A 72089-nucleotide genomic window follows, 5' to 3' on the forward strand; every position below is an offset into this window, starting at 1 on the left:
TGAACATGAGCCATTAAATTTATATTAAATTGTGTTTTACATTTTAAAATTGTGAGCAGTGGAAAGAAAATATATGTGGTAAGGAGGATAAATGAAGAAAGGCATATGAGAGCATTTGAACATTATTTTTGAAACTTATAAATCAGCCTTCAGCAACGTGTCTTCAATAACAAAAATGCAAAATAGCTGCTATTTTAAGTAATCTTGAGGCAAGTAACAGGGTGTGTGGTACATACAAGTGCTTTTTCCTACCCCCTACTTGTTCCACCATCTGGACTCAAGTAAGTTTTAGGTGGTAAATAGACTTTTGTTCTGCTTCTTTTTGCTGCTTTTTTTTCCCCTTCCACAATTATTTTATTGAGAATTAAGATAAGTGAAGATAAATGAAAATAAAAACCATAGTAGAATTGTGCATCCAAAAATGTTTTCCAGATTAGAAACTGAAAGAAATGGGAACAAAGGGGCTATGTGGGGAAAATAATTATTTATAGTTAGGTAGTAATACTGCCTCCCACTTAGAGACCATTAATTGCTTTTTAATTTAAAAGATACTCAATGTATCAGTACTACCATTATGAATTGTCATGTTTATTTTTTTTAAATGTGATTTTTTTTTATTGTAAGCTTCTGAATTGTCCAATTTGTTGATTTATTGCTTTCTCTGCAGCAGCACTGATCTTCCCACATTATAACTCAGTCTTTTTGGAAATCATACAAGCTTTCATGAGCAAATGACTTTTTTATATGAAGATTTTAAAATGTAAATTAGATTCTCTTTATAAGACAGGAAAGAAAATGGGAGGGCAGATTAGCTGGAAGTTGAAGCTAACTTGTTAAATTCTTCACCATCGATATGCATTTGCAAGACTGAATATACAAATGGACAATAGCCATAACATATATATATTCGGGGAAACACTGTAGTTGAGTGCAGGGAGAGAGCATCTTGTGGAGGAGGATTCTGGTTTTTCTGGGATAGACATGAAACATGTCTTTAGTAAAACATGTCTTCAATAACAAAAATACGTATCTGGGTTTGACCAGTCTGAATCTCAACAGGAAACAAAGGACACAGTGTCTATTTAGAAACAGACTAATCGTAAACGTCTGAGTAGCATGTAGGAGATTCCAGTGAATACAACAAGAACCCTGGTCTGGCAGCAGCAGAGACATTCCCTAACCCTCAGAGAGTATACATATATACACTCTGACACACAATTTATAGTAATCAGTACAAGAAGCCAAACAACACTCTGAAGAAATCGGCAAAATCAGTTCCCTATTTTTTGCCTCTTAGCGGTAACTGAGGATCAACTGCAGAAAGACAAGTATGCACCCCTAACCAATCACATGCCCCACTTCGAGTTAGCCCCCATGCTTCTACTGCTCCTACAGTTTCTCTGCCAGTCACCTGCAGTTAGGGCGTATCTGAAGCCTTCCTTTTTTTCCCCACTATAAAACTATTCCTCTGAGTGCCTTTGAGTCTCTGCCAAACACAAGTGATTATTGACTCCCTTGCCCTAGCAAACTCTCATCTTCATTTAGTTCCATGTTTATTAAGGTCTTCCCTTAGCATGCTTGAGATTTTTATCTGTATTGGTTGTTGTCATAGCGAGACATATACTGTTTTCTTACCTGCTTTCCCCCATCACACTGAGATACCCTAGAAGGAGGGGTGCCTCACAATGTCTGACAACAGCAGGTTCTCAGAACTAAGTATCCGTTTATTTGTTGAATGAATGGACTCGATGCACAGTGTTAGTAATAGGATACCAACCATCAGAATACATGGACTCTAATCTTGAAGCATTTTATAATTTCTCACTATTTTGCCAGGCAAATCCTGCCCAAGCAACTTTTAATGATGCCCAAAGATAATTGCATATTGTTTGAAAATGAGAGGGTATCCTTTTGCCTTCTGGGACTGCTATTTAGATATAGTACTTTCACTAGTTTAATAAAATTTATTGAATCATTGGATCATTTTACCTTTGCTCAGTTTTAGGTCAGCACCCTATTTAGTAGTTCCATTTAGTTTGCTCTTAATGGAAATCTATTTCTGCCAGCCCATTAAAATCCTAATGTTCCTGAATTATAAATTTAGAACCATATTTATTCTGTTTTCTCCTATTGTTGTAACATAGAGTTATGCTCGAATTTATTCATAAATGACTGGTTTAGGTGAAAGAAGTTGATCAATATTTAGAGGAAAGATATTCCTCAACTAGTTTCTTCTCCACTCTTTCTTTGAGGATGTCCTATTCTATTCTATTTGATTTATGGCAATAAACAATAGAGCAAACAAGCATTTTCTTTGGCCGTGTTCATTCTTTTCCTCGGCTTAAAAGGCTTTTGTTCCAGTTCCTTATCTGTTGACAATACATTTATTTTCTAACCTTTCCTTTCCCCACCTCCTTCCCTTAATGCATTTCTCAAATAGTGATGAACAGTACATATAAGATACTTGTTCTTATGAAACTTACATTTGAATGAAAGAAGCTATGCAATAAGTTAACAAACCAGGCAGCTAAAAATTGTGGCCAATGCTATTAATTAAATAACTAAAGAGATGCAATAGACAAGGGCCAATAATTGATTGCAATAGTTCTTCAGAGAAGACTGTCAGAGAAGAACTTTCTGAGGAACAGGTATTTAATATAAATATACTTTGTCCCTTTTATTTTTCTTACTCTTCAGTCTCGAATAATACTTTTTAAAATGCAAGTTTCATAGGTTAGTTAACTTTAAGCTTTCTAAAAGTCACATGGTTTGACTTCACTGTTTGCTGCAGGATGTGGGCCATAGAGGAATTAAATAAAAATATTGTTTATAATTGAGAGGGTTGTGATTTTTAAAATAATTTTTTTTGGTGTGACATTGGTTAATAAAATTATATAGCTTTCAAGTGTACAATTCTGTAATACATCATCTATATATTGCATTGTGTGTTCACTACCCAGCGTCAGTTCTCCTTCCATCACCATGTATTTGACCCGTTTTACCTTCTTCTACTTCCCCTACTCCTTCCTTACCCTCTGGTAACACTAAACTGTTGTCAGTGTCTATGAGTTTTTGCTTGTTTCTTTGTAATATCCATTTGTTGCTTTCAGTTGTATATCTCACATATGAGTAGAATCACATGGTTCTCAACTTTTTCTGTCTGATTTATTTTGCTTAGCATGATAATCTCAAGATCCATCCATGTTGTAACAAATGGCGGAATTTCATCTTATGGTTGAGTAATTGTCCATTGTATATATGCACCACATCTTCTTTAATTGTCTATCGAAGGACATTTTGGTTGTTTCCATGTCTTAGCCACTGTGAATTATGTTCCAATGAACATAGGAGTACATATATCTTTATGGATAAATATTTTCAGATTTTATGGATAGAACCCAGAAGAGGAATTGCTGGGTTATATGGTAATTTTATTCTTATTTGAACAACCTCCATACTGTTTTCCACAGTGGCTCTACTAATCTGCATTGCCACCAGCAGTGTATGAGGGTTCTTTTTTCTCCAAAACCTCTCCAACAATTATTATTAATTGTTGATAATAGTCGTTCTACCAGGTGTGAGGTGGTATCTCATTGTGGCTTTGATTTGCATTTCTCTAATAGCTAGTAAAGTTGAGCATTTTTCCACATATCTGTTGGCTGTTGGTATGTCTTCTTGAGAGAAGTGTCAGTTCAAATCCTCTGCCCATTTTTTAATTGGATTATTTTTGTTGTTGTTGAGTTCTATGAATTCTTTATATATTTTGGGTATTAGTCTCTTATCAGAGGTGTTGTTTGCAAATATTTTCTCCCATTCAGTTGGTTGCCTCTTTTGTTGATGATTACTGTGCAGAAGCTTTTTAGTTTGAGATAGTCCCATTCATTTATTTCTGCTTTTACTTTCATTGCCTTTGGGGTTAAATTTATAAAATCTCTGAACACAAGGTCCATAAATTTCGTACCTATGCTTTCTTTGATGCAGTTTATTTTTTCAGGTCTTATATTTAGATCTTTGATATATTTTGAGTTAATATTGGTATATGGTGACAGATAGTCTAGTTTTATTCTTTTGCATGTGGCTTTCTAATATTTTCCAGCACCATTTTTTGAAGAGGTTTTCTTTTCTCCATTGTATGGTTTTGGCTCCTTTGTCGGAAATCATCTGCATGTGTGTGCGTGCTTATTTCTGGGTTTTCAATTCTAGTCTATTGGTCTGTGTGTCTGTTTTTTTAATTGTTGTTTGTTTGTTTTTGCCAATACCATGTTGTTTTGATCATTGTCACTTTGTAGTATAATTTGAAGTCAGGGAATGTGATCCCTCTGGACTTGTTCTTTTTCCTCAGGATTGCTTTGCCTATTTGGGGTCTTTTGTGAGTCTATACGAATGTGGATTTTGTTGTTGTTGTTGTTCTATTTCTTTAAAAAAGCCCTTGGGATTTTTATGGGGATTGCACCAAGTCTGTATGTTGCTTTTGGTAATAAGGCCATTTACCTATGTTGATTCTTCTAATCCATGAATATGAATATCTTTCCATTTCTTTGTGCATTCTTTAATTTCTTTTAATAATGGCTTGTAGTTTTCAGTGTATAGGTGTTCACATCCTTTGTTAAGTTTATTCCTAGGTATTTTATTTTTTTTGTTGAAATTGCAAAATAAATTTTTTTTCTTTCCTGAAATTTTATTGTTAGTGTTATAGGAACAATATGGCATTTTTTGCATTGGTTTTGTATCCTGCCAACTTACTGTATTTGTTTATTGTTTCTAATAGTTTTTTGGTGCAGTCTTTAAGGTTTTCTATGTAAAGAATCATGTTATCTGCAAAGAGTGACAGTTTAACTTCTTCCTTCCCAATTTGGATGCCTTTTATTTATTTCTCTTGCCTGACTGTTCTGGCTAGGACTTTCAATACAATTTTAAATAACAGTGATGGGAGGGGGCATTCTTATCTTATTCCTGATCTTAGAGGAAAAGCTTTCAGTTTTTCACCGTTAACTATGATATTAGCTGAGGTTTTGTCATAATGGCCTTTATTATGCTGAGGTGCTTTCCTTCTATATCCATTGTACTGAGTATTTTCATCATAAATTGATGGTGTATCTTGTCAAATGCTTTTCCTGCATCTGTTCATATGATCATAATTTTTAAATTTATTTTGTTTATGTAGTATATCATATTGACCAGTTTGCGTATGTTGAACCATCCTCAGGCACCTGGAATGAAACCCCACTTAGTAGTGATGTATGATCTTTTTAATGTCTTGTTGAATTCAATTTTGCTAGTATTTTGTTTAGGATTTTTGCATCTGTATTCATCAGAGAGATTGGTCTCTTTCCTTTTTTGTATTATCCTTACCATATTTTGGTATCAGGGTAATGTTCATCTCATAAAAAGAGTTAGGAATTTATTGTCCGTTCTTTCATATTTGGAAGAGTTTGAGAAGGAGGGGCATTAAATCATCTTTGAATGTTTATTAGAATTCACTAGTAAAGCCATCTGGTCCTGGACTTTTGCTTTTGGGGAGTTTTCAATAATCATTTCAATTTCCTTGCTCTTGATTGGTCTATTTAGATTTTCCAGTTCTTTGTGATTCAGTCTAGAAAGTTTGTATATTTCTAAGAATTTGTTCATTTTTTTCTGTGTCGTTTCATTTGATGGCATATAGTCCTTCATGATATTCTTGAATGACCCTTTGTATTTCTGTGGTATCTATCATAACTTTTTTTCCATTTCTGATTTTATTTGTCTTTTCCCTTTAGTGAGTCTGAGAAGGGGCTTCTCAGCTTTATAAGTCATTTCAAAGAACCAGCTCTTTGTTGCATTAATTTTTCTATTGTTTTTTTGTTGTCTATTTCATTTAATTTTGCTCTAATTTTTATTCCTTCCTTCCTTCAGCTGACTTTGGGCTTCATTTGTTCTTTTTCTAGTTCTTTAAGATGTAATGCTAGGTTGCTTGTTGGGGATTTTTCTTGTTTCTTGAGATAGGCCTGTAATGAGATAAATTTTCCTCCTGATACTGCTCTCACAGCATCCCAACAGTTTTGATAGGAAGTATTTTCGTTCTCATTTGTTTCTATGTATCTTTTTATCTCTCCCTTTTTTCTGCTTTGACCCAGTTCTTTAGTAACATGTTGTTTAATATTCACATACTCACTGCTACAGTTTCTTCTGAGGCCTACTGCTAGTTCTGGGAGGGTGGGAGGAAACTGCCAGGCTCCCTAGCTTTGTTTTCAGCCTGGCAGTGACAACAGCTGTCGCACTTCTGTATTTAGTCTTTTCCCCAAGGTTTCTGCCCTGATCTCTGGGTTCAGCCTTATTACATCCTGATACCTGAGGCAGGAATGCTTGGAGCCACTGAGTGCACACCTGCAGCCTGAATCGTCCCCCCTCTCCCAGGAGCCACTGTGAGCTCCGGGCTGCCTCTGTGGCACCTATTTCTGCTCTTCTCCCTTCCCTTCTTCCCTGTTTGCCCCGACTTGTCCACCTTCAGATGTTTCGATGTGTGGATATCTCAGATGTGTTTGTGTGTTGCGCAGGGAATCCTTTGTCAAATTATAGCTGTCCAACTTATTGTAACTTAAAGGGGAGAGATCAACGGGACCCTTCATACCAACATGGTTCTGATATCACTCCTATATGTTTGTAATTTAACCCAGGAGATTTCATTGTTATTCACAGATAATTATAGAACATCTACCACAGTAGACTTAATACCTTAGTTTCCTCAACTGAAAAAATAAAATCGGTAACATCCATCTCAGAGGTTGGCAAACTTTTCCTATAGCTAGCCACGAGCAAATATTTTAGGCTTACAGGATGTATATTCTGCTACAACTACCCAACTCGGACATTTTAGGGTAAGGAAACCACAGCCAACATGTAAATGAAGGATCATGACTTGTTCCAATAAAACTTTATTTATAAAATGGGTGGCAGGTCAGACTTGGCCCTCGGCTCTAATTTGGCAAACCCTGACCTAACTGATGTTGGTTATGAGGAGTAAATGAGGTCACTCACTTAAGATACTAACCATAGGATCCATCATGGTGTAAATCTGTAGTAAATGTATTACTATATTTAGTAAAATTATGATTAGTACAGATCTTAATAAAGACTAAGAACGTCAAATGCTGGTCAAAATTCTCAACTTGTTCCATCATGTAATATTTGTGCTATCTTTTCAGTTTTTCTCTCATTAAAATGCAGTTATATTTAGGGTTCCTTTGAGCCTTACCTAAGTGAGCAATAGCTATATTAGCTATATAGATATGCTGAATAATTAATGGGTAATCATAATTCACTGTTAACTAGAAAAACTTAAGTAAAAATATGTTTGGTTATTTTCCTGTCAGACCAACATTTAGTGACTTTAAATAATACAAATAATAAATGCCCTCTTATGGATAATACCACAAAGGATAATGCCCTATAATTATTATCCCCTAAAACAGTACAACTGTAGTCCACTTGGCTATTCTGTATCCTCTCTGTTCTGAGTCCTTTTTTCCCTTGTGTCATTCTTACAATACATGTTGTCCTTGGGCTCTCTGTTTCCATTTTCTTCATGTAGGCTGCTGTTCTTAATATCATGGCACAATGTGCAGTTTAGGAACACACAATTTAAAAACTGCAGGTTGCCTGAAATGTTCTTTCAAGTTAAGTGGAAAGATTTAATTTTGTTTTGCCATTAAGGACAATAAAATGCTTAATCAGATTAAGCATGAGGATGCCTGTTTGTATTAATTAATGTATACTATTTTATGTGACTGTATTACTTATGAAATACATTTAAGTACATTAACACAGAGCAAGTGAAAAGTGTACAATACTTATGGAATTGTTGGAAGATTTTTTTCAAGCCTGAGATTAAGCATTAGGCTAAATGCTTAAACAATATTCCCTAAACAGTGCTAATGTTTCGGGAGTACACAAACTTTTACCTTTAAAATGCTGTCCTTATTTATTGTTATAAATACTGGTAGAATAATAAATTATGTTTTAATTTATACTTGGTATGATTTACAATTAGAGAAAATTAATTATGTAAATTCAGTTGCATAAAAATACCATAGTGAGTCATATACCTTAAAATATATGGTAAGTCTGGAGGACAAAAAACCACAAGGACTCAGAAATCCCATCAAAATGGAATGGTGGGGACAACTGGAAATTTTTAGTCTAAAAGAGAAGACTTCTCAATAGACTTGCTTCCAAATTAATGGAAAGGTTGATTGTATTGAAGAGGTATTAAACTTTTAGACTATAAAATTCTTAATGGCCCAACTACTGTGTTTCTCTGAAAATAAGACCTAGCCGGACAATCAGCTTTAATGCGTCTTTTGGAGCAAAAATTAATATAAGACATGGTATTCTATTCTATTCTATTATAATATTATATGTAAGACCCGGTCTTATATTCTAATAAAATAATACCGGGTCTTATTAATTTTTACTCCAAAAGACACATTAGAACTGATTGTCCAGCTAGGTCTTATTTTAGGGGAAACAACGTAGTAGGAATTATTTTTTTGTGTTTTTTTTTTGCCAGAAGACAGAATTCATGAGGTCAATCAATGGTTCTGAACCTGTTTTGAATTGCTGAGTTGATGGAAGATGTACTTGTTAACAATATGCAAATGTTTGCTTCAGATTTCAGGCTCATAGATCAAATGCTTTGCAGAAGTGTCCATGGACCCCGAATTAAGGACCCCTAGAGTAAAAAAAAGAAAATTTTCTAACAAAGCTGTAGAAAAACACAATACACAGCCTGATGAATTTCCCATCACAGAAAGAATTCAGGTAAACTGGAGTGAATACTCGTACATGATCACCTGTCTCAGATTTCACAACAATAATTACTTAGTTAAGTGTATACTTTCTCTTTCATTGGTCCTCCCGATTGCTCTCTATGTTAACCTAAAAGCAAAAGGCCAATGTGAGAGGCAACGCGTGTTTATTTGAGATCCCAATGAATAGCTATGGTGGAGCAGGGGTTTGGGCAGAAACTCTGTATTCTGATTAGGGGTCTAAGGCAAGCGATATTGATGAAAAACGGAAGGAACAATTACATGAATAGCAGGAATGCATGTCTTCAGGTGCAGATAAGCTAACATAGTGATGCTAATTCTAATGAATGTTTTTAATTTTCAGTCCCTTAGTCATATCTACTTTCTTATTATCTTTGCAGACAGTTGTTTGAGATACAGTGCTGCTTTAGGCTCAGTCCAAAGGTTATTTTACCCAGTTTTATCTTCCAAATGTGTGAGGAGTAAGATTTGCAAGGCATTTCCTCTGGGATGGCAGCTCCGACTCCATTTTAAAGTGGCTCCATTTATATTATTTTTTACAGATCAGTAGATGTATTTAGATATATCAAAAAAGGTAATATCTGCTACTCAGTTGTTGAATCTTTTCCTTGAAGTATTTACAATGAGGATAACTGAATACCTTCATCTCGGTAAACGTGCCTGCACAGAAACGAATCAGTGAGAATCCTCACCAAGATCCATTAGAAATCATTATGGGTATTGAGTGTGCTATATTTCTATAGCAGTGGAGACAACAGCTTTCTACCACGAGTATTGAGTTCATTCACATATTTTATCAATTATTTAATTTAAAAAATATCATAAAACTTTCCTGTTTAGAGATTTCTCTGAAAATTCTACTGCTTGGATTACTGTAGAATTTAGGAAACCAAGATTGGTTTTAAACTGACTTTTTTTTTTTTTTTTTGATGGGAGGGGATTTAAAACGTGTATCTAATAAAGAGGAAATGCAATTTGCCTAGATACTATACTAAAACCAACCTTTCGCCTGGATTTTAAAATGATGAAATTGAATATAGATGTATTATCTAGCCTTTTGATATATCAACCTACAGGTTTTCATAAAGGTTCCTCAAACAGGAAAGTAATTTCTATTAACTGATTCTCCATTTTCTGAGAGACTATGTTATGGTTCAGTCAAAATGTGGTCCTTAGACCAGGAGCATCAACATCACTTGTAAGCTTTTTACAAATGCAAGTTTATGGCCATCACCTCAACCTCCTCCATCAGAATTTCTGGTGATGGGAATCAGCAACTATTTTTACAAGCTCTCCAGGAGATTTTTATGTACACCAAAATGTGAGAACCACTGTTGTAGTTGAAGTCAGATGGGCTTTGGGGTCAAGCACTTATTAGTCTTGATTTCTATTCACTAATTCTGTGAGCTATTGAATCTGTCTGTGCCTGTTTCTTGTAAAGCAGAAATAATCACTTTTTAGGGCTGCTAGACGATTAGTGAAAATGTATAAAAAGTAATAGAATGTATAAAAAGTAGTTGAACGTGCTCAGAATTTAATAGGGTGCACAGTAAATGGCAGTTTTTAAAAAATGTCAGGGTAATGGTATGTAGTGTTATTTGAGTATTTAGTTGGCACTGAGGCAACTGCTTTACCTGTATTGGCTCTCTTGATCTTCATAGCAAACTTATTTGGTATGTATTGTTTTAACCATTTTACAGAATGAGAAACTAAGGTCTAAGATAGTGAATTTTCAACTACATGAACTACTGAAAACTGAATGAAAATGTACAACTTCAGTGGTAAATATTTGTATTGAATTTGTGAGTTTCAGCTAAAGGTGTAATGTTTGGTAATGGTATTTCAGCTTCTATTTTGAATTTTAAAAATTAAAATATATATACGTAACTTGCCATTAAGTGCTGATCCCCAAATTAATGTTACCTGCTTCTGTGTCACTATATCATCTGCACAGTGGTTTATTCAGTTGTTTTAAGAATGGCTATTTTGTTTCTTATAGTTTTTCCATCAGCTTTAAACCATTGATCATGCTCTGAGTTAATACCAAAAGCCTCATTGGTGACTACATTTAATCACTTTTAGTATTTGTAATTTGAATGGGACTTCCTTAGTGCAATATCTTTTTTGTGGTATGTGGATTGAACCTAGGGTTAATTATATATTTTGGACTTAACTTCAATTTCCAATTTCAATATGCTCCAACTAGAAAATTCCTAGGCTGTTGGGTTTTTATTGCCACACTAAAAAGATAATATATTTTCTTGAGAAAGATGTCTTGAAATCATGTCCTTGGGGGGGGAAAAGAGCTGAGTTGAATTCAAGGCAAATAAATATGTAAAATGTTCCTTCAGTACTGGGTCATGAACTTTTCAAATGAAATACTCACATGATATTTCAGTGAATTGAAAATCAGTGCCCTCTGGGCCTCTGGGTTTTGATAGCACTCTGAGCACTTTTAATCAGCACTACCTTCCTGGCAATGAATAGTGAGAACTCAACCATTTAGGAATCACTTTTTTCATTAATCCTAATTTTTACCCCATCTCTCTGTTGTAATTATTGGGATACAATCTTTTTTCAGCTCTATGGAATACAAATTTTTCTGCAATACAGATAAGATTTGTTTGTTTCTTTTGTTCTGAGCCTGTGGGAAATTAAAGGGATTTCTGACTAAGGGATATTTCAAAGTTCTGAGAACTGAGTCACCAAATACATTTTATACATTTTCTTGAATGTAAAAGCAGTGAAATGGAAGTAGATTTCTAAAGGGAAACCACTTCATGATACAGTGCTCTCAATGAGCAATTTTATTTTTCTTCTATTCTTGATTGAAACAGAAAACAGCAAACTACCCCATTGTCATAGTAATAATTAACATCCTTGCTGCTGACTTAGCTACTTGACAGACACTCATTAATTCTTACTGAATGTATAATTTTGTTTCCTTTGTATAATGTTTAGAATAATCTGTTTCTATATACAATTTTGATTTTCATTAACTCTTATTATATATCCAATGATGTTAATTATTTTTATTTATAAATTAAATGTTTTTTTCCTGTTGGGTTTTATTTTTTTATTTGGAATGGTTTTCCTTTTGAATTTTCAGCTTTTTCAAGAACAATGATCATAATGGTATTTGCAGGTAGTATTGTTTAACTATGACAACAATTATTATTATTTTTTTTATTACTTTAATATCCATCATTGTCCTTTGGACTGGGAATATTCTGTGTAGAAGTTTTGGGCAAAAGAGTATTTTAGTAAAAATATTAGGTGAGTGCTTGCAGAGGAATATCTAAAATCAAGAAGAGGGGAGAGCACAGGAGGGGGCAATAGGGATGAATGGAAAATCATAGCACACAATCTGAGTGAAGTGGATTACATGAACACATTCTCCAATGGACAATTTGTAGCCCAGTGTTAATGTAATCAAAGAAATGATTTCCCTCTAATACTACCTGTGTCAATTTCAGATAATGAAAGCTTTTAAAGTATTAATCACCAGTACTGAGCTTTCTTTGCATGTCACATTTCCTAGGGATGGTCTCACTCCATGTAAAGAATCATCTTGCCTTGGTTTTAGAAATTAAGATTTTAATTTGAAATAAAATAAGTACGTGGCAAAAATATTTATCCAAAGCACTCACATGAACAGGTTTTTCTGTTGTATTTATAGTTTGGATCTTTACGTGAGTATGTAAAAGTTCTTACTGTTTATTTAGTTACAAGTTAATAAAATAGATATTAGTTTACTTTGGAGAATGAACATTAACATTAGATCTAGTTCTTCAATTTCTGTTTTTCTTTAGTTTGAAAACTCTTTAGAAAATGACTATAATATTTTATAGCTCAAATTTGTTCTATTTATATACTCAGTCGAATATATGACAGTCTACGTAATGGGAATAACAAATTGTGGGATTTTAATCTAGTAGCATGTCATTTGTTAATTAGATAAATATGAAATTAGATTCTATATGTCAGGAAATAGAAGTAGTTTAGTCTCTGCATTCTTCAAGCCATGTGCAATTTTCCCAAGATTGTAAATGAACACCTTTCAAGGTTTTTTCTTTCTTTAGACTCAGGAATTCCAGATACAAGTAAAATCTGTTATGTTTCAGGCATTCATTTTAAGTTAAATATTTAAAGCAGTTGTTAGGCAAATGTATATTCTCCAGACAAATAATCCTGTTCCTCATATGTCCTTGTGACATTTGCAGTTATTTTAAAGTTAGATTTATTCAACTAGAAAATCGGACTATTCTAGGCTGTGAATAGTGCGGCCTTGGGTTGTTGGTCATTACAATTTCAGCATAAAATACAAGCCAGTGTAGTGTTTAATGACAGGTTATATAAAGATATACTTATGTGTGTGTATATATATATATATATATATATATATATATATATCCAGAAAAGATTATGAGGAGTAAAATTGAAATGTATATATAACTTTAGATGAGTTGACTACCTCCTTGAACTAAACCTTAGATGTTATCCATTATACTTGTTCTAGTTTCAATTTATCTTATTGTTAATCATGTCTATATATATATATATATATATATATATATATATATATATATCCTTCTCCCTCTCTCCCTCTACACATACTCACACTCCTAGCCCCCTTTCAAAACACTATTAAAATTCCTTGACTAAGCAAGTCAATAAAAAACAACATCATTTTGTGTTCTAATGCTTACAAATTGCTTTTGAACTCTGTCTTCCTAGTATTTCCTTTTTTTTTTTTTTTTTTTTTTTTTTTAGAGGAATAGAAATCAGCTGAAATATCTGCCATACTAGTTTTTCTATTTTGTTTGTTTTTTTAAGTACTATTTCCACTTCCTTTCCCTTTAAAACTTTCAACACCAATTGTGTGGAGGTTTTTTTCATACCAACAAATTCCCCAATTTTCTGGACAGGAACTGGGTGTCCTATAATTCAATTTAATTTTGATACCAATTAGCTGAAGTTAATGCAGACCCCGTAGATTAAGAGCTCAGTCTCATAAGACTGCTGTGCATCTGACTCGAGTCGCAAGTCCTAGACTGCTACCTGTACTTCTGACCAATTGGCTATAAATTCGTGCTTTCCGTGACCCCCCCGCCCCCTCAGGTTTCATAAGTACTAGAACAACTCACAAGACTCAGGAAAACACTTTACTTACTATCGTTTCTTATAAAGGATACAAGTCAAGAACAGCCCAATGGAAGAGGTGCATGGGGCAAGGTTTGTGACAAGGTGGTCCACCACCCTCCCAGCATCTCCATGTGTTCATCAGCTTGGAAGCTGTCCAGATCTTATCACTTAGGGATTGTTATGGAAGTTGCATTACATAGGAATGATTGATTAAATCACTGGCACTCGTGCTAGCTAAACCTCCAGTTTCTCCTCTCCTCGAAAATGGAGGGATGGTGCTGAAAGTTCCAACCCTCTATTCATGCCTTGGTCTTTCTGGTGACCAGCCCCCATTCTGAAGCTATCCAGTGGCCCAGGAGTAAATTCATTACAACAAAACATGCTCCTGTCACTCAGGAAATGACAAAGGATGTAGAGGCGATGTGTTAGGAACTAGGGATAAAGACCGCGTAGCTATTTCCCGTTGTATCACACCTCCCACAATCAAAAAAAATGTGCAGAGAAAGGTCAGTGCTTGTCCCATGCATGCTGAAACATCCGAAATGCACAGGTCTCTTCTTTTCATTCAGTCTGTCACAAAAGTGACCAAAATAACTCTAGTCTTTGTCCTAGCTAAGTCTCCTCATCTTTCCTTCCTTCCTTCCTTCTTTTCTTAACTAAAGTTTATTAGGGTGATCATGGTTAGTAAAGTTACATCGGTTTCAGGTGTACAATTCTGTAATACATCATCTATATATCACATTGTGTGTTCACCACCCAGAGTCAGTTCACCTTCCATCACCATATATTTGACCCTATTTATCAAAGATGTGGTATATTTATACAATGGGATTCTATTCTGCCATAAGAAAAGATGAAACAGAGTCTTTTGCGACAACACGGATGGATCTTGATATTATTATTCTCATCCATTTTCAATACCACATCTACTTACAAGATGAAAAGGAGTCTTTTTTTTTCTTTGTGCCTGTCATAGCTCTTAACATTGCTTTGCATAGAGCCTACTCCCAAAATGTTTTGAATGGACTTTGTTTAAAATAAGCACCAGAGTAGCTTATTGAAGTTTTATCACTTTTTCATGTAATAAACATTTAAAACAAACATAACAACAATAAAATTGCAAAAATTGAATGCTACTTATGTGCCAAGAACTATGCTAGGTTCTTTATATACATTCTATCTAATTCTTACAGCATTTTGGGTTATGTCTTGTCTTACTTTCCCCATTTTATACATGAAGTCCAAACAGTTTGACTTTCGCGTAGCTACACAGCTGAGATTCAAAGATTCAAATATAAGATTGTTGTAATATACTGCTCCCCATGCCAGGAACTTTTTGAAACAAAATGGAATTAGGACAGTTAGAGCAATATTTTTATTCCCCTATTTTCTAGTTCCTGAAAAACTTCATTTTGTCCCCACCCCACCTCATGGACTTTCCCTTTATATTTCTACATCTGGCGTATTTTGATCAATTATACCTTGATGATGAAAAAATAAAATTTTATTTGTGTTATGTGGTATTGCATTGGAAACCTTACATCAATTAATTGAATATTTTTCCTTAAAATTAAAAAAGAAAAGGACATTTTTCCCACCTATGCAGCTTTACATTTGAATATAAAATGACAATATATAAAGTGAATATTTGTATGGTACAGTTTTTTTTTCTTATTTATAGCAATCAGTACCTTGTAGGTACTATTTTTTTTTTTTTTTGCAGAAAATCAATTACACTTTATGCTTTGAGTTTATAATAAAAACCATTAAATAGTAATTGCAACATGTTTTTATTCTTATCCTCTATCTAGGTGAGAACATTTACCCTTATCATTTGTTGTTCAGTAGTGCCAGAATTTTAACACCAGACATTCTATTGATTGAAGATGATAGCTATTTGGATAAGAGATACAGGCAGACCATTACTAATGAGTGTGGTACAATGATATTGACAGTTTCAGAGTCTGCACCCTGACTTGCATATACTCTTGCATACAAATGCAGAAAAATCACATATACATAGTCTGATAATTTCTAATGTTTCATACAATATTTTTTTCTAGTTGTCTATTTTGCATAGATTTGATTGGAACTAAATAGCTTTTCCTACTCAACTGAGAAATCAATGTTTAGAACTCATCTGAGGTAAGATTTGGCTCCCAGTTTAATCCCATGATTACTTGCAGCATCTCATTTATGTATTTATTTTTTATTGTCCTTTTAAAATTCTATACAGAAAAAAAATATAAATCTCTGATTTTCTCATAATTAAAAGATAATTTGAAGTGCTATCAGCTTAACAAAAATAGAGGATTTTTGTGGAGTCAAAAAATATTATTCAATTTACTCAGCCATGCGTTCCGCAGGAATTCAACCCCTCCAGCTTTCCAGTTCCTCTCTAGAATATTTATCACCTGGCACGCAACCTTAGAATATCTCACAAGGTGAGTGTGACAGAGTGTGAAGTAAAAGGAAAAGGGGATTATGAAAGCTTGTATTAGTGTTCCCAAAATTTTACTTCTCCTTTTTGAAACAAGATCATAATTCCCATCCATTTCTATGGAATTTGCTGTGCCTACTGTGTGAAATACAGATTCTTGCCTCACGCACATTGGGCTTTGGCCAATGGAATGTGATCAGAAGTGAGATACACCACATCCAAGCAGAAATCTGCAAAGCCATTGTGTATCTACCAGTTCTTATTTTTCCCTTTGCCATGAAAATGAAGTGTCCCAGGTAGATGTTTCACCTTCAGCCTGGATTTTTGAATGAAAGGACGTGTGGAGCAGACCTACCACTGCCAGTATACAACATCAGTGAGAAATAGACCTTTGTTGTTGTAAGCCATTGAGATTTATGGGTTAATAATTACCATAACACAGCCAACTTACACAAAATGTGCATATTTTTAACTCCAGGAAATAAAATTGGAGTAGGTTTATTTCAGTAATAAAGACAAGAAAATGATTAGTTCCTTTTAGGGGTTAGAGTAGAAAAGTGGGATTAATCTCATTTTAGAACTACTCCACTTTAAACATGGATATGAGTTGTAAGTACTACTTTCAATTTATGAATATATAGAAATAATAGTTTATTTTTTAGAACTTCATTATGTTGTGAGATGAACAATGAATATTTGCTTTTTCAATGATAATTGTTTTTCAGTCCCAAAGGCAAACATATGCAAGATCTGATTCCATTCCAATCAAATCTAAGAAACTGTCAAAGACTTTTATTGAACGAAATGCAATTTTATTCTGAATACTTTAAAAGTAAATGGAACTTTAGTTGTAGTTTGAAAATCTTTTCTTATGCTTCATTGTAATAGTATTTGTTTTTTGTCAGTGTAAAATGCATGTAACAATTATCTGGTTTAGTATACTGAATTTAACAAATCCAAACAGTGGGTGTTTGAAACAGTTGTGGAAATTTAAATATTCAGTTATTGGGATTGCTATTCATATTCTTTATTATAGCTGTGAAAACATATTTGTATAGTTAAAAAAATAAATACGAACTATATCAAGAGTGGAATATGAAAAGTATAAAATTACCTCTATTTCATCCTATAATCGTCTTAGAGGTAATAACTGTTAAACATTTCTGTTTTTAGTTTAAGTTGTTACTACCCCCTGCCCATAATTCTAAATGTCATTTTTGAACCTTAATTTCTTGATTTGTCGGCTTTAGAATTTATCAGTTGACTTATGATACACTAAACTAGCAATTTAGATTACTCATGCCAATGTTTCTCAAACTTTAACATGCAAGGAAGTTATCTGGTGACTTAATTAAAACATGGTTTGTAATTAAAAACATGCAGCCTTTTAATCATACTTATTTGGTCTGTTTGGTATGCACTGTTTTCTAAACTGCCAAAACGATGGAATCCTACAACTTCTTGTCAGTTCTTCTGTGAGTTAGTGTCATTGTTTCTTTTCTATTAGAGTTCATGTTTAAAATTTTTTCTTCATTATTCCTACAAGCAATTATCCTTTATCCTTTTCTTTATCTTTGCAAACGTCTTTATTTTGAAAGCAAAATAATATAATCTTATAATAATAATAAATAATAAAAATAATAAATAATAATGAAGTCTACTAATATTTTGAGTGTAGAAGTCTAGATTCTAAATCTCTTGCTTTCAAAATTTTGAAGACATAACTCCATTTTCTGGTTTCTAGTAATGTTGATGGGAAATTTGATGCAAATCTTCTTTTTATGTCTTTAAGGTAAACTTATTTTTCTATTTAGAGGCTTTTAAAATTTTTAATGTATTCTAAGGAGTTCTGCATTTTATTAAGATGAATCTAGGTTTGGGTTATTTCAAATTCTTTGATCTGCATTTGAAGACCCCTTAAAATCTGAAGACTTGAGTTTGGCTTTGTTATTATAATTGTTTCTTATACTTCCTTTATTTCCCCTTTGCCATTCTGTAATGTATAGTTCAGCATATGACTAATCTGTGAGTCCAATTCTGTCGATTTCTTTGTGTCTTGACATTGAGTTGTTTTCTGTGTGGATGTCTCAATTTTTAATTAGATTATGGACATAATGTGCAGTACAGGAAAGACTGAGTGAAATAATATTTATGCCTAGAAATCAGCAGGACTCTTCTGCTGTGTCCTCCATGTAAGGTGTTGAGTCCAGTTTGTCAGAAGTTGAGCTGAGTTTGGAATTTTTGTTGCAATGGTTATCCTCAGTGCACCACTAGCTTCAAATTGCTCTGGTGTTTTCTTGTGTCCAAGCTAGACACTGGTTTTCTGGAGGGTTTTTCCCCATGTTCCCTTCCACCCTCAGCTTTCGGTCTTTCCTATGCCACAGTGTGAGGCTCCCTCTATACTTGGTCCTCTCCCCCAGTGGTAGACTATTGTTGCATGATCTTTGTGTTCTCTGGCCTGGTGGTGGGGGGGCAAAGGGTAGTGTCATTTGTCCTTATCCAGTCTTAAGTAGGCCCTATGTCCCTGGGAGCAGGGTGCAGCTTCCTCTGTGCGTAGGGAGATTGTCCCCATGGCAGACAATCTCCGCAATGTATAGTTTGCGGATTTTGTGCCGGAGCTGTTTTTCTGCCTTTCCCCATAACTAGGAGGCCTTTGTTGGTAGAAAATTAGGGACCTGGGAGTATTTCTTGCCCTTTTGTCACGGTTAGTATTTTCTTTTACATTCCCGCAGCCACAGTGACTTTTTTTCTGCGCTCCAGGGTGGCAGGACTTCTTTTTGTGTTTCAGGATTTTGTTTCATAGAGAGGGGTCCAGTTGGGGCTTCAGGCTTTTCTCATAGTGGCTTTTCTTCAGGATACTAGATTACCTTACAAATTGAGCTCTCCAGTAAAATCACCGCTACAGACCTGTCCCACCAATGATGTCTGTCCTCTGTTTCCCACTCTGCCGCCGGTCTTTTTTCATGAGCTCCTGCTGGAGGTCATTGCAAAGGGGCCTGTGAAGAGGAACAAAATCCCCTTGTGGATACAGCTTCCCAGGCTGCTGTCTCTCCCGCTAGCCACATTCAGGCTTTAGCAATCATGGTGGTTTATGTGGCAACTTGGCTGGACCACAGTGCCCAAATATGTGGTCAAACATTATCCTGGATGTTTCTGTGAGGGTTTTTGTGGATGAGTTTAACATTTAAATAGGTAAACTTTGTGTAAAGCCGATTGCCCTCCCCAATATGGGTTGGCCTCATCCAATCAGCCGAAGGTCTGGATATAGCAAAAATCTGTCCTCTTCTGAGCAAGAGGGAATTCTGCCAGCAGGTGGCCTTTGTACTTGCACTGCAGCGTTGGCTCTTTCCTGGGTTTCCAGCCTGCTGGCCCATCCTGCAGATTTTGGATTTGCCATCCTCTATAATTGCATGAGCCAGTTTCTTAAAATCTCACTGTCTGTTTCTCCTATTCATTCTGTTTCTCTGGAAAACACTGACAAATACAGTAATTAAAAATAAATTTACCTGAATTCTTATAATCTTACCACCTGTTTGTATGGTGTCTGGATTTCTTCTTCCCGTGCTCTGCCGTAGGTGAGTCATTGCTCACATCCCATCTCTCTGAGGAGGGACCTATCCTCTCCTGGATTTTAGGATACTTGATTACCTTGAAAATTTAGCGCTCTCATAAGTTCAGGGAAATTTATGATTTCTTTTTTTAGTTTATTCAGCATTTTCTTGTTTCTGTGGTGGACACATTGTTTCCAGCTTTCTAAATCCAAAACAGACAAGGAATTTACAGTAATCTTTTTAAATCTCTGTTAGCTTAACATTAGACTTTTTAAAAATTATCTTTTGTTTTTTTACAATCTTGATGTTTAGCCCAGAGTTCTGTTTTGAAGACTTGAAAAACGGAATAGTTATTTTTCATGTTTTTTTCTTTTTTAAATTATTATTCTTAAATAGTGTGGTAATCCTTGTTTGACCACTCAGGTTTATGGATAAAGGCCTATGCTGATTAGCATAGATAGATAGGAGTCACAGTTTTTATGTCTCTGTACCCTGAAGCCTCTACCCTCAGTCTCATGCCTGGATGTAAATTTTCTTGAAGTGTATTTATTTTATCACTTTGATTGCAAATTTGGGGAACACCCAGGCTTGGGGAACAATGATAGTCACTAGTGTAAACATTCTCTCGTCTGAGGGGTGATACATGAACATATTTTATTCCTGGGTGGAGCTGCTCTCCTTGCCACTGTATCCCCAACTGCATACCCACGGGCCAATTGTGGAGGTATACAGTTGCTCCATGCTTTTAGCTGCCTCTTTCCCTATCCCCGACTCTCTTTCTCTTTATAAAGTACTTTTTAGGACACTACCTACTAGGAGCAGAACCAGTAATTTTATTACTAGCCCTGCGATTAATACATGGCACTTCCCTATATTCCATGTATTTTTTTATACCTGTCAGCTCGAAGCTTGAAACCTTTTTCAGTTCTTCACCAGGCTAAAAAAGTGTCCATCTGTGCCTTAGTCTTTTCCTGTTAATGCTTTGGGTTAATGCTTTGGGTAATTTCCTCTGGTCTAATTTGTCTGCCATTACAGTCTCATGTGCGTTCTGTCTGTCAGAAAAATTGTCCTTCATCAATGGCATATTTCCTATTTTCAAAGTATATTTTATTTATAGTACATCTTTACTGTCATTTCACATTTGTTGTTGTTGTTGTTGTTGTTTTTGGAGTCAGTAAAGGAAAATGCTTACAATAAATCTATCTTGAACTAGAAGCTTCCTTGTAGATTTTTGGACAAAAGAGAGATAACAGTAATTTTTGATGATTGTGATTCAGTCCTATAAATAATATATTTCTTTGACCATCTATCCTATTACCACTTACTGGTTATTCATTCAATAAATATTGAGGGCTTTCTGTATCTGTATAAGGCACTGTTTTAGGTGTGGTAGATATAGTGGAGAACAGACAGAAATTAGCTCATATTCTATTAGTAAAGTAATAAATTATTAATGATATAATTACAATTGTGTAGATTTTATAAGAACAAGTTGGTTTGGAATGACACTATGTAACAGGAAACCTAGACTAGTAAGTGAGGGAAGATTTCTTCCATGAAGTAAAATTTGAATTGTACTCTAAGGAAGAATGTGTAGAAATTTCTAAAGAATAAAGAGGTCAGGAAAAAGTATTTTATGCTGAGGAAACAGCATCATATAAAGTCCCTATTCTCCTTGGAATTCAGTGAAATCTGTATTCTTCTTGGCAAAATTAAGCCCATGACTTCCTTTTTCCTTCTGTATACAACTGTACTCAGTAAATTAATGTCAGGGAGTCAAGAGGTGGAATTCTAATATTGGCTCTGTTACTGACAAAGCTCTTTATTTTGAGTAAGTTACTTCATTTTTTGAAGATCTGATGCCCTGTTAAAATGGTTTAAATTATTATAATAGCTACAAGAATTTTAGAGAGCAGAAATAATAAGAGATAATGATAATAAGAGACTTAGCAATGTTCATACTTGTCTTAAATGCTCAACTACTGGTATTTAACACCCCAGAAATAATTTGAAAATAGTATAAAGGTATGTATGCCAAATATTTATTGAAGTAATGTACATTATAGCAAAAAAAGTAGAAATAGGCTTAATTTTAATAACATAAAGGTAAGTTATATTACACCAACTTAATGGAAATTATCAGCTATTAAAATGAATAGCTTTGAAAACCTTATAGATGCACGTGAAACTATATTCTAAAAGTAAGTTAAAGCAGCACATTATAAGTTTGTATGAATTGGGGTTACAGCTGTGCAACATATTCTGTAGTATGAAAAGGCATAAATGCGATTTGCAAAAGTGAAAGTAGTGGTGTTCATGTAGGAGCTTATAGAATTATCTTCCTTTTTCAAGATTCTTTGATGTTAATATAGTAATTTATAGGGAAAAATGACAGTACAGCTGTACAAAAAATTGGCCTTCTACCTTGTCTTCTGAGACTCAAGAAAACAAAACATATCAAGATCTCTGAGCTAGAAATAGGAACTTTCAGATATTCATGGTAACATCATTCTTATGCTCCAAATACAGAAGGTGATGCAAAGTGAGATAAGGTGTCTAAATCTCTCTCTGCATGTGTCAAATTTAATCAACTAAAAATCATTCCTTTAGGACTTGAGTCTATTTGTCTTTAATGGATTTCTACTGAAATATAAGTAGTCATGGGAAGGTTAACTCATTAAGGCATTATTAACTAGCATATTTGCTGACCCCAGTTGGTTGAACCTCTAGTTCTGTGACAGAAACTATTGAGAGACTCTAGAGTAGAAATGGAAAGAAGAGCAAGAAAGAGGAGGGCAGAGAAGAGGAGCTGTACGCATCTAGGGGAATGCCCAAGGGAGGTTATCGCCTTGGATTGCCCCTAAGACACTGTTTGTCCTTAGGATGAATCTCATATTGTTTGTTTTTAAAAATACATATCAGTACCTATTTGTCAATCTATTATATATCAGTCATATACTTTCTTTTCAACAAAGCACCCTTCAGGGGTAGAGCAAGGCATTATATTTAAAAACAAGTCTATGTAATTAGAATAGGAAAATACCTACTGGTAGAAAATCAAAATCCTATTTTAAAAGTACAATATGTTAACAATATGTGGGATCAGTAAAGATGCCACAATTGGGCCTTAACTTTGGCTCTTTTTCAGGAAGCCAAAATAAGTGATGAATTATTTATTTATGATCATAAAAACAACAAAAAGAATGCTCGTTGGGATAGAATCAAAGCATGTAATTCAATTGAACAGATAAATATTTATTGTTCATGGGGAGGGAATCCCATTTAAAATTCTTCTCAGGCCACTTTTATTTTCATGGCAAGTAGATGACCAAGTGCACTGCCTTGGTTCTTCTCACTGGGAGGATATTCCCTCTCCATTGTAGTGTGTGCCACCCCCGAGTGAGGGGACTCCGACAGCTGCCCATTTTGGACTTGCATGTGCATATTAAGCTGATCCATCTGTGAACCCATCCAGGTTTTTCTTCCTTGGTCAGATGGTTGTAGAGCTCTCTCCTATGATCATAGGTGTGAGCTAAAGGAGAGCTACTGGTCAACAAAGATGGCATGGAGGTGTGGCCTATGTACCCATCAGTTCTCTTGTGACCTCTGGTTGTGCTTGTGCTGGACCCATTTTTATGACATTGTTATTGGCCCACTTTTCCACATGACTTGATGGGTCTGAAAATAATGAAACTCATGATGGGCAGATATGGCCGCAAGATCACTTAGTGCCCCATGGGCAAGCTCTCTGTTTTAGGAGTATGCCAGGAGTCGTTTTTCAAATAATTTCAACTGCAGATACCATGGCCTTGTTCAAAACTTCAGGCAGTTTGCATTGTGATTTCATTAGCACTTTCCGTGTGTTCCATGTGGCATCTTTTCCCACCACCCAAACCTTTATTTAATACCAGGGGGTCTGCCAGTTGATTTGCCCGAGGAGCTGAGCTGCGTACATTGCAGTTTGGATGCTCAGAGGGCCCTTGCTGCTCTGGGTCCCCTCGCGAGCTGTTTGGATCTCATTCTTTCACACACACAGTTCACATCTTGGCAGAGCAGATCTGCCTTGTGTGGGGACAGAGTCCTAGAGAGCAGGCTCTCGGCCTCATGTGGAAAAGTGCTGGCTCGGGTAGTAGATGGCCATCAGCTGTTACCAGTTAGCCATTAGGCACTAATATAACTGCTGTGGCTACGCTAGGGGGTTAGTTGGCAGAGAAGCAGACAGCGGATTATGGTTAGCAAGTGCGGATTGTGGATTGTGGGTCGTGTTGATCCTACTTCCTGTGTCTCGCCCAGCCGCCAGTGAGATGGGAGGGGGGTGCAGGAAGACCACTCATTGGGGTATTGGTGGATGTTTGCTTTTGTATCTCACCCAGCTGCCGTGGAGAATATAGTGGTATGAACCCCCTAACTATGGCTCCGTGGGTGTTCCTTTTTGGTCTCACCATATCCTGCATTCTTGTCCGGGGAGCAGGACCAGAGACCCTGCATTACACTTGTTTGACGGTTTAACTTTCTTTGGAGTTAGGCTTCTCCAACGATTAAATCGTGTCCCTTGTCTACAACTTTCTCTGCTCTCTACAAGAGATTGGTGACTCTTTGTCAGCTACCAAGGAAGCCCTTTGTCTTTCACACTTAACTATCAGTCAGGACTAATCACTCTCAGCTTCTCTGTATCTTTTCTGAGAACATCAATTATTCTTAGTAATAACTACCCAATTGCATTGCATCATTACTGTTATATTTCTTAGATGCTTGACACAATGTACCAGCTGATATATTTTCCTCCACTGGTAGAACATCCCAATTTATGGCTCTGGAAAGTTTTAACAATTGGATTGTCACTTGTGCCAGAGACTATAGCGTTCCATCTGTCACTAGCAATGGAGGTCCTTATTGCCAGTGGGTAGCAAGTGATCCAGTTCCAAAGCTCCATCTTACTGCTTTTGTCTTAGACCACTCACCATGCCAGCTGTTGCAGGTATGTCCCTGGGAAGCACACTCTGAGATGCAGGTTTAACTTACTCTTCCTCACTCTGCCCAAGATTGGCTTATCTTTCCTCTCTCCTCTTGAATTCCTATCTTTATGACCGAAGTTCGCAAGTATTTCTGTGAATACATGAATCACAGAGAACTCCCAGACTACTGAACTGAAATGCCAGGAAAATCTGTAAAGCACTATAATAAAAATTAGTTAATTAGTTAAAATTACAAATTTTGTCAGTGCAATGCTGATACATGTATACTTTCCCACGCATGGAATGACAGAAATATTGACCTGAATATGACTGCCAAATTCACAGTTATTAGAAGCCTAAAGGTTTGCGTCATAAAGATTTCAGAAAGGTGTTAAAATTCATGGACACTGTCCTATCCTTATACCCGCGGGAATTTATTAGAGACTCTGTGCAGATCCAGGCAGTGTGGTCAAGTTTGGTTCTATTTATAGTTTAGAAAGTTGTTTTCCTCAGATAAATAACTGAACACTTGGGTGGGTGCCTTGGGTCCCTAATTACATAGTAGAGAGAATAACTTATATGCTTAATCATTTCCCAAGAGTAATGTAAACATTAATTATGATATTACCCATAAAGTATTTTGAGCTGTGTAATGGTAAATAGAAAGTGTTAATAGCGAAAATTTTATTTTGTTCCACAATCTGAGCTGAGCTCAGAGTGATTTAAAAATTTTTCAGTAAAAATAAAAAATCAATGATATACTTGTCAGGTACTATTATTTCCTTTGCTGATTAACCTTACTTTGTGATTTAAGAACTCATCTCTTACATTACTTCAAGATTAAAACACACTAGAATGTTAGAAACTGCAAAAAGGATTTGGTAATAAATCAATTGAAATCAGGTTACTTTATTAACAGTTTAAAAAATGTGGTTGATAGATATTTTTCTGCAGTGCTAAGGTTGGTGAATTTAGAGAAAACCCAGAATGAATACTGAAAATATAAAAATGGTTAAACTAGAACAGAACTAATTGTGTCAAAATGATAATTTGATGGAGACAAGTTTGCTTGGGTAATACCAGACCCTTTTTGTGTCACCGTTTCTTTCATTAGTGGCTCAGCTGTATCCTTTCCATAATATCCTTAGAATTGTGATGCTATGTTCTCTTAATTTTGTTTTTCTGTATGATAACTTTTTAAATTTTTTTCCCCTCTCTAGAAATATTTGGAGTTTAGCAAAGCATAGAGGTAATCTTGAGCATTGAGGTAAATATCAGGTGTCAGAAAGCAGACAAAATGTTTTTTGAGAGTACATGAATGTGCTGGTCCTTTTCTTCTGTCAAGATCTGGGAAGGGCCTGAGATTTTACTTGCAAACGAACAAGTTGCCTACCACAGTTTTATAGATGTCTAGGTCAGAGACAGTTAAATAATAACTTGCCATGAATAAGCAATGATTAAAGGTAGGCATGTGGGTGACAAAGGAGGAGTGTTTAGAGGGGTTGGGAGAAGACAAGTGAGGAGGTAAATGGTTTGATGCAGAGAGGACAGCCTGTGCAAAAGCGTGGAAGCACCTGAGAACCTTGGAATATTCAATTCTCTCATCTTATCAATTATGGTGGCCGCACTAGGAACTGTTACCTGGCAGAAGCAAGACTTTAAAAGGCAGCACTTGGCAGAGAGCAGTTTTGAACAGTTGATGTCAGTTGATGTAATGCAGTTCGATATGTGTCCCGACTTGGTGCAGGGTTTGGGCTGACAAGCAGTGGGAAGTTTCTGTTGCCTTATCTAAGAGTATCCATTACTGTCCTTGGACTGCAGCGTGGAGGGTTATTTATTTTTAAGGGTATGGCAACACTTCAATAGCTATCCTATTATACAGAAACGCACTTGAGGGCAAAAAATAATAATGGTAACCCCTCTAAATCAACCTCTTTTTTGCACAAAACTGAATTTTAATAACAAATAAAATCATTCTGGTCAATGTCAGTGTTTATAGCATCCCATGCTCAAACCCCTGTTGTCTTGTACTTTAATTTTCCTGGGAGATGTAATCCATATCCATGGCTCAGTGTACGCTCTCCTATATACTCATGACTCCCAACTCCTTAAATTTACATTCTTAACTGTATTCTCAATGTATCTATTTAGTTAACACCATAGGCACTTAGCTATCTGAATATCCCAAACTGGATTGATTTATTCATCACAAAACATTCTCCTCTATATTTCTTATGCATGTATGTTACTGTTATCAGCCTGTTACCAGTATACTTTCATCCATATATATTTTACCACCTTCACATTTTCTTGAATTCATACTTTTTATCTCAAATGCATTGCTTGGCACATTCTGATTTCTTCCCTATAGCACTATGTAGAGAAATTTTAAAAATGGAAAAAAATAATGGAATGAGTGTGGTGGAACCCAGGAGAGGAAATGTAGTTGGAAGAGAGGCAGGCAGGGAGTCAGCTGCAGGGATGGAAGAAAAGAAGAGGCAGGACCTGGTATTTTGAGACCTTAGCTTGGTGTTTCCAAAGGACTTTTCAGCCACATTGTCAGTGGCGTTGTGAGACAAAGTCCCATTCTAGCCTGGTATAGGGGTATAGAATGTGATGGTGTTGCCATCCTCAGAGGTAAGCAGGATATTGTCGTTTGATATCTAAAGAGAGTTTCTACGCCATGGTTTTAGCTTTTCAGTGGGTGAAAGCAGAGGATTTCAACAGAAGGTAGTGATGGAATATGAAGATGTAGCCACAAGAAACATTTTTTTGGGAGCATACTCGTATGCAAGGGCATGGGATGTAATTGTGTCACATGTACAAAATGGATATTGAAGGACACGGGGACACATGAGACAAGCTGATAGTCATGGCTACAATTAGGTAAGGACAAGTATATCCTTAAACAATATGTGGATTAACTAATTGGCTCAACATATTTAGTTATTTACTACTGTGTGCCAATTATTTGCTCATCTGAGTTCTGTGGAAACAGCTGTGAGCAAGACCACATCACAGCCCTTATGGAGTGGACCTGTGGTGGAAGAGTCTGACAACAAACTTGGATTCTCTCCTCAGAATATAATTTCAAACACTGGTTAAGTGCCATGGAAAAAAGCAGGTCGACTGATGGAGAGAAGGGCTGTTTTGTATTGGGCATTGAGGGAAATCTTCATTGACAAGGTCATGTTTGAGGAGAGACCTGAATGAAATAAGCAACCAAACCATGCAGTGATCTAAGTGAAGGAGGTTCCATGTAGAGCTGTAGCAAGTTCAAAGAGGTTTATTTTTATTATTTTTATTTTTTTGTACCCTGATTTTCTTGGTCCAGTTAGGGTGGAAGACATAGCAGTTGTAGGATACCTGGATTTCCCACTGCCTGCCTTTCTGAGAAAAATGATACGGAGGATAAGGGCAATGCATAAAGTGACTGCTGTTGCTGCATTTGATTTCTCTGTGTTAGATTCCACGAGCATTTCATGTTATTGCTTCATAGGAAATGCCAAACACATACTTCCTTACTCACATGGCTGAGGAGACAGCTGTGAGAATACTTACCAAGGCCTTTCCCTGTGTTCCCACCACTCCATGAGCACTCCTTTTCACAAACGTTCTCCCCCCTCAGTGCAATGACTTGGGTATCTTCTCCACCAGCCCCCACTCCCAACACTACTAGCATAGTGACTTTCTTGAGGGGAGGGGTGTCTCCTACTAACATTTAGTGTTGCCATCATTTTGAGTATAGGCGTACACACGATAGGATGAGAACATCTGTGTCTTTCTCATTAGCAGAAATGACATTTTTTCATACTGTATTCCAGTTATAGTTATGACAAAGTCTCATTTATGCTTATTACTACTTTAAATTGGTGGTAGTTACTAGACTTAACTCTACACTTATTTAATGCATTAAAATAACCATTATACATTTAATATTTATATTTCAATAAGTGTATTTCAAAATAATCGGTTTCCTTTGTTATCCTGTGATTTTCTTTATGCATTGAGAAATATTATTGTGAGATGTGGTCCATAGGTTTTATTGTATCACCAAAGGTGTCTATGGCACAAAAAATGTAAGTCTGTTTTAAGCTCAATTGATTTATATGAAAATTATCTGGGTAAATCAGACAATCTTTTCTTTCATAACACTCTCTTTAGGGGATCTCATCAATTCTCCTGGCATTTTGTTAATTGCCAACACATTCTGATTACTCGGTTACAAGGCTCGCCTAGTTCTTTGAACTAGAAGTTAGATATTTTATAGCTTATTTGACTTTTCATTTGATGTCTCATAATCATCTTAAACTTAACATACCCACGATTGAACCCCTTATCTTTCCCTCCCAAATCTGTTCCTGCCCAGTGTTACCCATTGAGCAACATTCAACCTGTTGCTCAAGCTGGAAATCTAGTAGTTGTTTTTGGTTCCCCATTTTCTATTACCAACATCGAATCCATGCAAAGTTCTTGTCCTACCCTCAACTTGAATATGCCCACTTGTCTCCATCTCCACTGTTCTCATCCTGATCCAAGCCACCAATCAAGCTTTTTATCTAGATTATTGCCATAGCTTCCATATGGGTCTCTCTCATTCCACCTATGCTCTTCTCATCTGTTCTTCACATTCCAGGCTGAATTAAAACATATCAGATTATGCCATGTGCCATTACGGTAACATCTGAAAACCCTTCAGTGACTTCTTATTACATTTAGAATAAGATTTAAATCCCTTTAGTACCTCTGAGTAATTCATTCCCAGCCTGTATCCACCTTCTTTTGCAGTATTCTTCTTCTAAATCACTATATTCCATTCATATTGGAGTTTTTCCAGTTTTAATTCACAGTGTTAGATATCTTTCATTTGCCTCTATTGTCCTTCTTTCTCCAACTTTCTCTTTGCCCAGGAGGGTGATCTTTATAGACCTTATCAATGGTTTCCTTACCTTCTGGCTCCCTGGGTTGACTAATAGGGTCCCTTACCAGATGTGAAAGAGGTTATTTCTTCACTGGCTTCCTTCCTGTGCAGTCACCTCTGGGCTCTATTTAGTTAGTCAGGGTCTCTGGAGGCAGCCTGAGCTACATGCCCTTCTCCTTCTGGGTTCTGTAACCACTGCCCTCTCTCATCCTTTTGGCTCAGGGGTGGTAATGACTCCTTTACTATTAGACCCACGATTCTGTGTACTCTGCTCATGATTTTGTAAAGAGTTCTTGCATTAATTCCTCCTCTGCTTTGCCTCACTTCAGTATGTCTTTCATTCCTGCTGGGACTTTGGCTCCATAAACGTTTTCTTATTTAAAGGCATTTCCATGTCTTATTCTTTTACCTGGAATGTGCATTTCCATATTCTTCAAATGGCTGGCACCTATCTGTTCTTTAAATACCAGTCAAAATATCTTCTGATGTGTTCTCCATAACCAATGTAGATACAATGGGACCCTTACTATGATTTCTATGGCAAAACGGTGTTTTAATTACAGCATTTATATTTGCATTTCTTTCTTTGATCTATGTATGCCTCTCTTTCAGGGGACTATTAACTTCTTGAGGGCAGAAAACTTATCTGTCTTGCTCTTGTTGTACACATCCCTGGTACCTGGTGTAATATGTAGTGTGTAATAATCATAATGATAATGATAATATCTAAAGCATATTGAAAGTTTACTCTGTGCCACGAATTGTCCTAAATGCTTTATGTATGGTAAATTCTTTAATCCTCACAATAAGTATATGGTGTGCATGTGTGTGATTATGATTATTTTTCCCATTTTACTTATGAGGACTCTGAGACGCTAGTAAGTAAATTAAATGAAAGCCTAATATACACAGATACACTGTGCTTGTCTGAGTAACATACTTTAGCCTGTATTTATAGTATTAATCTTAGAAAATACATGAACAGTTTCCTTTAAATGTGAAGACGAACCTTGTGAGTATTACAACTTAGGGTATAATTCTAACATTAACTAATTTTTTATATCTCTAAAGTGACATTTGGCTTATTTTAATGCCTGACTCTCATTTTATGACTTTGAGTTATTTTACAATGTGCAGTAAGCTGTATTGTATTGCATATTTCCAAATAAGCCTTCCCTCTAAATAACACTGTGATGTAAAACACAATCTTATAACCTTATTATTCTATCCCATTCCTCTTAACTTTCTCTTTTTACAAAGATATGGAGTAAAAGGCACATGAGCCCTTGTCATGTTGGTCTGTGGAAACTGTTGGGCAAAAAGTTAAGTCCTTGTGGAAAGAATCTGCCATCAAATAGTTTACATCAACTTGAAGAGAATAACTCCATTTCCACACCTATAGACCAAAGCCCTCTCATTTGTGTGATCATTAAAAGAATAGAGCTACTCTGTTTCATGATCTCTAACACACAACATCCTAGGAATAAAAAGTGTGTAGGTTTGCCATTGCACATTTACTGGTTAGAAATTTATCTGTTTCATGAATTAATAGAATAACATTTACCAAAATGCATTCTGTACGACTCTAGTATCATGGAATGGATGCTCACTGCAACAGTTTTCTGATCAAATAAGATGTGAAACTCTGCAGAGCCTATTGACTTTTAAATTCCCTAAATGCTTGAGCATGTCAGATGTTCTGAGAAGTCCTAAAGAAAAAAAAAAATCGGTTTATCTAATGTTTTCAAACTTAGTTGAGCAAGATCCTTTTTTCTCTAGGACATCTAAGATGTCACAGAAAAAATTCATGGGACACACCTACTGCTAAAGGTTTTTAAAAGTCTGTCTTTGTGTATTGGCAATAGTGAAATGCTGTCTTCTAAAAATGAGAAGAGAAGTGGACTTTAAAATAACCAACGGGAAGGCCTGAGGAATTTATTATTGTAGGAGGAAATACGTTAATTTACCTACAACTTGTATTATTCTTGCTCTTTATATCCTCCCTGTACTAACTGTGACTCGGATTCCTATGAAACATGGCAGTTGCCCATAATAAATTTCATATGGCTAATAGGAGTTTTCTCCCATATAAATGTGAAAGCAGATTGATTACAGATAGTAAAGATTATGGTTCCATTCTATATATTACAAGTGAAGAAATTCTGTTTGAAATTGTTGACAAAAGTAATCTCTGTCGACAAAGTACATTGGTTTTCTTCATGTATCATTTGGAATAATTTTGGGAGAAAGGAAAACAGAAGAGAGCGCTATCACTGTGAGTCATGGAACATTTTGTGAGAAAAACATTATGCCAATTATTGAATTAAGAATTAAAAGGTTTTTTGTTGTTTTTTTATTGTACAACTTAAACACAGCAACAAAAGCATGATTGCTTCTTTCCATGTAACTGGATGGTGATAACTAAAGATTCCCCTTTCTGGTCAGTCAGTTACCTTTGCCCTTACTTTTGGCTCCTGTACTTTGTATTTCATTTCCCAAAACTCTTTCTCTATTGACTAGATCATCTATCTAAATGATTATCTTCACATTGACTCTCCACATCTCTCTCTCAATCCCCAAATGTCTCCCCAAACTCTGTTATATGTGGTTTGTGTGAAGGAGAGTCTTTCTTTTTATAGACAGCAAACAGGTTTATCCTTTGGACTTTTCTTGTTTGTCTCCCGTATTTAGTAGTTCTCGATTGCTGCACTTATGCTTGACCACTCTTATTTTTAGAAAGTACAAATTGAGAGATGATTATACTTCTGTGTGTGTTTTCTATTAATAAGCCTCGTCATTCTCTGCATGACATTTGCCACCTATGAAAAGCCTGCTTATGTTAAGCAGGTGATCTGTGTTTGGGTGATTAACTGAATGTTGTTGCTTCTTGATTTGAATAAAGGTAAATTGTGGGCATTTAGTTATTGGAAGAACTGTGAAAGTCTTTTGTTGTGAAACACATGACTTGTCCATTTAACTTTAAATTATTATGCCTGTAATGAAGCAGCTTCAGTTCTGGGGTGGGAGAACACAGGTCCCACTGAGTCACAAAATAATCAGGGAAGTTGTTTAGCATGATGTTTATTTGAGGGGTGAAATCTTGATTAAAGTGAATGGTAGGAAAGGGAAATATGCATCCTCCCATATTTCTAGGGGGCTTTTGGCATGGGATTAAATTGCTGTCGTAACAGAGTGAAAAGTTGCTAGAAGTCACCATACATAAAAGTCATAGGTGTCTTTATTAAAAATATGTTCAAATAAATCTATTTTAAGTCTTGGGTAAATTATAAAATTGCCATCTGGGCATAATCCTCCAAGAAGCAGGGTCCATTGTTAAATTCACTTTTATTGATGTGACATTCAGATTGTTCCACGTTATTTTGTTGTGGAGCAATAGCCTTTGGTGAAAGCAGATAGTGATTTTCTGAATGCTGAAAGTAGGGGTGATTCAAATAGAGTGCCCGATTCATACATCAGCACGTCTTTCCTCTCAACTTCTGCATTCATGAGTTATTTTTCTGTTAATCTCACACCTACCTGAATGACAGTCATTCCTTCTTCTAGTTTTCCTAAGGAAGCAACCCACGGTGTCACTGTTAGTGACAACATATCTTTTGATAAAAATTTAACAAAAGAGATGGCTAAGGGGCATATATGAACCATTCTACAGTTAACTACTGAAAAGAACACATTGCTCTTCTCTACCACGTCATCTTTGATTGTTTTTACCTCCCTCTCACATTATCCATTTAGGTTTGCTCCTAACTTTAAGATTTTTCTTCTAACACTTTCAAAAACTTTTTCATGAATGATGGATGTTGGTCTCTGTCCCAACTCACAACTACAATTTTATTTCCCTTATTTCCTTCATAGCACTCAGCCAAACAGAGAGATTTCCCACCTATAGAAGCCACACTCCTTAAAAATGGGAACCCCTAACAGAAACACTAAAGTTAATTTCAAATAGTTAATTTAATCTTGAAGTAATATTTATATGGCACAGATTGTGTACTCTAACCCTCAGAAATTTATTTCTGGGGGTTCCAATTAGCCCCAAGTATAAATTTACTGTTATACATAACTGGCGACATTAGTGGTTAAAAGTTCTTGGGACTATAGCTTTGGGTTCCTAGATAGAAATAATTTAGGAAGGAAGACCAATGGTTATTGCAAAATCAATTAATATTTAACATTAACTTACCCTAATTTTGTTTTGTGTTTATTTGAAAGCTAGAAAAGGAGAATACTTGAGATTCTAGCATGGGGGAAAAAACTCCAAGTTGCATATAAAATTAGTGTTATTACTTCACGAATGAGCTGGAATGGCTCAAAAACAAACATACGCCATAACTAGCTTATTACTCCAAAGTAATAACTGAGGACATTATGAAAATTGTCAGGAAGAATTAGAATCACGCCTGGTAGTGTTTTCCGGTTAGTATAAACAGTGTACTGAATGGATGCTTATACACTGTGATGCAGTACTCACAATGTAACTCCAGCCCCACATAGAAAGTTCATCTGGGAAGACATGTTACTTTATTCTCTCTAAGTAATGAGCTCTTAGCAGAGATGGAATTCAGTTTTTTAGAGAAACAATTGTTCTGTAAGTTTTGAAAATGTTATTCCTCTTTTGGAAATAGGTTCTTAGTGTACAGTTTGATTCAGGGCAAGGAATTACTTAGATTTCTAGAAAAGAGATACAGAATGACAATTGCTTTTGAAGCCAATTGCTATTTCAGCATGTCCTTTCTGTAATTGGAATGAATTACATTTCATGAATGCAGTCACTTTACTATTTTTTCTGTTACTATTTGTTTCATTTGCAAAATGAAATTTGAAATTGAGTGACTAGACTGTTTATGATGGTATATATAAAGTCTTGGTTAAGAGCAATGATTAGCAAATTCAACATATGTTAGAATAGGAAGCACTTGTGCATTTAACAAATATTTGCTGATCACATATTATGGATGAAGCACATTTCTAGACACTAAAAGCATAACAGTAAATAAAATTAATACCTATGCTTCTGAAGCTTACATTTTAAACATGGATAAAATAATGTGTAGTGATATCGGATAGTAGTAAATTATATGAAAGAAGTATAATAGGAAAAGAAGATAAACAATTAAAAAGTCGGTGGTTTTAGATAGGGTGAAAAGTGGGTGCTTCTCTGGGGAGGTACAATATGAACAGAAATCTAAAAGAACTGTAAGGGTGAATCATGTGTGTATCTAGGGGAAGAACATTCCAGGCAGAGAGAAGAGAGAGTACAAGGGACCTGTGGTAATGTGTTCGTTGGGTTTTTAGAGTAGACAGTAATTAGCGTAATGGTGAGCAACAGAGAGAGATATCAAAAAAGAGATCAGAGAGGTATCCAGAGTCTATTTCACGTATAGTTTTGTGGGTCAAGGTTAAGAGTTTGGATTTTGTGTGTGAAGGACAGTTGTTGGAAGATTTTGTGCATAGGAATGAGATTGATTATTTGGATTGATTATTTAATCAGAATAATTATTTCTGGTTTCTGTGTGATATATAGGCTGAAAGAGAATAAGAGTCTACTGTGATAATCCTAGTAAGAATTAATAGAGACTTGGGTTGAGGTAATATTAGTAGTGAAGTTGAAATTGGTTAGATTTTGGATACATCTTAAAGAGAATGATGACAGGATTTGCTATTGGATTGTATATTGATGAGCAAGAAAGAGGGAAGTCAAGGATGACTCCAAGATTTTTTTTTTTTTTTAATTTATTGGGGTGACAATTGTTAGTGAAATTACATAGATTTCAGGTGTACAATTCTGTATTACATCATCTATAAATCCCATTGTGTGTTCACCAGCCAGAGTCAGTTCTCCTTTCATCACCATACATTTGATCCCCCTTACCCTCTACTCCCACCCTCCACCCCCCCTTACCTTTTGGTAACCACTAAACTATTGTCTGTGTCTATGAGTGTCTGTTCCAAGATTTTTGACCTGGGCAAAGCTAAGTATATTTCGACTGGATAAAACTGAAGGCTGACACCTCTAACATCTGTGGAGCAGCAAGGAGAGATAAAAACAGATTTTGGGGTAAGAGAATGTTTGAGGATGAAAGACTGAAATTGCAGTTCATTGCTACACAGCTGAATTTGTGACACCACAGGCAGACTTCATTTTCTGGTCTAGTGTTCAGATGAGGAGGAGACTGAGCATGTGTGTCTGTGCTCAAATATGGGATTGCAAAGCTTTTCATGTGGAATTTCTGAATGTGTAACAGATTAGTCTATTTTGTAACACAAATTGATTAAATACATTTGATTCTTTAAAGAAATGACCAGCTGCTGTGCTTTTATAACTATGCAAAAGCAATTGTTTTGTTCTTCTATTTATTTGAAAAACAGCTGGTAATAAGATGTGGTCTTTCTCTTCTTAGTGGCTTAAAAATAAGATAGAGGGGCAATCACTAAGTGTTTCACTATATAGTTGAGGAAATGGTCTATTCCTAATGACACTTCTCTTTAAAAGGGGATTTTTATAAAATTCTCAGTACCAAATAAAGTATCCTAAATTCATCTAGAATTAAAGATAGATGGTTATTATATGCAGTTGAATATGTTTTTATATCGGAATCATTCAGCCCTAAGAGCAACCTTAAATTTATCGTCAGTAAAGCAGCATGTTATATCCACTGTAACATTTAGCCTTCAAAGATGCTCGTGGAGAAGCACCCTCATAATACAGAATAATAATTGTTTCAGGAGTCTCTAGTGGAAAAGTTCTCAACTTGGGCCTCTAGTGCCCTAGGTACCCCTGAAATTTTATCCATAATTTTGTATTTGAGATGTGCATATTACCAGGAGAGAAAAAGGGAAACTTTTATAAATTCTCAAGTCTCTGATCTCTTTAAAAATGTGAAAAATTATTACAATTGTAAAATTAAATGATTTCCTTTGGGAACTATTTAGATCTACATACTAGAAATATTATTTTAATAGAAAGCTCCCACTCTGCCTAGTACATAATAGATGTTCAATTAATGTTAGCTAAATTTCCACTGTCAGGACTAATGTAAAAATTGCTAAAGATCATTTTGAAAAGAGGAAATAATCAGTACATTGGGATATAAGAGGAAAGAAATGGGGATTTGAATAGGTAAAGGAAGAGAGAAAGCAAAAAAGGTATACCTATTGAAGGAAGTAATAACATCCTCAAGTATCCCTCTGTGGAACCCAGGTTAATGACTATTTTTATGGTAATCTCAAGATAGATTATAGCTCAGGACAAAGAGGATGGGAGAATATTGTTAATACATAGTGATTATTTTTATAGATCAATTAGATAAATAACAAATAAAACTATTTGGTAGTAGTTAGAAAGAATTACTTCACAATTGTTTTAAAATCCTGTTTCCAATCCTGAAACTTGATATTTAATAAATGTATTATTTATTGTGTGTTAGTGGGTTTACATTTTTCCAAATTAAGATTTAAAGTTGTGGATATAAACAGGTTTTTCAAAAATATGCTAAATTGATACCTGGTTGATTTTCATGGAAAAAAATATTTTGGAAGTATAGTGGAAAAAAAAAAGATGGATATTTAATAAATAGGATGGATTGCATATCTATATGGAAAAAAAGCTTTGTTTATATCCTACCATACACAGAAATCAATTTCAAATGTCTTGCAATCTAAAATAGGAAGGAAAGACCACTGAAGCCTTAAAACAAACGCGCCCCCACCCCCAACACACACACAGGTGATCCTTTGTGGACAAAGATTTCTTAAACTGGACACAAAAAAAGTGCCCATGATAGAAGTAAGAAATTATAAGTTGATGTATGGTAAAATTGAAGCTCTTCTATTAATCAAAAGACAGCATTAAGGGATTGAAAAGGCAACACTCGGTGGGAGAAGATATAATACATTTATCTATAAGTACTTATAGCCATAATTTTAAAATAACTCCTGCAAATTAAAGAGAAAGAGTGACCCAGCAGAAAATTAGCAAGTACTTGAATAAGAATATGACAAATTAACATATGAAAAGGTGTCCTGACTCAATTATTAAGGAAAAGCCAATTATACCACAATGACATATAACTACATACCTCTCAGGATGGCCAGAATGAAAAAGACAAACACCAAGTGCTGATAAGCACGTGAAGCAACTGGAACACTCAGGTATTTGAGTTGAGGGTGAAAATTGGTACAACCAACTTATAAAACTGGGATTAGTCACTAAATTTGAACGTGTGTGTGTGTGTGTGTGTGTGTGTGTATAGATACACACAGCCCTCCATATGCACATGATTTGAATCTATAGATTCAACCATAGATAGAAAATATTAAACAAAACAAACAAAAAAAACCCAGGAGGTTCCAAAAAGAAGGGAAAATTTGAATTTGCCGCATGCAGCCCTGCAATGGACCCAAACAAATGAAGTGATGTGTAGGCATACCCTGCTGTGGCCCATAAGCAGATACAGGTTATATGCCAGTACTGTGCCATTTTATATGTGGGACTGGAGCCTCCGTGGATTTTGGTATCCACAGGCGTGCTGGACCCAATCTCCTGTGGCTACCAAGGGAGGATCGTACCCTGTGACCCAGCAATTCCACTCTTGGACAAACATCCAACAAAAAGGAATACTTATTTTCACCCACAGATATGTAAGAATGTTCATCAAAGCACATTTTGTAATAGTCACAAACCTGAAGCTTCCCAAATGTTCAACAGTATAAGGGCTAAATCAACCATGGCACATTCACAGAATGGGATATTGTGTAGAATGAGAATGAATGATCTATAATAACATCCAATGATATGGGTGAATCTCATAAATATAGTGAATGAAAGATACCAGACACAGAGAAGTATGTGCCCCATGATTCTATGTATGTAAAGTATGAATACAACAAATTAATCTATGGTCTTAGAAGTCAGAATAATCACCTTAGATGTAATGATAGGAAGGGGGGCATGAGGGCATCTTCTGGGTGCTGCACATGCTCTGTTTCTCGATTTTGGCATTGGTGACATGAATGTATGCCATTTGTGCAAGTTCATAAAACACTATGTATACTTTAAAAATATATATATTCTACTTCAGTAAAAAGTAATAATTTAAAATTGGAAATAAAATAATATTTTAAAAAATCTGTTAATTTAAAAATGTAAATGCTTTATTAGATTCCAGTACTTTATTATTAGTGAAGAAGGGTTGCAGCATTGGGCAAAGTATAAATGTGCTTTATTATAACCTTTTGCACAGTGGAATAAGAGGCCACAATATATTACAAGGAAGTTTCCCAGGAAAGATTTCTATAATGATATGAGCTTCAACAAACATATCATTTGCGGAAATAAACACTTCATCTGCTCTGAGGATTTGGAGAAACTGTTCATTAAACTGCAAGGGAATAACACAAGACTCCATGGAACAGAAAATAAACAGCCTGCTATGTAGCTTTTCTCTCTCAGATAGATAGCTCAGAGATTAATGAGATTAGATTGGTGAGAATTGCTTTGTTCTTCCCAACCCAAACCAAATATAAACAAACAAATTGAAAAACATAGAATATCTGATGTGTTCCAAAGACATTTCTTTTTTTCTAGGAAGAAAGTAAGTTTAGATTTCTTTCAAAATGCACACTATCTTGAACACACTTAGAAAAACTACTTGGGAATTCAGTAAGTGGAGGCAGTTATCCAGAAATGAATAACTGGGTTTATTAATGGAACAACTTAAGGCTAACAACTTCTAAGAAATGAGCAATCAATTAGTTTTCAGATCCTTTCCTGAAAACGGCCTTCTCCATGCACTCCCCCATCTGTATGCTTTTGCTCGTGTGGATCTTTCTGCTTGGAATCACCATGTTTATACCTACTTAGGCATAATTTCTTTATACGGAACCTTCTGGGAACGCCTGACTTAATATCTTGCTTTGTATTAATATTTGCCTGCATGTTAATTGATGAGGTTTAGGCCACCGTTAAAGGAAAATAATGAATATAAGCAATATCAGTATTCAAATAGATAAAAAGAACCAATTCACAAAAAGTCTAAATTATAAGTTATATGTCCTGTTATTTAGGATAAATACTATAGTTATCCATCAAAGTGGTAAGGGTTTGGGATGAAAGATAAAAGCAAGTCTGAGAGCTAAGACATCAGTAGTTGAGGGTCTATAGAAGTCGCATTTGGAGCTTTTCTTTAAGAATTTTGCGTAATACTTCATTTTGATTATTCAAAATTTGTATAGTATGAATTATTATATACACTAGCATAAACTAATTTCGTGCAAGTTTTCTCTAAAAACCTGAGGAATGTTCCTTTTTGACTCTTCAAATATCATACAATGACGAGCTGTTGAAAATAAGTAACTGCTGCTATTTTGGACAAAAACCGGAGACTGAACAAGGAGGAAGCAGAAATAGAGAGATAAGCCTGGGGAGAGAAAGCTGAATGTGGACCCTAAGGCTCTGCCATGGCAGCTCCTTGAACTCCACTCGGGCTCACTGAGGAAGTCCGTTCCAAAGAAACTGGGAGGTCAAGCAAGGGAGAGGTCTTCACACAGGCTGCTGGGCCAGTAAATAATTCTCAGGGAATCTACCTGTATTCCTTTCCTGGGGCTGCTGTAACAAATTGCCAGAAACTTGGGTAGCTAAAACAGCAACAATTTATTCCCTTAGAATTTCGGAGGCCAGAAGTCTGAATCAAGGTGTGGGCAGTGGTGCACTCCCTTTTGATGTTTTAGAGGAGAAAACATTTCTTGCTTCTTCCACCTTCCTTTTGGTTTCTGGCCACACCACTCTAAACTCTGCCTCTGTGGTTACATGGTCTCTTCCTCCTTTCTGTGTATTCTTCTGTGTGTGTGTCTGCGTCAGAACTCCTTCTGCCCCTGTCTGTTCATATGATGGCATTTAGACTCCACCTGGATAATCCAGGTTAAACTCCTCTCAAGGTCCTTGACTGAATCACATTTGCAAAGGTCCTTTTCCCAACTAAGGTAACATTCACAGGTTCCATGGATTAGGACTTGGACATGTGTTTTGGGCACCATTCAACACAGTACACTATCAAACTGTTGTTGTTGTTGTTGTTTTTAATTTAAATATAGCTTCAAATTTAGAAGCCAAATAAGAGAACCCCTATTTCTTCTGACTTGTGTTATAACCAAATCTCGTCCCGTTTAGATACCTTTTCACAGTGTTCAATAATTTGGAATGGTCAGTCACAAGTTTACAGACTTGACAAGGGACTTGGGGGTAAAGTCCAATTTGTCCACTTGGCACATGAGAAAACTGCTGGCTAGATACTTGGTCAGTGACAAAAGTGGCAAGGTTATCTGAAGAGATGGAGCTACAACCCAGGACCTTGGTCTATTGCTTTTTCTACTTTATCAAATTGAATGACCAAGACATTGCATACTAACTGGTTTAAGTAATTCATTCTTGCAAACTGCTCAGTCAAGTTTCTTTTTTTTCTCACTTGTCAATAAAACTAAAAATCTGGTATTTTTATGATTAACGGAGATAGCTTGATAATAACTTTAATAGTTAAGTACAAAAATGCAAGTTATATATATTCAGTAATAAATGAAATTATAGCACCCTTCCTAAAATGGAGAGTATACTAAGCAAACCTTTCAAAGGCAGTTCTGTATTTGTCACTTCTCGTTTTGGTTTTCTTATCCATAAGGCATTTGCAGTACAGCTTCAAAAGATGCCATTACTTTGAAGAAATACTCAGTTTTTGTTCTTATCCTCTCTACAATCTATTACTAGCCCACTGGGAATACTAATATGAATTGCTTTATAATGGCATTGCTAAGAGAAATCATAAATGTCTGAAGAAAGCACACATTTTCATCATACTAAGTTATTCCATCTATTTTCAGGATTAGAGGAATGTGTGACTACATCAAAGTACATATAGTTGTCTTTTCTCATCATGAAGAACTTCTTTAAAATCAGAGGTGAAAGTGGAAGCCAAAGTGAACCCTTCTACCCATGGGAAGATTCTCATGTCTACAAGATAAAAACAGGGACTCCAATTAGAAAACTAATAATGTTTCAATGAGGGAGGGAAGAAAAGAGAGGGAGAAAGAGAGGATTGAGAGAGAGAAAGAGAGAGAGGAGCATTTAGAATCTCAGGGAAAGAGAGAGTTGTTTAAAGCACTTTGATGAAACCATAACTGGTCTATATTTTAATGTTTATTTTCAAGCGTATTATTTGTATGATACTTTTATAAATAAGTCTACTTTGAGTAAAAGATAACTTACTGTGAGATTTTGTTGTAGATTTGGGAATATCCTTTGTACTTCCCACCCCATCCTCAACAAAACACTCCGAAGACATTTGACACAAAGGAAGCAAACTGGTCTTTGAGAGTTAAATTTTTAACCATAATCTTGGCGTGGGGGGCAAAAAAAAACAAAAAAACAAAAAACAAGAAAACTCCTGAAAAAAAATCATATGTCTTCCAAGTTGCAAAACCTGGTACAATTCTCTGAAGTAACATTTTTACAGACAGAATCTGTCAATCTAAAGTGGTTTTGGAGGTGAGTCAGCTAAATATAATTAGAAAAAGGAAAAAAAAAAGGACAAATGTTTTTAGCACTCACGTTAGCATTGTCTAAGAAAAAGACTTGGCCTCCAAATTTGAATATTTTCCAGTGTATTGTTTACGGGGTTCACAAATATACTGAATTTATTCACAAATAAATTTAGCCTTAATTTTTTTTTTCCAATTAACTAATTGGATTTTCCTCATGGAACTCTGCCTTGCTGAATAACAGTGCATGGGGATGGCAAGCTGACAATTTCAAGTAATTATTACAAAACTTTTAGGTAAATGCTCAGTCTTAGAGCTCTACTCTCTTCCCCATTGCTTTTCAGGTTGGCATTTGGTTAGAGGGGAGAGGGAATGACGTGTTCTCTTGGTGATGAAGGTACAGAAAGGGTGCTCAGATTTAGGCGGCACCTCTGGAATCTTCCCAATCTCTGCTGGATATAACTCATCTGATTACTACTAATGACAACTCATCTCTTTCATGTCATATCAAGGCATTTCCCAGGCTTTTCACAGCTGACCTTGGCTCCTGGTAGCACAATCAACTCCCTAACCTGGTCTGTTAGCCTCTTAGTTTTTGCCTTGGGATCTCCCTCTATTTAGCTACTGGAGACTGCCTAGGGCAGGTCCATAGACTCAAGTCAGCTATCTTCCATGTACCCATGGGGCACATGGGAACCTCTGGGCTTTCATATATCATGCTACATGGGAACTGAACTCCTGCATTTATTTTGATATGGCTGCTTCTAGGCAGCTTGTGTGTAGTCTATAAGATAATTACTAGAACCCCAAATTTTCCTCAAGCTCTCCAACATATCACCCCTTTCTAGACTTTTGGCCCTGAGAAAAATATCAGGCCTACCTCTGAGTATCTGCTTCTGTTGGGATTGAAGCCTTACTATCTTCTGCTTGCTATTTGGCCAGCATCTCCATAAAACACAGCTTCTGGATTATGGCCACCAACCCTGTATCCTAATTCTAAAATGGAAGATAAAAGAATTTAGAACATTATTTTTCTGTAATAAAATTGGACTTTCAAACTTATTGTCGTAGAGCAGAGAGAAGTGGATTATCTCTGTCTTTATATTCTTGCTTTAACAAGCTGTTAACCCTCTCTCCATCCCTATTTAAGTAAATGAAGGCCTTAGGCTGACTTGAGGGATGTCACATGGAGAGAGGAAAAAGGGAAAAGCACATTCAGGAAGTTCAAACAATATTCCCCACCTTACAGTGGTTGAGAGCATCCCCATAGAGATAACCGCAGAAGGATATTAGAGGACCAGGGGTGATCGGTGATATTTATCATGAGTTTCAGAGACAAGTGAGGGAAAAGAGGAATACCCGTCATTAATTTTCCTTTCTTGATATAGTTTATGTATAATTTCCGTATAAATTCTATTTTTCTGATAGTCTTAAGGAACTTGACATGGCTGCTCTAAGAAATATTTTTTAAAGCTGAAAATTTTCCTAGGCATGCAATTGGGTTGGGTTTTCACAGTATGTCTAATCTTGTGTATGTGGGAGGTGAGGTGACAGGAAGGCATTTTTATGTCATGGTTTTATTTTTCTTCTTTCAACCATTAACTCCCTTATGTTATTTGAGATCATAAACACAATTTTGGAAACATGACTTTGAGCACAAATTACCTCATTTAGTTTTTATATGACTCTGTTCCTGTACTTCTCTGAATCAATTTTTATTCTGTGCTCCTTCCATATGGCGCTATTTTCTGTATCTTTCAAAGGTAATCAACTTGTGATGGACAATAGAATATGCTATTTGGGTGATGAAGCCTGTCAAATTCTCAATGTGGTTTTTATTATCATTTGCGCTCTGAAAATAAAGTGTAGGTCCTCTGCTTTCAATTAAGTTTTGCCTCATTCCTGACTTTGGCAGCCCAGAAATTTTATCTGTGTGGATTCCAAAAGTAAGAAGAGTAAAACTGTGCTCTCTAGGCCTTGGCATATTCTCCTGATGTTTTATAGATTCCAAATATCAAGAAACCAAATTTATGTATGACCTCTCCAAAATCATCTCAGGCTTTTCTCCTCTCTTCTCACTGCCTTCGGCCAGCTTGGCCTTGTTTGTGTCCTTTGGGGTTTTATAATCCATCTTCTCTCCTAGAGACTTGGCTACGTTGGGTTTTGGTGTGATTTGTTCAGATCAAAATGTCATTTCTCCACATAGGTCTCTTCTGACTTCTCTAACCAAACTGTGCTGCCCCCACCCCCACCCACATCTCCTTTCCATCAATCATACTTGATCACATCGTGGTTTTATGTTGGCATAATGTTTATCACTATTGTTTTCTAGCACTGCCATAGCAAATACTATAGACTGGGTGACATTAAACAATAGGAATTTATTTTCTCAGATTCTGGTGGCTAAGAAGTCTCAGATCATTTCTTCTGAGGCCTTGCTGGCTTGTAGGTGATCTATTTGGTCTTCATGTAGTCTTCCCTTTGTGCCTATCTGTGCCCAAATTTCCTCTTCTAAAGCATATTAGTCATTGGATCAGGGCCCACCGTGATGACCTATTGTAACGTAACTGCTTCTTAAAGACACTATCTCCAAATACAGTCACATTCTGAGGTGAAGACTCCAGAATAGGAAGTTTGGGGATATGCAATTCAACTATACTACAGCTAATAACAACTTTCTATAATAATATAGTTCTCTTGTTTATTACTCTGCTCTGCCGTCCACACGCACCATACACACACACTGGAAATGAAATTCTATGAAGTTAGGGTACTTTCTTTGTATCTTTCTGCATACTCTGCCACTACCACATAGACTGGTACCTGGCTCAGAGTACAGGCTCAGTGAGATTTATTTTTAACCTAAATTACTCAGTTAAACAGAAATATATATAATTTCCCCCATATTCTAAAGTTTTGCTCATTGCTGTCATTACTAAAATTCTGCTGCATCCTTTGCTTTGCAAATATAAGGAAATACACAAAAATGATGTAAATTTTAGATATCTCTTGTTCTAAGTTCAAATCTAAGATAAGTGGATGATGCTTCCTTTCCTCTCTGTTGGCACACTTTCTGTGTGATCTGATACTATAATAGATTTCTATAGGCCAGCTCAGTTCTTCTTGTCACATCCGTAATGCATAAAATTTATTTTCCTTTTAACAGGGCATTGCCACTTCTGAAATATCTTTAATACTAAAATGGCTTTGAAGTCATTCCTTTAGGCTAAAACATTATTAACGTGACCTTACCATATTTAGGTGTTCCCTGAAATTAATTCAGTTCTCCCATTACATTCACTGGTTATATTTCTGATGTCACCATATTACCTAAATGATTTTGTGCCTTCTGTTTTTAATTGTATGATCTGACAATGCTGAATTTTACATGAGCTACAAGCTCTTGAAATGCTACGAGGATTAACTCATTCGCTGCATTGATTTCAAGTTTTATTTTTTTTCAAAATGTGTCAGAAATACACAAAAATAAAAAAGTTGACTATTTTATGCATGTGATAACAATTTTGGTTGATTTGTATGAAAACAGCATTATATTTATGTATAAAAATTTCCTATTTTTATTCATTCTTGAAAAACACAAAACTAGAAAAATGTACATCTGCTTTCCTAAACTTCCTTTCTGGAAGTTTTCCATCCACAGTGAGCAGATGGAAATATTCATTCAGACATATCTGATCGTTGCGGCAACAGGGTTAAGAAATTCCTCCACCATTTTTATGTCTGTGAAATGATTTACTGCAAAGAAATATCCTACCCCATATGACTTAGATAAGACTTATGAATGCCCCTGTTTACCTATGACAAAGCCAGATACATGATTAGCTGAACTGTTTTGTTCCCATTGATCACTGGAAACAATATGCTTGTTAGTCAAACTTTGACCCACTCTCAGCCTGAGCCACAGCACACAGCCCCTGCATAACAGCTCCTCATGAGAATAAGCTGACCACAGGGCAAAACATTTTCTTATCTCCTGTCAGATCACGCCAACCTCTCTTTCCACTTTCCCGCATTTGATGGCTAATTTTGTATATCAGCTTGCCTGAGCTAAGAGCTGCCCACATAACTGGGAAAACCTGATTTCTGGGTGTATCTGTGAGTGTGTCTGAAAGAAATGAGCCTTTGAATCAGCAGACTGAGTAAAGATCTCCTTCACCAATGCAAATGGGCATCATCCAGTCCCTTGAGGGCCTGGCTAGAATAAAAACGCAGATGAAGTGTGACTTCCCTCTCTGTGTTTGAGCTGAGATATCCATCTTCTCATGCCTTTGGACATAGGTTCTCCTGTTTTTTCAGGCTTTCAGACTCAGACCAGGATTTACACCGTAGGCCACCTGGTTCTCAGGCCTTCTTTCTTGGACTGAATTACACTACTGGCTTTCCTTGTTCTCCGGTTTGCTATTACATACCTATATATATCTGACTGGTTCTGTTTCTCTGGAGAACCCTGACTAATACACCTCCTCTGGTTCTTTCTAGGATAATTTACCCCAACCTATAAAAGAAAAGCCCTTTCTGCTTAACTTTTGAGATGCTTGTCGATGTTAGGTCAGAGCTTTCTCCCTCTTGCAATTATTTTTCTTCCCTTATTGCAATAATACTCTTTGAGTAAAGTCTCTCCTTAGCTAAGTCTGAATTTGTGTTTTACTTTCATAAATGTATCATGCAAAGTTTATTTTTATATTACTTGAAGACAAGAAAATGCAATATGTGGACTTGGGTTCCTATAATCTGTCTTGACCTTTGAATGCACTAAAAAATGAGAAAATAAAGGCCACTGAAAGGACAAGTTTACTTGATCCTATTTTTGATAAACTTAAATTTCAGCAGCCACTGTTCTCCTGGCCACTGTAGAATACATTTTAGAACACAAACGACTGCTTTTTCTTGTGATTTACCAAATAAATATTATGTATATATTTATAGTATTCTAAATAGTTTATATAATATATAATATAAAAATATATTAATATAAAATATTTAGAATACATAAATTTATATTATATTTTATAAAAATATAACTGAGATTTGTGTAGATTAAGATAAATAGATTGCCTTAATGCTGATTGCGGTGTAATGGTCTTGTTTCAGGAATTAATATTTGTGAAAAGAAACTACAATTTTTGTTGGAATGTTGCTAGTAAGTTAGAAAAAAAGAATATGAGCTCTGACAACGTGATATATATTTTATTAGATTAAGTTCAATAATTTTTATCCATTTGATATTTTGGGATTGGCAAACTTTTTCTGTAAAGAGCCAATAAGATCAGGGTCCTGAAAATCACCCTCAGATTCAGTGATTCAATAAACCTACCCAACAGAACTCAGAAAAGCTATTACCGAATTTTGCCGTGTAGAATATGCACCCACATTTTTGGCCCAAACTTGCAGGGAAAAACAATCTTTCATTTTAATTTTTTAATTCAAATTTTTGTTTTCATTTAAGTACTTGTTTCTTTTAGCATAAAGGAATTTTAACATTTATTTTTAAACGTATTATGGTACAAGAAATTTCATGTAACAAATAATTACAAAACACAAGAACAGACACAAGGTACAAGACATTTTATGTACCAGTAACAAATTTACAATATTTACCCATCGTAGAAGGCTAACAACTCTTCATTGTTGCAAGTTTGTTGTGACTTAAACAAAACTGATTGGTGTATTCCACAGTATTATTTTGCATACGGATATTGTTATTGATATCTAGAGTTACACTTTTAACTCATAAGCATAAATAAAACAATTAAAAACATTTATATAGATATGGAATTAGTACTACCCACGTAGTACTAATGCACATCCTTATTTTCCTTTCACAAATTTCGGCAAAAAAGTGTGCATTATACACAGCAAAATATGGTATACTCATAGTTATAGTTTATTACCATGAAAAAATACATATGAAAATCTTCAAAGGTAAAATGTGCATAGAGCAGAGACCAGAAGATACCACGCTCCAGACTCCAGTTGTTCTCTTCCAATGGAGTTGTATGGAGAGGGCTTAATTCCTGCAACAACAATGTGCGACTATATGGATGAAGTCTTGCTAACCAGTGAAGCTCATCCAAGCATTGATATTCAATGTTTTTATTGGGGTTGGTCTCTAGGTGCTCCAGAGGTCACACACTGATAATTTGTGACATAAGGATCCCACCATAAATCACATTGTTATCATAAACTATGTATGTAGGTAGCATGGCCCAAGTTCCAGGTAAACAAAGACTATCTCTTACCAGGTGGGGTCTTTCAAGGGAATAGAGGTTATCTCCCAGGAGCTAGTCAAGGGCCACACCTTTCTTTGGAAGGTGCAGGGTTTGAACACTCCAGACCTGCTGAGTCAACCGTCTTTCTGTAAAGGGCCAAGTAGTCAATATTTTTGGCTTTGTTGACTACATGGTCTTAATTACAACTATTCAATTTTGCCATTTTAGTGAAAAAGCAGCCATAACACACAAATAAACATGATTGTGTCCCAAAAAAGTTTTATTTACAAAAACAGATAGAAGACCAGATTTGACCTGCAGGCAATAGTTTGTAAACTTTTGACCTAGAGTATGCAAAATAAAGTTGAATGCTGAAAGTTTGGGTTTTGAGTGATATTGAATGGATAGTTTTCATTTCTTTGCCTGGAGACTAAAGACAAGATTTTGGAAGGAATTTTTTCTAACATAATGAAGGACTGGTAAGGGTTCAAAAAATTATTCTATCCAACAGCAAAGTAGTAAAAATAAATAAAGTAAAAAGTTTCACTCCTAATAAATTTGAAGTTATGCTTGTTACATAAATTCTAAATGGCAATCATATAAATACATTTATGTTTCTCTATGATATTAATCTGAAATGAGGGTAAAAGGAATGATAGCATTCGTTAATGAAAAATCAGGCTATTTGTAGTAAAAGAGGATGACGGACTTTTTATTTAATTTGGCAGTACCGATAATTATGCCATGTGGTCTGTTTACACTGAGGAATCCTTGTTGTAATTTTCTTTCATGAATCAAAGTTTCAGCCTCAGTATAACACATACAATTTTTGAAAATAGAGTTTTTATATTATTTGAGGTTTTCAGATCATTAACCATCAGAAAAAAAATGTATCATTTGGCTTTATTTTCTAAATAGAACTAAGAAATGACAGTCTGAAACCACTCAATTGTTTTCTCCAGTACAGAGATGCTGATTTTACAGATGAGAATCTGTGTGATAGGAATAGCTTGCTATGAAGAGCTTTAAATTCTGGTGGTCAGGGTTGGAATCCTTGCAACACCTTTCAGTAATGTTTTTTAGTAGTAACTTTAGGCATATTTTATTCCTCTCTGAGCCTCAGCTTATATTGTTCTTAAAGGTTTGTGAAAGGATTTAAATCAGGTATCATAATTGCCACTGCTTGGTATATAATAAAAACTCAGTTATTATAACTGAGACACTGAGTACTTACTATGTTCGAGGCACAATGCTAAAATACCTTGAATGCATTTTGTCATTTCATTCTCACAACAACCCAGTTAGGCAGACTCTATTGTTATTCTTTACTCTCATTTTAGTTGAGGCAACAGCTTTCGCCTGATTAGGAGATTAGGAATTGAGCCAAGTCAGATAAACTATTGGTGATCCAGCAGTTAGGTTAGCTGGGCATTTGGTTCTTTCTGCCTAACTATGCAGCCCATGCTCCTAACAGTATCCAGAGCAAACCATAGCCTAGAGTGCTGTCATGACCATACTGTTTTGTTTTGTTCTCTTTTGTCTTTATCTTCTAAACATTCTTTTAAAGTTCATGAAAGTTCACATGCAATTTAAATTTCTGCATTCTTTTGAATACTCTGAACATGCTTGCATGGCAGCCATCATCCAGAGCTGAGGAGTAAATGGTTCCATTTAGGGGAGGTGAGTGCTATCCAGTTTATCTCCGTTTCTTATTATCTTATGCGAGGCACTGTAAGGATTTCCTCATCTACTACTTTTAGGAGATTTGCTCCTTGAAGGCCTCACAGTTTCTTTCCATCAGAGAATTTAAATGACTACATTAGAAAAAGTTATAAAACTGAAAAACAGGAAAAGTCCTCCAGCCATCCTGTTTGGTTGTTTGATTGCATATTTCTATCAAAAATGTTTTGAATTTGTGCTTGTGGTATATCTATATTTTATACATGTACTACTGTCAATTCATATATTAAGTGTTAATTAAACATTTCTTTAACTATTTTGCATAAAATATTTTCTTTCTGTACTCAAATTGTTGTGTTGCCCAATTCTGAAGAAGTATGTCTCTGCTTCGGAGCTCTTTAGTTGGTCTAATCATAGAAGCTAGTGTCCTATCTTAAACTAGATCTAGAGTTATTGATTTTCTAATCCAGTCTCCTTGGTTTTGATCTGTAATTCCCTACAAAATAGTAAAATTTTGATTTTAGAATCAAGCTGTGCTGTGTGACAGAAGTGTTCTAGCCAACAGTGATTTTTTAATTTTATTTATTTATTTTTGGTGGAATACAATTTATACTTGTTTTGACAGAAGTATAAAAATATCAGGTGATACATTATTACTTGTTAATTATTACCAACTTAATGCTGTGGCTAAGTTTTAAAGTAATTGTTCAAAGACAAATCTTGTTTTGAAAATGTCAGTAACTTCTTTATTTTGGGGCACTATTAACTGTCTCAGGACAGTTTGAGATGATAAGAGAAGAAATATTGTTCTTCACAACTTAACTGTTACTTTGATAAATGCATGGAGGACAAATTAAATTTTTAAAATTATATTTGTATTAAAATAATCATTATAAAAATAGACTGATGCCTTTTGAACTATTCAGAAAAAGAACCTAAATATGGAAAACTTCTACTTAACTGAAATGATAGTCTACAAAGATGTAATGTTCTCAAAACATACAAATATGTATTTCTCAAAATTGTCTCAGTGTTTCCCAGACATTTTTGGAAATTCACTAGGAATCCATTTAATTGCTTTTATTCTTTTTAACTTAGAAATCTTACTTTTGGACAAAGTTTTGTCAACACAGCTCTGATTAAACAATAGTTTATTTGTCCATGTTTAATTAATGGCATATAAAACACCAACTACTAATATAGTATTTGAAAAAGATAACCAGTTTTATAATATTAAATTTTGGTTGATGTAGTTAAAAATAAGGAAATGTTAACTCGTTTATTAACTTGTCTGGTGTTGTTGAAAATAAATGTTTGGTTTTTCTTTTGCGTTATTGTTAGACTTTGTGAATCACTAAAATATGAGTAGTTTCACACTCCTAAGATTAATTCTGTTGGCCAGCCCTCACCATTCAGTGTACTGGGATGTCTTGTTGGTGTCCTCAGTCCTGAGAGATGGTATTATTTTATAGTTTGGAATTACTTCTGCATAACAGACCTTACGTATCTATAAATTACTTGCTATTCCTGATCTGAATTTTGCTATAACATATTATGATTTTTACTAAGACTTTTTTGGGGTTTGAAAGATGTTTACAAAGTAAGGTGCTTAATGACCAATTTACTAAACACTGATAATTTGTTTCTAATAAAGGGTGGGTTTGTGATATGAGCAGACAGGATAGTAGCCTAAAGTGGACTGAAAGCTGCATAGTATTTCTTACACAAATGAATTTTTTATATCCTGCACCAATTAGAGTTTGCATAATGGCTTCTCCTGCTGCTTTTCTACCTCTTACTCCCCAGTTCAAGTCCCTCTGCTGCCTGTTATCTTTATTTTCCTACAAATCCAGCTCTAATACACTCTTTTCCAGTTATTCAGTTATGTCATTGACTTCTATTATTTACTTATTTATTATAGAATTATTCACATAAGTGAGTGAAAATGTTTCTTCCCGCATGAGACTTTGAAGTCCTATATGGAATGGATTTTACTGTTTTAAAAGAAAAAAGACTTGTTTTTTGTTATCTTTTAGAGCTCCTGACACTGTTATCATTTTAAATTTAGTAGACTTCAGATAATTTTTTTAAACATAAAATTTCTTTAAATAATCTTAACTTAGTCAATTGGTTATGTGGATAATTTCTAGAGAGCTAAGAGTCTTGGTCATATCTTTTCTGTTTAATGCTTCCTTCCCTAGTTGGGTTTGATTTTTGTTCTTTATCTGCTTCTCCTTGCTGATAAATATTTACATATTCCTTCATTTTCCTTCCTGTTCACATACCGATATCATATTTTCTCTCCTCCCTACCCCAGACTTCTAATATAAGAAAGTTGATTTTAATTCTTTACTTTGTTATTTCCCAATCTGGCCATTTTGCACTATTGTCTCCTTAGTTTATTGTCTATAAATAATTCATCATTATTTTTATATTACCAAACTATTTGTATCAGCCAATTCATCAAATGATGTGGCAAAGACTAGTAGGGGACCTTCTAAGACTAGTAGGGGTCCATTCTGTCCTTGTCCTCTAGTCATAAGATGTCCATGTTTCAGCAGCAGCAGATGGCTGTCAGAATAAAAAGAACATTTTTCTGACTTCATTGCATCTAGGAGTGACCATGTGACTAAATCTGACCAATCAAATATAAACATGTGGCAGCTTGTGGAAATCCTAATGTATAATGGTCTACTTTTGTTCCATGTTTGTTTTTTTTTTTAACCATTCTTTATTTCTGCTGCCTGTAACACAAATCTGATCGCTGGAGCTCTAACTTCCTTTTTGAACCATATGAGAACTACATTCTACAGATGGTAAAGCAAAAAGATGAAAGAGATCTTGGTTCCTAAAGACTTCATGGACTAGAGCTATTAGAGCTCTAGCCTATTAAGAAATAAAATTCTGTCTTGCTTTAACAAGTATTATTTTAGGTCTCTGTTACTCTCAGGTGACTCTAATTTTAACTTATATATGCATGGCATTAAATATATTAATATATAAAATGCCTGAATTCTCATACAAGGCCTTTACAGTTTCTCAGATAGGCCATATAATCAGTAAATTATTGTACTCTTCATGAAATAATAAATACGTGTAAGTAGTTAACTCAAACTTTATAGAGAAGTCTTCATTCGTGATAATATCTAAAATTTCTTATCTACAGAAATATGACCAGGATTTGCTAGTTACAGTGGCAGAGCCACAGCTCTCCTGTAACCTTATTCTCAGGCTCCCTTTTGCAATCCTGATCAGTGCTGTCACATCTGCTGGGTACTTTTCAATCTGCAAATTTTAATTAGTGCTTCAGTTACTTGAGTTTACTTGTGCAACTTTTAAACTATTTGGGTGAAAACAATCATTTGACAGAGATGACTTGGCAGTTTTATAAAGTGGTAATTAGAAATCAATGTGCTCTAACCTTCGGTCAGAAGACATAATGAACAGGCCAGTCCTAAGGGAAAAAAGATTACATATTAATACTATATAAAGTTCAGGACTGTATTAAGTTAAACCTGGGAGGCATTCCCAGACCCACCTCTGAATTGCAACGTTCCTTCAGAGAACATAGGGTTGGACGTGTGATAGTTGTACCCGAGTCACTTACCACACATTTCTAATATACACTGTGTATATATTTAAGTACAGTATGCATAACAGTGCATTTTTCTTTTTAAAAAGCATGAACATATAATTGAGATGAAATTTCTGCTAAAGTAAATGAGAAAGGACACTGTCCTTTAAAGTAATACTTAGATCTACTAAGACTTTTAAAATATAAACATAAATATCAAGTTTCATGTCTTGAGGAAAACCCACTATTGCTTATACTTCAATAGCTATTTATATTTACCTACATTATGATGCCTCCCAAATTTTATTATTGTTAGTTGGGCTTATTTCTGTCTCTCTTGATTGAGTAAAAGTGGTGTGTGAAGGCAGGGTTTGCATTTCTTTTTTTATATCTTCAAGCAAAAGTCCGTTTTGGGGCACATAGTGAATCAGAGTGTACATTGAAAACACTAGATGAATAAATATATGAGTAAATAACTGAATGGATTTGTAGAATATTCCTTGTTCACCTTAAGCTTTGTGAAAGGTGGAGATAATGTAGATTTTTGGTGCCGTCACTGATTTATCCCAAGGATGTAGAAACCTGTCTGGCTCATCATGTATATATACATATATTTTTTTTTCAGTAAACATTTATCAAGCCAAAGTTATCTGGAACTTTGTTTCAGCTCGTTTAATCCTCTCAACAGTTTTTATGAAGTAGATAATATTATTATCCACTGCAGTTTTTTAGCACACAGACCACAGCTGACTTTCTGGAACTGTCCAGTCAATGGGCCTGTGTCAGTCTCCTAGGTTGGCAATAAGATTCATGTTTTCAGCCTGCTTCAGATGATGGATGATGGCTACCTAGACCACTGTTTGGGGAAGATTCTGGAGCCTCGCCTAGAAACAAAGCACTTATTGGTTTTCCTATTAGGAATGGATGCATAGGAGAATGAGAGAAGGCATACTCTACTTCACAGAAATGTGTATGGAAAACATTGAGTCCATTTTACAAAGCTCTCTTTTTCTCATCTTCTCTGAGTGATGTTAGTATTTAATTCTTAGGTTACCCTTGTTGATTTTTAAGTTAAATAGAATTAAACATCAATCCTATCTCAAGGTTAACACAAAATTAATGTAATTTTGAGTAAATTATTAAGAAACCTTAAAAACTCCATTTCCTCCTTTAAAAATGAAGTTAATAAAAATACCTATCTCCTAAGATGTTTGTGATAATTAAGATAAAAACATATGTATAAAGTGCTTTGCACTGTGCTTGGCAAATAAGTTCTCAAAGAGTGTTAACTATTATACTTTTATTTTCATGTCAATGCTTTGAGGTTTTAAAGATAGTAAGGAGTCTTTACTATTAAGTAGGTCTCTGTCTTTTTTTTTCTTTGAGAGAGGCCACGGCTCCAAAAGAAAGCAATATCATATAGAGGATTGACACGAAAGGAATGCTTGACTTTGTAAAAAAAAAAAAAAAAAAAAAAATTGAAAAATGTGTTTGAGGAATGAGCCTTTATTATGAGTGTTTTGGAGAATGAAATAGAAATGAAGAATTCTAAAGTTTAGATTTTGTAAATTCGAGGGCCTGAGTGAATTGTGTAATGTTTTAAAAATTCAAGCCAATCCCCTACTAGTATATATCTGTGTGCTTAGGCAAGGTATGCAGAAGGACACTAGTAGGTGTCCTTCTATTTCCTCATAATCAATTTAAAGAGGGTAGGAAGAGATATTCTGGGCCTTCAACTGAAAAATTGACATTCCAAATTAAAATAGATGAATAAGCCTTCCTGAGCGGGTCCATTGACCCAATGTACATTGGCCTCTATTAGAGTTTGACTGCTCTGCATTCTTCAATAGATGCCAAAGGAAAATACTCTGCTAAAGAAAAAATTCTACATCCAAACATTTTCTTAGATATCTGCAATTATGTTCCGCAGATAATTCATGATCACATAAATTTTTTCTCTATAAAGTAATATTTGGAAATAGGGCTAAATATATAATGTCATTCACTTAATGAAATGTTATGAAGACATGAAAATGATAATTATTTAGACTACGTATCAACATAGAAAAATCACATTAATAAAATGTTAAATAAAAAAAGCAAAGCAATGAATATGAAATTTGAACATAACTACATAAAATATGTATATAGACAAACTCTAAAAGTCAACCTATCAATATTTGTAACTGCCGTAGTGTTAAGGCAGAGGGGTATGTAATAGGTTTTCCCCAACACTTTTAGAAACTGTCCAACTTGGTGAAGCTGTTTCTTGGTAATTTTTGTTTTACTTAAAAATTAAAAGATAAAAGGAAACAACTATGTTGGATGATCCAAAAACTAACTGTTACTAGTATATGCTATATAAAGAATATGACCCTTAATTTTTTTCTAGGATAACAGCATTGCATGCACTTTTATTCCCAAGTAGCCATGTACCAGCAACCAAAGAGATACTTTAAATTTGTCACAGTATTAAAGCCCCAAGTAGGATAGAAGGCACTGAGACACAGGTATTCAAAGGTGAATCTGGACTGATTTTTGAGGGTTGAATTATTACAAGGCACTACCTTGATGCCAAATCTTTTAGAGTAAAGATTCAGAAAACTTTGGTACAGAAGTTTTGAAAAGAAAACATGAAATACTCCAGTTTGGGTTTTGCTATATAGTAAGGTCCTTAGTATCAGTTAGGATTCTCTAGAAAATATGACCTAATCCAGTTGAAAGAAATAAAATAAATTGTTTGATTCAAGGTTCAAAGATCTGACCAGAATACATTTCTTTGCTCTACTTTCTGGGTATTCACTCCATTCTCAAGTTGGCTCACTTCTTGTGACCCCAAATTTGGCTACAGAAGTGCCAGGGGCAAAGTAAATTATACATGTAGAATCAGCAGAGGAAAAGGCGTCCATTCTGGTACTCCTGATAAGGAGGAGAATTTTGAATCCAGGAAATGTCTCTCCAAGTAAATTGATTCAAAATGACTTATTTCCCCATTCTTGTACCAATCACTGTGGCCAGGAAAATGGAAAGATATGACTAGCTTAAACTAGACAGAGCTTTCCACTGAAGCAGAGAACTGGATCAGTACTCCTGAAATAGGATGTAATAGAAGTGTCTTGTCTGATGTAATTCCAAGTTCTCTTGGTAGAAGAAAGGGGAGAGGGATGCTGAGAACAACTCACAAAGGTTTATTACAAATTGCGTAATGACCCTATATACTTGGGTACAAACTAAAAATTCTTTCGTTGTTTAAAAATAATGATGACTATCATAAAACATTCTTAATGTGGTTACCTTTAATTCGTAGAGACAAAGTATGAAAATGGCTTTCCTGGATACACTCGATAAGTGTTGTTAACTGCTTTTAATAAAAATTTAAAAATCCTGTAGGTTATAGGCAGCTGATACATTATTAAAGAGGGTTACTCTTATTGATTCCTAAAATGAATTACCTGTTACATGTTACTCATAGATATACTTATTTAAAATTTTTCCTTTATATGATTTGATCTCAGAAGTTAATGTGACACAACTTACTTTATCTTATCTATTATTAATTAATTAATTCTCTCTCCCTCTGCAATGTAAGTTCCATGAAGGAAGGAACTACTCAAACCAAAGGGCAATGTGGCTAGATAGAAGGTCAGAATATAAGTTTTCCAAGACAAATAAATTAGTAAAATGACTGAACCTAAACTTTGTGTACTCAAGAACTAGAAACTGGAAAATTTACTTTTAAATCTACATGAGTGGACTTGTGTAGTTCAAACATGAGTTATTCCGAGGTCACCTGTATTTTCTATACACGGTTGGAAATCTGAGTATTCAGAGGGCCAATTTAAATTATAAATAGATTTTTGTCTGTGCAGATTGTGGGCACCCCATCCCCACCAGGGTCTACTGCATAAATTTGTAATTTCCATAACTGTTTGTTGAAAGAAATATTTCTCCTCTGAACTGCACATTTGTAGAAAATCAACTGACAGTGTATGTAGGGATCTACTTATGGGGTCTATATTCTACTCCATTGATCTGTATATCCACTTTTTTCTCCAGTACAATGCTGTATTGATTAGCTTTATGCTAAGTCTTGAAATCTGGTGGTATAAGTCCACCTTCTTTATTGCTCCTCTTCAAAATTGTTTTGGCCATTCTACATCTTTGCTTCTCCATATATTTTGGAACTAGCTTGTCAACTTCTACAAAAAATGCTGCTGAAATTTTAATTGGAATTATTAAATCTATAGAATAGTTTCAAGAAAATTGACATTTTAATAGTATTAAGTTTTGTAATCCATGATCATAATATATTTGATTATATTGTTTTCCTTTAGACTTTTACATTTTCTTTCATTATTTTGTAATTTTTTGTGTGCAGGTTTTGTACATAGTTAGAAATCTAGCGAAACATTTGTTTTCTAGACCTTTCAGTTGTAATTTCCAGCTGTTCATTGCTAGCATATTGAACCATGATTGATTTTTGTATATTGACTGTATCCTGCAAACTAGCTAAACTCAATTATTATTTTTAGGAGTTTTTGTTTGTTTGTTTGTTTGTTTGTTTTTGTAGACATTGAGATTTTTCTATATAAACAAGTATGTTGTCTACAAGTAGAGACAATTTCTTTCTTTTTTTTTCAATCAGTATTCCTTTTTATTCTTGCTTCTTTGCACTGGTGAAGAACCTCCATAATGATGTTGAATAAGAATAATTAGAAAAGAACATCCTTGTTTTGTTCCTGATTTGGGGGAGAAAGCATTCCGTCTTTTACTATTAAGTATACTGTTAGGTATAGGATTTTTGAGACAATACTTTTCTCAGTTTGCTGAAAATTTTTAACATAAATGCCTGTTGAGTTTTGTCAAACACTTGCCTGCACCTATTATCATGATGATTTTTGTTTTCCTTAGAGTGTCCATATGGTGAATTATACTGTTTGAATGTTGAATCAATTCCTTGCTTGCTAGAATGTAAGCTCCACAAGGACAGTTGGTGTTGTGCTTGAGCTGGCTTGCCCTGGCTTGTGAGAACCAGTTGTTAAACCATTAGTAGATGGAAGTCAGCTATGGCAGGAATATTCACACAACAGAAACCAGCAAATGCTACCAGTCAGGCCCTCTTATCTCTTGTTCTGGTTATCTGATGCTACATAACCAACGATTCCCAAACGTAATGTCTAACCAAGAGCATTTTTCTACTCATACATCTGCCATTAGACAGGGTTTTGTAGGCACAGCTCAACCATTTCCACTCAGTATCAGCTGGGCAAGCTTGAGATCTGGGAGATGGAACCATTGAAACTTCAATCCCATATCTGGTGCCTCAGATGGGAGATGTGGGTGTGTAAGCATGCGTGTGTGTGAAGAAACCTTTAATGAGAATCCAAGGTGGAGGAAGAAAATGGAGCGTCAGCACTCAGCCCATCTGCCTTGTGTGCAAATGGCTTCATGGAGGTTCTCCAGGTTCTCAGATTGGTGCTCCTGCTGCTGTTTGTGAGCCCACCTCATCTGTGCTACTTGTAGATGTCATCCTCAGTAGTAAGCTTATGGCAGTATAGGGGCCAGGAATGGTCTTTTTTTTTTTTTTAATTTATTGGGGTGACAGTTGTTATTAAAATTACATAGATTTCAGGTGTATAATTCTGTATTACATCATCTATAAATCCCATTGTGTGTTCTCCATCCAGAGTCAGTTCTCCTTCAATCACCATATATTTGATCCCCCTTACCCTAATCTCCCACCCGCCACACCCCTTACCCTCTGATAACCACTAAACTATTGTCTGTGTCTATGAGTTTTGTTTCTCATTTGTTTACCTTGTTCTTTTGTTGTTTTTTGGTTCATATACCACATATCAGTGAAATCATATGGAAGGGCAGAATGCAGTTGGACTTGAGGCTGGAACAACTGAGGTTTTTCAGGCATCTCTTTCTAGGTGGCCACAGTGGCATGACTGCCTTAGGGTAGCCAGGTGTCTCAGATATTGGCTCAGGATTCCTTAGATGTGTATTCCAAGGGAGACAAAAATCAGTCAGAAGCTGTCTCATCATTTATAACCTAATCACAAAAGTCACAGCATCCTTTCCGCTGAAATAAGCGGCCTTATACCCCTGATGGAAGAGGCCAATATCACATTGCAAAAAGATGTGGGATGGGATATATAGGTGCAGCAATATTTGAAAAATACAATCTGCCTCAATTTTGTTCACTGATGTATCCTAAATATATCAGTGCTTTGTAAAGAGGAGCAGCTCAATAAATATTTGTGAAATAAGTGAATGAATCATTTATTCATTGTGCCCAGCTGCCACTGAGTGGAAATGGATGTGTCATTCTACCTGGAATGACCATGGTCTGGAAAAACATAGAGGCTCATCCCTTGTGTCTAACTAGTTTGGTCTGGCTATAAGGTGATCCAGACCATCCATTGCTCATATTTCTTATCCTCTTTTCAGCTCCATGGAGCGCATGGAGTGTTGGTTTCATTAAGCGGTAGAGGTAAAAAGGGAGTCCAAGTAGTATATAATTTTTTTTTTCATTTGATGAGAAACACCTGGAAATGAGATAAAATAACCCTCTTAATGAAACACAATAAAGTTAAATGTTTAACAACATTTTATTCTTAACTTTAGTGAAGGGAAAGGTTTTCCCCCCAAGTGTCCAAGTTGTTGAAGTGTGTTGGGTCTCTGGATAGCACATCGCATACACTGGGGACGGTCTGGTCGAGCATGTAGAAGGACTGAGCAGGGGCCCTCAAACTAGTCAACTGATGAACCATGCATGAGTGTTGGCAACTGGTCATACCAGAAAATTATGTATGAAATATCACAGCATGGATTCTGCTTGGATTCCTACCCTCCGGGTGGTTAGTACTGTTGTGGATTCTGTAGCTTGCTTGCTTATCAATGTGGCTTCTCCCTCCTCAATTCCCCCCAAATTGAAATCTTTTAAAAATCTGGTCTCTAATATCAGACAGGGAGAACGTTTGCTCTGTGTCATTCTGAATCTTTCAATTACATAGTTTTCTTATAATTTTTGAGTCATAGAGGTTAATAGCCTTTATTTTTGGTTTAAGAGTCTCTTGTATCTATGTAGGTGGAGGAAGGTGAAGTGGGGGAGTAGGTGAGGTGAGAGTTTTGAAGACTAGGGACCCCGTGCAAAACAAGGAATTTCATGATCAGTAGTTAGAAATCCTTTTCCAGTGTGCACATGCACACACACACACACACACACACACACACACACACAATATACACAGTATAAAGATGTAAGAATGTTGTCCTGTATGCTTGCCTAACCCATAGGATGACCAATTAATTTATCTCCTAAACCAGAATATCTCTGAGAGATAAATAAGTGAAATCAGTGCTGTATGGGGCAAACCAGAACTGTGATCCCCCTAACAAGAGCCCACTCATAATTCAAAACTCCAAATAAAATGTCTTCCAGAGAATGTTTTTTTTTTTTTTTTAAAATGTTAAAATCCTTAATGGATCGGCATATTTTAACAATTTCATGTTAAAAGCCCTACTCAAAGAATCATATTGGCTAGTCAAGCAGAGATTCAGATACTGATGGAAGATTTTTAGTCAAATGGAATAAAATTTCTTTAAATAAATACCTTTGTGCATTTCTTCACAGGAATGGTTCAGAAATCATGGCAACAATATAACATTTTTTGAAACCATTATGTATCAAAGAAAAATATTGGAAAAGTAGACTTTCCATGATTCCTATATGTTCAATGTGTTTTCAGTCTACTGGCCAAGATTGGTATTTCTGGAGATACATGCTGGGATTGAAACCGAGGCTCTAATTCCTATTTAGTTGTGTGCTCTTAGTTAATAATTTTACATGTCTTTGTTGCTGCAACAGTTAAGTTGGGATAATTATAGTACTTCATATGGTTGTGAAGATTAAATTGCTTAATACAAAAAACAAGTACAATCCTGGCACAGAGTAAGTACTTGATTTTATCATTTCTGATTATGATCTCTTGCCTTTATAAATACCATTACCACCCTTTTATTGCCAAAGCAAGAAACCTGGAAACCATTATCACATTATTTTACTTCCCTCTAATCACTACATGTCCAGATAATCACCAATTAATATTAAAGTATACCATTTTTTCTACAAGATTTACTCACTCCAGTACTGTTCCCAAGCCATGTGGTATCCACAAGGTAGCCAAAATGATTTTATAATGCATAATTCATAAACTACATTTTCTACATAAATCCCTTGAGAAGCTCCTCATCCCTGAAATGGCTTTAGTATGCCCTTCAAAATTTGGCGTCTGCTTATTTAATCCCCCAGCCTCATCGCTTGCCACATTTTCCTCATACTTCCCGACGAGCCAGATGAACTTTCCTAAAGCTTCGTAAACATTCTTAAAGTTCTATTAAAGACTGACTCATTTGAACCCAAGTTCTTTCAAGTAACAGTTTTTATTTTCCCTTTCTTCCCTTACTTTGGTCGTAAAATGTCTATTTACATGTCAGGGCTCAGCCTTAGCTCTTACTACTTTCAGAGATAACTGGCCCACTTCAGTGCAGTTAGCGGCTTTCTTGATGCCTCTCCAAATGACCTGTGCATAATTCTCTCGGAGCATCTTGAACACTTCTAACATGAGGAAGAGAGTGCACAGTCTGTCTCTTCTGATAGAACATAAACTTCGAGGCGGGAGCTGAGATGTTCTGTGTTGTATTTTTGTACCATGCCTAGCATATGTCATACAATGTCTACTCAAAAGATGCTGGTTGAATGAATGAATTTGACCCACATTTGACTATTAAGAACTGTGTGATGTTGGTTAATAAGTTATGGGAGGACATTTTTGGTATTAGTTTTGACTTTTTAAAATAAAAAATGCTAGTATTTTCCCCTATAGATTTAAAGATTTTCTAAAGTGACCTTTATAAAAGGAGGGCTTTTCTACTTAAAAAAATCCTTACAATGAAATCAATTCTCATTAAATTTGTAGAGTTGCTTAGAGATAAAGAGAGAAGAAAGCATAAAAAGTTAATTAAGGAAATAAGAATTTGTGGATCTGTTATGTCATCCCTAAAATTGCAAATGCACTAATTCTTATGCCTTGTTGTTATATATTCTTTTCACAGCATATACTATTCCATTAACCTGTCTTTCCTTGTCCCAGAGCCATATTTCCATAGAGAGGGCTGGGGGAGCTTTATGTGGAAAATCCAGCCAGCTCAGTGCCTAGAATGAGAGATCTCAAATTTTTATCTGCCAGCAGTCAACTCAAAACTGTAACTTTCAGTTACATGTCGATACTGGATAACTGAGTATATTAAAATGAGGACTTGTTTTTAAAATTAAATGCTTTACATTATTTTGGAATATTAATCATAAAGTTTGCATCTAATTTCTTTTAAAAATATAATCTCATTACTGAAATAATGTTTTATAGGAAATTGATAGCAAGTATCCATTCCTCTAAGGTTGTACTGTCAATATGGCATCCGCAACCCACATTTGACTATTAAGAACTTGGAATGTGGCTAGTCCAAATTGAGATGTGCTGTAAGTTTAAGTGATCAAAGACTTTGCTAAAAAATATGTAAATTATCTCAATAATTTTATATTATCACAGCACTTTTTAAATTTTATTATATTTATATAATTACAGTTTATACATAAAATTTATATAGAAATCATATTTTGGATATATTGGGTCAAATAACATATTAAAATTAATTTCACCTCTGAATTTATGTTTTTATATATAGATACTAGCCAGCTCTAAGTGGCTCCATTTTGTAGCTTATTTGGGGTCCTGAGAAAGTTTGACAAAAGAGATTCAGACTAAGCACCATTAACAAAGCTAGCACATACATTTAATGTCAGTGTGTAGAATAATTTATATGTCAATCATATGATCTAATCTTATGAATAGCTATAGGCTACAGTTTATGTTTTTGGTCAGATTTTACATTCTTTTAAACATTTTGATATAAAATCGCGCTTCTGGATCTTCTATTAAATTGTCACTATTTCTGTTATTTTCTCTAAAATCTCTGAAAGAAGTTGGGAAATTACAGCTTTTATTGCATTAACACTTTCTCATCACTGTCAATTTCTTTCCTTTGGAGCTGTGACTCAGGCTTGGGAATGTAGACCAGGGAACTTTGTGGATAGGGAGGGACTTGCTTGCCTACTTAGGGTCATGTGTGAAGCAAGGCAGTCCTGGAATACCAGGGAAGCTGAAACCAAAGCCCAGCAGCACAGACAACTGTGCTGTTAGTAGAAAGAGTGACAGATTCTACCTAGGCTGCAACAATTGGGATCTATAAAAACTTAGAGTGAGAGTAAATAAGGGTGGCAGACAGAGCTGGAAAATCCCTCAAGCTGTAGGACCAGTGGCAGATGGTATTTTTATGGGGCATCAGTGGCATTGGTTGTGTGCAGAGGGGCGGGGAGATCACTAGGACACCAGCCCATTTCAGACAACCAATTATAAGTTGTACAAGTTTAAGTGTATTTTAAAACAAAATTTCTACTTGATAGGAAAATAGTGAGTTTAATTTGTGAATTGAGCCAAGCAATTTTTCTGCATTATAAAATTGAATGAATAGTTTTGCATAATAAAAAGCTATAATTATGCCTCATATGATGATGGAATCAAATATAATCTTTGGTTCAATCTTCTGAACTGAGCTCTCTTGTGTTTGCTTTTCATTTTGGCACCATTGTCAAATGTGAGCCCTCTGGGTTCATTTATACTTAATACATTGTTTTCTAAAATAGTTAAAACATTTGTTTGGTGGCTCTTCAATAATGTACTTCCACAGCCACAAGAAAGAGAACAACTAAGAACAACTACAATTTTTCTTTGTCTGTGTTGGCTAACGACGGCATTTTTAATTCCATTTAATTTTACTTTTTTGAGATACAACTTTAATGTAATCAATTTGTACATGCTAACATTTTTATGTCACCAGTTCTTGGTGATTATTCTAAAAATGATGTCAATAAATTATCCCGGTAATCTCTAACGGCCTTAAGTGGTCCAAAGCAAGTGACTGTTGGGTAATAGAAAGAACGATGGGGTTGAACTGGAGAGTGGCTTGAAAAGTGTTTCCCCTAGGAATGCCGCATCTTAATTTTAGGTAGAGTGGCTGAGAAGATAAATTTTAATTCTTTACAAATTTTAATTCTTTACAAATGAGAGAAATTATTTTAATGATGATGCCTCCATGAGGTCCTAGAAGCACACTCATGGAGACCTCTTGAAGCTTTTAGGAAGGACTGAGGAGTTAAGTATTGTATGGCTCCTGAAATGAGATTGGGACTCAGGAGTCCAGGTTATCAAACATCTTTATTTATATATCAGCGTGATGAAGCCAAAGACAAAGTCAGAAAGTCTAGAACTGTCTCGCTGGAATTTTAGGAGAGACTCCCCAGCTTCCAGTCTGGTCACTATTTTTCTCACAGCACAGAATTCTTATCTCTCCAAGTCTCCTTGGGTCCTTGGTTTCTCACTCTAATGACTTTACTTTCACTTCTCAGCATTGAGTACACATGGGTACACTGCAGTGACTCAATTCAGGACTGACAACAGATTGGTCCTTCCCACTTTCCTGCAGCTGCAGGCCAGGGGGAAGGACAGAGAGGGCCTATAACTGGGTTGATAAAACATGGATCTAGAATCAGGCAATTTGGTTACAACATGAGCTTCAATACTTCCTAGTTAAGTAACTTACTTGTTTATGTGTTTCTTTCTCTATGAAAATGGAATTTAAAATAGTGCTTTGTTTTTTTAGGGCTACTATGAGGATTGAGTGGGGATTAAATATGTGTTTAGCCAGTTCCTTGCATCTTCTTTGAGGTCCTTCTGGGTATCTCCTTAGGTAAACAGGGATGTAAAGAAGGTTGAATGTTATGTAATGTAATGACAATAGACAGTTGATGGACAAATATAATATGAGGCATTCGTAGGGGCATCCTATGTCTAGCATGCTAATAGACCCCATAATAAGAGTCTGATAACCATCATCAAATTTCTGTATATGCAGAAAAACAATGGAACTCAATTAACTTTTAATGAAATTCCCACTTCTCAAAGCATAAATCATGAACAAGCTTCAAAAAAAAAAAAAAAAAAAAAGAAAGGCTGCCGTGGAGACTGTCAAAATGCAGCTCTACACTGACTTAGATTTATCAATTCTATTTATTACATCTATTCTCTTTTAATTAAAAACTGGTAGATAGTCAGTCATGCTATGAATTGTACACTCTATCACTTATATTAAACACTTTAATATGAGACACACAGTTTTCTTATTGGAGATTTTTTTGCATTATGTTGGCATCATTTCCATCAGATTAAGTATTACAAAGAGAAAAAGATTTGATGGATTGAATGTCTATGTTCAAACTTGATGAATCACAGCATAGCTGAAAAGAAAATCCTGAGGAATTACAGTTTAACTGAAGACAGAAGAATAGCTAATGAAGGAGGCAAATGAAAAGACACCATTTGTTAAACAGTCAGGAAAAAGTACTAACGTATTTTATGTTACTAAAATCATAAATAGTTCAAAATGGAGGTTGTATGAATTCTACAAGTTTATCATCCCTTATTACTGTAAAATATATTTTAGACCAATTAGCTCCAGAGATTTGCAACTTTTCGTTGAAAATTTGAAGACTAAAGAATAGTAAACAGTTTTCCTCTGTTCTTTATTTTAGAGATATAAGCCAAATGCTCCCATACAAATAAGACTACAGTTCTGAGAGAGCAATAGATAGGATGGTATGATGGATGAAAACAAAGCCTTTGAGGCAGACGTTTGGGGTTAGAAGATGCTGTGTGCCCTTGAGCAAGTGTATTACTCTTGGAGCTTCACATTTCTCATCTGTGAAATGAATTTGATAACAGAATCCAAATGAATTCTGTTAAGAATTCTGTTATGATTTTAATGAATCAGTTCATATAACTTTCTGAGAAAAATGTGCCTATGTGTCTTTCAGATATGATGCTCCCTTTCAGGAAGGCTCATAAGAATTGGAAGCCTTAGTTTCTTTATCTATTTGAGTACTCATCAAGCCCCTTCTAGTCCCAAGTTCTACACTTCTGAGTATAATAATGGAATTATGAAAAGGCCTCTAATTCCCAGTAATAAATTAATATTGTATAATTCTAAGATAAATTCAAAAGTATAAATGCTTCAATTATCCAAAGAAAAATAATATTTACAATATAGGGAATTTTATGATAAAATCTATAGTATAAAATTTTAAAGAAATTCTATTATAAATATTTAAATTCCACCTCTACATGTTGTACACAGGGAGGGAGGTTTTTAAAATATATGTGAAAATGACTTTCACATATATGTTCTACTTCCCCAGTTAGATTGTGTATACCTCAAAATCAGGAAGTTCAAGGTGTGTACACCCTAACTGGGAAAATATAATATATACTTAAAAGTTATATTTAGATACTTTTATTCAATACATATCTAATGCTTTTTTAAAAACAGGTACCTTTAAAGGTAGATAAAAATTGTGTATTCTTAAGCATATATTATTAAACTTAGCTACATTTAGTGCAGAGAAGTATACACCCCAGGCAAGGGAAATGGTATGAACTAAGGCTTGATAGTAGGGGTATATATGGCCTGTGTAGGAGTGTGTCGACTAGTTTAGATTGAACAGAAGGTTCAAAGGGCGTGGACAGAGATCTTCAAAGTAGGATGGGGCAACATATCATTGAGTGTCTTGAATACCCAGTAAAGATATATAGCATAATCCTGCAGAAAAAGTAGAATGATGAAAAATTTTTGAGAAAGAGTGTAACATAAACAACGCATTTTGTGCTGAGATTAATCAGGCATCAATGTTCAGGATAAATTGTATATGAGAGAGAGTGGAGTCAAGAAAACTAGCTAAGATTGGTCTAGCAGTTGAGAAATACAGACTGAATAAGTACAAGTGGTGTGTGTTCCTGAAGTGTGAAAGTATGATCTCATTCATCTTTGCATCCTAAGCACACGGTATACAATAGATGGTTAATTTTTTTTAAATATAAGAACTTGGTTATTGACTAGGTGTTAGGAGTCTAAGAGAGGATAAGTCAAGAGCAATTCCAAAATTTCAAGCCTAGGTGATTAAAAATAATATCGACAAATAGATTTACTTTGGGGGTTAGCTGGTTTGGGGAAGAGAACAAATGCAGTTTTATAAATTTTGAGTTTTAGCTGAAGCGATGTCGGTGACTGATCTGTACTGAATTGAATGGTGAATATGTCAAACATACCCACTCAGATAATGAGGGAAGGTTTTTTTTGTTCGTTTGTCTTTTGTTTTTAACTTGTGAAACTAATATCTCTATTTTAGAATTTGAATGAAAATTCCAGTTAGGAAAAAAAAAATCCCTTATTTGTTAGTAGTCATTGTCCATGCATCAATAGCGTGACTATTGTTCTGGTTTGCTAGAACATTTACTTTAAGTTCTTTTTATAGTGATGATAATAAAAGATGCCAATATTTTTATGCGTGTTTGACAAAAATTGGAGATTTAAAGGTATATATCAGACAGGGCCACTTTAATAGCGATGAATCAATAAAGCGATGACCCAACTGGCATTTTAGAAAATAAGATACTAGACAGGAAGACAGGAGACAGATGTTCAGCAGTAAGACGTTACCAATCACACACACATTTCTAAATAAAGACTCGTAACCAGAATAAATGACTTGGATAAACAAACTATGTTTTGGGATGTACCTTCACACTTATCTAATTCAACTGAGCATCTATTTGCTCTACTCTAGTAAGGGGTATGGGGGATGATTGAGTTGTTCCTTTCTTGTGGAAGTGCCCTCTGAGGGCCTGATTCATAGAGATGGTTATTCAGTTAGCTTCCTTATTAAATCATGTATAATATAATGTCAAGTAGTGATTCTTCTCTGCTATACAATATGCTCTTCAAAAACATCAATATCAATATACTCTTCAGGATTTCAAGCTGCTGAATTACTTGTAACTCAAGTAACGGAATTTGAAACAACATTTTTGTGTCTGGTTTAATAATATTGAAACTTCAGATATTGAGTTAACTGATTAACATAATAAGTTTATTCTAAGGATATTGTATTCTGTTATCCTCCTCCTCTTAGTGAACACAGATTTTTATTTACTGTTTTAAAAGGAGGGATTACAGAAGCCCATGGAAATGGCAAAATTGCTTTATTTCAGCGGTTGTATTCATGTAAAATTTAACTTATGTAATTCAATATTTATATGATCATGTGATTCAACTCTGAGTTGCATTCTACAATGATGGGTCTACTACATCAGTGGAAAAAAGGCTTTAAATATTATCTGTTTCCTGAAGACAGCAAATTTATATCTCTGGCTTTGATCCTGTGCCTTGAACTCCACATTCACATGTTTCACAGTCTAAGCTGTATCTCCACTTGTGTGTCTAACAGACATCATACTGAGCTTATGTTTAAAATAGAATGCTTAGTTGCTCTCTACAAACCTATTCCTCTACCTCTTGTTTCTATGTCTATAAATGACTCAATACAACCTGTTGAGGAGTCTAAAATTTTGGTAACATCTTTATAGATTCCCCTCAAATTCTGTGGCTGTTCGTTATAAGTGTGAGTTGAATCTGAACAAATTTCACCATTTTATCTCACTTGAAATACAGCAAAAGCTTCTTATTTCCACTTTTGCCTCAATATTCCACTCTCCATATAACAATTGAAATAATCTCTTAAAACCATTGAACAAAACGTATGACCCCTCTGCTTAAAAGCATCCAATGGCTTTAAAAGTCAGAATCTTTATTTGCAAATAGTACAAACTGATTCTTACTAATTCTGCCAGCCAGTCTTCCAGATGGTCCTCCCTTATCCACAGCAACCTGGTATTCATGGTTTAGTGCAGCCTGTTCTCGTAAGGATAAAGCTGACCTGTGTAGCCAATAAGATATTGCTGGAATGATAGAATATGACTTCCGAGGCTAGACCATAGAAGACTTGCAGTTTCCAACTTGCTCTTCTTGGATCCCTCTCTTTGGTGGGAGCCAATTGCCATGTCATGAGGATATTTAAGCAGCCCCATGGAGAACTCTACATGGTAAACAATTAAGGCCTCCTGCCCATAGCCAGTAGGAAACTTTGACTCCCAGTAGCAGTCTGGTAAATGAGACATTTGGGAAGCAGATCTTCCAACTCCTGTCAAGCCTTCAAATGAGTAAATCCCTGGCCAGCATTGTGAGAGCAACCTTATGAGAACCAGAACCACTCAATTAAGACATTCCCAAATTTCTGAACCACAGAACTATGTGAGATAATGAATGCTTATTGTGGCTTTAAGTTGGTAAATTTGGAATAATGTGTTATGCAATAACAAATAACTTGTATACTAATATAAGTGGAAAAATCACTTAATAGAAAGATATTGGTAATTAGAAGAATTTCTGGGGGAGTTAGGAGAACCAGGTTCAGGACTGCAGAGCTGGGGGCGTGTCACAGTCACACTGCAGAACTGGTCCATCGAGGGCTTTCTGATGGCCTGTGCTGCCAAGGATGCATGTAGTTACCCTAGGGAGCTCTATACTGCCATCAACTTTGCTCCTCCTCAGGAATCAGTTTCCCTGCAACCACTGTCATCATCTAAGGCAGCCTCTCATATTTCCTGTGACTTTTTTCTAGTTTCAATAGAAGCTAGACAAGTTTCAGTTTCCAGAGTGCAAAGTGTAAGCTTTTTTTTCTTACCAAGGTTCATAAGATGGGAAATGTCTCTCCACATGCAAAGTGTGGTCAAATACTGGGTAGCCAGATAGCATATTTGGTAATATGTGGTCTCCTTATTTCAGTTAGAATAAAATACAGACAGCTTACTATGATTTATAAGACTTGATTCAGTTGGGCCATGCTTTTTATCTAACTTCATCTTCCATCATTCTCCAGTCATGATGGAAATGTTTATCTTTCCAACACATCAAGCTTGTTCTTATCTCTGTATTTCTGCAGTTATCCCCTCTGGAATCAGAATGTTCTTTCCTAACACCTTCACTTCACTGGCTGGATTCTTCTTCAGTTCTTAGATTTCATGTCAGCTTCTCAGAGAGATATTTCCTGATCATCATAGCTAAGTCATTACACCCCCCCCCCCATCACTTTCTTTCTCATTATTCTATTTTTAAAAATTTTTAATTATTTTTATTAGCCTACTTGTTCATTGTCTTTTTGCTGGTCATCTATTCCTGGATGCCAGGTCCTTGAGAATAAAGATATCAACTTTTCTCCACCGTTCTATTCCCAGTGCCTAGAAAACTGGAGCCTAATGTTTTCAATAACAATTAAATAAATAGATAAAAATCTAATTAGTATGATTAATTATACCTCTTCTTTCCATGATCTTGAAATATAGATATAGATAATGAAAACATAAAACATAATTATGTAACTTCTTCTTTGAAAAAAGGTTTTTTGGGACAAAAGTTTGGCACTTTGGAACAGTTTTATTCACTTCAAAGAAATATTTACTCTTAAAATCAAGATGTTTATTTTCCTGGAAATAAACTGGAATCTATTTACCTCTTTTCCTAATCAGATCTAAAGATGTTCCAACCATGTGATATGGTTGGGATTAACTCCATACAAACACCTAATCATATCAAGAATCACATTTCCCTGACTCCCACATTCAGAAGTTGACAAGGGAACTGGTTGGTTTGAGGAAAAAGAACTCCAAGGTCTTATGTGGTGGTTGCAGGACAAGAACATATTTCTGCTCCTATACATTACATATAAAGAAACACATAACTCTGGTTGAAGCCAGTAACAAATCTGAGAGCACAAGGATGTCCAGGTGTAGCAAAGATTCAAATTGTGGAAAAGAGGGTAGAGTCAGAATAATATTGGGAGCTAATTAACGTTGGGCAACTACATCTTTAATATTTCAGTTACCCATGCCACAAAATGCTTTGTGTTTTCATACTTTCAACCGAAGGTAGTTTACCTGACACAAAATCAAATAAGGATTAAATTTCCTGCTTCTTCCAATGCCTCATGGCGATTAGTTTTTGAGTACTGTATGTATTTAAACAAACTGGAAACAGATCTCCTATTTAATAGTCATCTGTTACCTTCCTTTTCCTGTGTTAAAATGAACTTTCATAAATTAACAGGGTAAATGGGAAACAGTCTGAAAATAATAGATAATTTTATGATTACAACAAGGTATCACATTGGCT

Source organism: Rhinolophus sinicus, linkage group LG03 (genome assembly GCF_036562045.2).
Source record: "Rhinolophus sinicus isolate RSC01 linkage group LG03, ASM3656204v1, whole genome shotgun sequence".
Classification (NCBI taxonomy): domain Eukaryota; kingdom Metazoa; phylum Chordata; class Mammalia; order Chiroptera; family Rhinolophidae; genus Rhinolophus; species Rhinolophus sinicus.